Below are 67,366 nucleotides of genomic sequence, written 5' to 3'. Positions count from 1 at the left end.
TTTACCCGAGTAATTTTCCTTTCGAGGAAATTATAAAGTGGAATGTTCTTTTAGGAAATTAATGGCGTTTACAGTATATACTTGCGGGGCTCTAGTCTCCAGAGAGTGTTTTTTTTTAAAAAAAAATCTTTTACCCGAGTAATTTTCCTTTCGAGGAAATTATAAAGTGGAATGTTCTTTTGGGAAATTAATGGCGTTTACAGTATACACTTGCGGGGCTCTGGTCTCCAGAGAGTGTATTTTTTTTAAAAAAAATCTTTTACCCGAGTAATTTTCTTTTCGAGGAAATTATAAAGTGGAATGTTATTTTGGAAAATTAACTTGTAAAACAAGTAGTAGTAGTAGTAAGTTTAACTAGAAACAAAGGCGCGGCATTGCCACGCCCAGCTGAAATTCAGCGAGCTAATTTGTCCAAAGTAACAGTAACTATTACTTCATATTAAGAAGGATCCATCATATGCCCTTCCAAAGATCTCCATGCGGCATATGCACCGTACGTCCTTAGCAACTTGTGATTTTGCTAGGAACCAGCACTACTTTCCTTGTGTAAATTGATTAAGTCCAGGAATAACATATACAAATACTATCACAACCTGACAGACAAGATGAGGTACTAAGACTGCATATTTATCTTTCCTAAACATTATGAATTACTAATATAACAAACTCATTTGCCAATCAATCACCTCTTCTGAATGTATACTCAATTTGTGCCAAACATAGATTTGTTGTAGAATCTTTTCAGTGTATTCAGTACAGGCTGAAATTTTTAGAGAAACCTTCGACACTACAATTCAAAGCCAAATCATACAATATTTTAGGACCTGTAAACTGGGGCCTGCCTACCCAATCAGGGAGCAAAACCGTAGCTCAGCAATCACCATGAAGTAGTTGGCAGCCTCTGATTGGCCTGATCCTTGCTTACCTGTCTCTTGTTTTTTTTTTTTGGGAACAATCACCGGAGGGGAGAGGTTCCCCACCTGTATTCCATTGCAAAAGCACTGAGGTTAAGAGTACAAATTATCTCTTGTTGACCCAGCTTATACTTTTGTGAGAGGGACTAAAGTTTAGTCCCTACTTCCGAAACACCACCTTACTATATGGCTGAAGATAGACCACCACAGGTACCACTTGCTGCTGATGTTGCTGTGCTCTAGAACTCTTTGGCCATGGCAAGTCCTGGAGACCTGGAGTGGTGGCCATTGTTTCCACTTTCCACAGCATGAGCACTTATTGATGATGGAAGATGGAACCAATGACACAACAATAAGCAAAGATAGACTTCTTCTCCGTGTCCCTGTGGCTAGAAAATTAGTCTCCCCATCTCACAAAAAACTCAACCTAGGAGGGTCACATTCCCTTCTAAATTGAGTTTTTTTTTTGACAGAGAGGATGTCACACCCCAGTCTGGCACCGCCGTACAACGGCACATGATAGGAGCGTGTCATAGAAAAAACGGCGCGAACCGCTTCCTACGAAACCGCGATCTCAGTACCAGTCCCAGGACATAGTGCTGGTACCCACGGTGACAAATATGATTCATTGCAAATCCTTAAAATAAATAGATGACTTATTTACCTTAATTTAGGTTGCAGCTTAGAACAGCCTGAGAAATGCAACCGACGACGCAAACGAGGAAACACCAACAACAGCAGCAGCAGCGGAACCAACGGACTAACACCCAACACCACAGGCGACGGCTGGGAACCAGGACGAAACCCTAATCTTCACTTTACTTCATCTTCAACTTCAGGGTGGAGGAACTATATATATTTATATAGAGCAAGGGTGAGTACTTTCGTACTCAGCAAGTCACGGGAATTTAGATGTTTGATGCAAGCTTGGAAGAGAGGCAAGGTTGTTTTGCAAATCTTTTGTTTGAAATCATTTTGAAATCACTAAGTGAATTATTTCTTTTTAGGTTTGGGTCGAAAAGAGACTTGCGTCTCGATTCGGCTTAAGAGATGCTTTTCAACAACTTAATTGGTAATGTACCGACCTCCCGGGTCAGATCATTACTTCTCGGCTCCCAGAGCCATTTCACTTGATTAATCGGCTCCCAGAGCCTTTTTCATTTTCTCGAACTCCCAAAGTCCAGCTGCCCAGCAGCACAACATTCCGCTTCCACTCGGGAAGCCTAGTCTATGATGCCCGTAGACATCCCGAATCACACAGATTCGTTTCTGACCACTCAGGTCATCCATCTGCCACATAGGTTGATTCTGGTTACGATTCCCACACCACAACAACTTTTCACAAAGCACATGCAAATAAATCTACGCAACAGGAAACATCTCACATCCGCCCATGACCGTGGGCACGGTTGTTCGGACAGTTAGTTAACCTCTGCAGAGGGGGTACACTTTACCCACACGACATTACTAACCCGGATGTAGCGCCCGTTCCGTCGTGGCGCCTAGCGGGAAAAACTATCTCTTAAAAACCCTATTTGCGAAATCAGTTTCCTTGCTTGTTGTCTAGTGTCCGTGCCATCTCAGATCTCAAATCCCCGATCTATCGTCAAGTTCAATCCCGAATCCAAGTCCTTCCCAAATCAAATCCCTCCGCAAAAGTCTATTTTGCCTCCCTCGGGTTCGATGGGCCGAATCCCTCTCGGCCCATCTCCCCCTCCCTCTCTCTCTCTCTCTCTCTCTCTCTCCCTCTCTCTCTCTCTCCCTCTCCCTCTCTCTCTCTCCCCGCTCTGCCCGTGAACCGCGTCGAGCTCTCCCTCTCCACTCTCGCGGCTGTTCCCGCCGATGCCACCCAAATCGCCGCGCCGCCCGCGCGTGCGCGCGCGCCGTGGTGGCCGACCGGCCAGTCGCCGCCGCCGTCAGCGCCTGCCGCGCCTGCCCCGCGTCTGCCGCCCGTGTCTCCGCTCCACTCCAAACCGCCCCGCCGTCATCGCCGTCGTCATCGACTCGGCCCCGCCTCTCCCCGCGCGTGCCTCCAAGGGACGGGGGCAGAGCTCCTCCTCCCTCTGCCGCGTCGCCCTCTCTCCCTCCTCCTTTTCCCCAAAGCGGCAAGGAGGCAAGCCCTCTTTCTTTCCCCCTTTTTCCCTTTTCCCTCCCGCCGGCGTCATCCTCCCCCCCTCCTGTCGCCGTTTTGGCCGCGAGCGCCGAGCGCCAGCTCGCTCCCTTGACCGCCCAAGGTCGGTTTCCAAACCGACATCGCCGCCCTATAAACCCAAGCGCCTCCCTCTTTTCCCTCCCAATCTTCCCCGTTTCTCGCCCGCGCCATTGCTGTCTCTCCCGCCAGCCGCCGCCGTCGCGTGTGCCGGAGGAGCCGGTGCGCGTTAGGACGCGGAAGGGGACTCCGGGCGCTCGCCTTCTTCCTCTTCCCCGACCCGACGCCGGAGAGATCACTCCCGTGCCGTCGGCCTCTCGTCACAACGCCCCGCCTCATCTCGGTAGTGCATTTCCCCGTTCTCCCTCCTCGATCCATCTCCTCCCCTTAGTTTTCGGTAGTAGCATGTGTAGCCTTCCCGTAGCTAGCTAGCGCCGCCCCAACCGTTGTCGCCGCTCGCTGTGTGCTCGCCGCCGTCGCCGCCAGTGCTCCGTAGCGCCCGCTCGTCGCCGGCCTTGCTCAGCGTAGCTCCACCCAATCCGACGCTAGCAACGGATTCCCGTAGCCGCGTAGATGCTCTCACCGCCAGGAATCGACCCCTCATGACCTCATCGCCGTTTCCCCCTTCCCTCGCCGCCGGTTGCCGCCGCCGTCGAGCTCCCTCCGGCGAATCCGAGCCGTCGGCTCGTCTCCCCTCATCCTGTGCAACATCCCGGTGTGCTCGCCTTCGCCTGTATCGCCCTGGTTCGCTCCGCCGCTCGCCGCCGTCGTCCGCCATCCGTTCCGACCGGCGTCGTCTTCTACCTCCCGCCGGCCCGCGTGGCAGCCACGTAGGCGCCACCTCGGCGCCACCTCGGCCGCGACCGGATCGGCTGACCTGGCCAGCCGCTCCCTCCGTTTCCCCCCCCCCCCACGTGCGCGTGGTCCACGGTGAGCCGTGAGGCTACGCGTGCGCCCGCCGCACCGCGTCCTCCGCGAACCGCGCGCATGCGCCGCGTCTCCCTCCCCAAACCCTAGCACGCCCCGCGTGCACCTCGCTCACGATGAGCCGAGTCGCCGACAAGCGGGTCCCACCCAGGACCACGCGGGATGGACCCGGCCCACCGGCTCTCTCTCTCCCCTCCTCGCCCGTGCGCGCGCCTTGGGCCGCCTTCTTGGGCCGGCCGGCCCATTAAGCTCGGCCGAGCCGCCCCATTCTCTCGGGCCGCGCCCTAGCCGCCCGAGGGAAGTCTAATTTCCCTCCCTCCTCCTTTTCCTTTCTTTTCTTTTTCAAAAAGGATTTAAATAAATCCTTTTCCTTTAGACCAAAAATCCAATAATCTGAGAAATTCAATATCTTCCCAACCGTAAGTCCGTTTGACTCCGTTCAACTTCCAAAATTCCTCAAATCTCGAGATCTATCTAATGGCACGCTTAGAGGTCATTAATAGGGCTTTATTTTTGCCGTTTGTTGAGTTGTCCCGTTTCGCGTGTAGTTTCGGAGCCCGAAGACCCGTAGTGCGAGGATTTCGAGGATCAAGCTCAAGATCTCGAGCAAGGCAAGCCACCCTTGAACATCTTGAGCCTATATTTGAACTTAATTATGTTGCTTGAAAAATATTATGCATTGATAGGATCGCACTTAATCCGCTTGTCCCGTCTGCAAGGCAGATTGGCGGACCTACCTAATTTGTTGCATTTGACCCTTCCATTGTAATTGTTATACCATGTTCCCTTGTACCCACCTAGTTGCGCCTCGGTAATCGTGCACTCTGCACGGGTATCGACGGTCGCCTTCAAACTTAAAATCTGAGAAACATCTTGGGTAAAACTTGGGTTTTACAAAAGATTTGGAAAACCCGACACCTGGGCCGGTGCTTGCGAACTAAATGAATTTCCAAAACCGCGGACCGGGAAACGTACCGGGTGTACGGTTTCCCGCTCTTGCACTTAAGGACCGTTTCCTTGGAATTTCATCCGAACATAAGACAAGTGCGACCACATGGGTGAAATGGGACACCCCTGACTGAGTAACTAGCTTATCGGGGGAGCCATGATGCTAAGAGACATGTGGATTCGCCGGGGTGGTGTCGGGGAGGACCCCTGGGCTTCCTGGCATAGTATGGTCTGAGACCTAATCTGGTGTTGGTCTGGGACCCCTCTCGTTGGCATATGGTGAACCTGTGTCGGCTTTCGAAATGCCTTGTCATGAAATCCTTAAGGTCTCTAGTCGTGGCCGTTCTGCACGGGCTGGATGATTCGGGTTAGTAATGTCGTGTGGGTAAAGTGTACCCCCTCTGCAGAGGTTATTAAAACTGTTCGAACAGCCGCGCCCACGGTCATGGGCAGATGTGAGGTGATTCCTAGCGTAGTTTTGTTTGACTACTGCTTTGTGAAATTTGCTGAAGTGGTTTGGGATTGATGTTTGGAAAATCTGCGGCTGATGGGATCAGCCAGGCCTGGGTGGCCGTTTGAAAGCTGTTGGCCGGGTGCCAATCTTGATCAATTCAAAAGACTGATACATTGCATATACTCCGACCGGACGAGACGCACTGTCTCATCCGTGTCGTTTGAGAAGCACTCACTTAGTTGTTTCAGAAAAGAGTTCAAATAAAATCAATTGCAAAAACAACAGCCCTTCCTTGAAGCCTGCATTAAACACTTATTTCCCATGGCTTGCTGAGTACTCCCGTACTCACCCTTGCTCTATATAAATAACCCCCCAGTTGCTGAAGAAGATGAAGCGGATCCCGCTGACGAGGAGTTCTTCTAGGAGCAAGCCGGTTACGATGAGTTTTAGGGTTTCGGCCTAGTTCTCAAGTCGCGCCTGAGATGTGTGGTCCAAGTCTTGGCTTCCGCTTCCCTTTTGTAATGCAGTTGTGAGCTCGGGATCTGTCCGCAGCCCAACATGACTGTACTCCTACTCTATAATAAAGAGACCTCTGTTGCTGTGATATTCTGTCTTCCTGTGATACCAGCACTGTTTCCTGGGACTGGTATCGATTAACAGGTTAATTTGAAGCGTCACGGGCTAGTTCCGCTCGGGACTAGTTCGGGGCGTGACACCGGATCACCCAGCTCGTGAGATCAGCCACGTCGGGAGACCTTAAGGCTTTCATGACAAGGCATTTCGAAAGCCAACACAGGATTGCCATATGCCAACGAGAGGGGTCCCAGACCGACAACAGGTTAGGTCCCAGACCATACTGTGCCAGGAAGCCCAAGGGTTCTACCCGACACCACCCTGTTGAATCCACATGTCTCTTGGCATCAAGGCTTCCCTGGTTTGCTATTTACTCAGCCAGGGGCGTCCCATTGCACCCGTGTGGTCGCACTTGTTATATGCTCGGATGAATTTCCCACAGGAATCGGTCCTTATATGCGAATACGGGACAGTGCCACACAGGCACAACCCCCGCATCGCGAGTTTTCACAATTTATTTTATTTTCAAACACGCCGACACCACATGTCGGGTTTTCAAGGCTTCTCAAACCCATTTCCCAAGTTTTCGACAATCAACGGTGTATGTGGGATATTTGGTATACGCACTCAGAGAGCACGAATACCGAGGTACCACAAGAGTGGAGCGACAAGGAATCAGGGTAGTACAGCCTATAGGAATTTGTGCGACTACTAGGTAGGTCCGTCGGTTTAGCACGCAAACCGAGGCCAAGCAAGTTAAGTGTGTGATTCTACTAATGCAAGTTGCAACAAAATAATAATGATTTTCCAATTATAGGAGCAATTGGTCAAAGGGTGACTTGCCTTGCTCAAGGTCTTCACGAAGCTGGACGAGGGATGTATATTAGACTTTTTCGGGCGGCAAGGGCGCGGCCCGAGGGTTGAAGGAGGCTCGGCCGAGCCATTTGGGCCGGCGCGGGCGCGGGGAAGGTGGCCCATTAGGGCGCGCGGAAGAGAGAGGGAGCGGTCCGGTGGACCGAGTGCACCTCGCGGGTTCCAGGTGGGGCCCGCTTGTCGGTGACACGGCCCACGGTGGGATGGGCGCCCGCGAGGGCGGCGCTAGGGTTCGGTGGGGATGGCGCACGGGCGGTGCGCCGGATGGACCGAGACGCGTCGGGCCCACGCGCAGCCTCACGGCTCGCGGTGGACCGCGCGCGCGAGCGGGAGACGGAGGGAGCGGCTGACCGGGGTCAGCTTGACCTGGTCCGGCCGAGCTGGCGCCGACGTGGCGCCTTCGTGGCAGCCACGTGGGCCGGCGGGAGGAGGAAGAAGGGGAGGCCGAGATGGACGGCGGACGGCGGCACGCATCGGCAGAACGGCGGCGAGGCGCGGCGAGAGGAAGGGGGACCACAGGAGCGATGAGCGGAGCGAGGAGGAGCGAGCCAACGGGACAGATTAGAAGAGGAAGGGCCGACGACGACGAATCGTGGCAGAGGTCACCGCTGGTGAGAGGAAGAGGGAAACTCGCCGGGGGGGAGAGGGATCGATTCACGGTGGGGGAAGCACCTCCGGCATTCAAGGAATGTGTTTCCGGCGCCGGATGGGACGGAGGTGCACCGAGGAGGGCCGGCGACGAGCGGCGGCCTCCGGGAGCGGACGACAATGGCGGCGAGGCCATGCCGGGCGGCAGCGGGGCTCGGGGCGGCGTCCACGCGCGTTCGATAGAGCTACGGGTGCTAGCTCAAAAGATAAGGGCACGAGAGAGAGCGGGAGGGAGAACGGAGGAGGCACTACCGAGCCGGGCGCAGTGATGGGCGGCCGACGGCGCGGGGCGAGCTCTCCGGCCTCGGGCCGGGGAAGGGGAAGGAGAAGGGTGGCCGGAGTCCGCGTCAGCTCCTCGTGCGCACGCCGGCTTCACCAGCACGCGCGACGGTGGAGGGAGGCGAGGACGGCGGCAAGATGGCGGGGATGGTGGTTCGGCGGCAATGGCGCTGTGGGAGGAAACGAGTGGGAGGTCGAGACGCTGAGGGGGCTCGGGTTTTTATAGCGGAGGGGGAGAGGTCGGTTTGGAGGAGGGAAACCGACATTGGCGGTCAAGGGATGCAGGGGCGACGAGCTGGCGGTCGTCGACGCGTGCAGCCAAGGCGGCGGCAGGTGATGACGCTGGCGGTGTCGGGCAAAAGTGGAAAAGGAGGGGAAAAAAAGGGGGCTCTGCTCTTTGCCGAGTTGGGGAGGGAGAGGGATGGGAGCGGGAGCTCGGCCTCACGGTTTTGGCAGGACACGCGTGGAGCGGCTCGGGCATGCGCTGCAGAGCTCGCGGCAGGCAGCGGGGCCGAGCGGCAGCGCGGCGCAGGCGCTGACGGTGGCGGCGACCGGGCGGTCGGCCACGACCGGCGCGTGCGCGGGAACCGAAGGCGGTGGCGGGTTCAAATGGCGGCGGCGGGAATCGGTGACGGGGAGAGAGGAACAGAGAGAGCGAGAGAGAGAGAGAACCGAGAGGAAGGAGAGAGCTTTCTCTCCCGAGCGGCTCGCGTGCGGCGCACGTGAGAAGGGGGAAGGCAGCTGAGGGAGGGAGGAGGGCTGAGGGAGAGAAGTGGGCTGATGGGAGGAAATCCGGCCCATCCAAAACAAGAGGAGGCAAAATAGACTTTTGCTGGGAAATCTGATTTGGAGAGAAATTTGATATGGAGTTTGAATTTGAATGCAAAATGGGAATTTGGATATTTTTGGAGTCGTGCGGATATTTGGCAAGGTTTTCAAGAGAGGATTTGAATCTCGAATACTTGAATCGGAATAGGGATTTCGAGGAGAAGGATTTGATGGCGACGAGAGGGATCAAGGACAGATTTGAATTGAGATCCACGGCACAACTTAGACTCGCACACAAGGAACAAAAATTTTCGCAATTAGGATTTTGCCGAATTAGTTTTTAACGTCTCACGAAAAGCGGAGCGTTACAGAGGAGTAGTAAGCTGGTGTGTGCAATGTGTTATAGGCTTATAGCTAGAGGCTTAATAAAGGGGCAGTAAAATGTGGTAGATGCTACTTGGAAAATCATCTAGCACTCCTATCTGAAATAAATGGACATCTTGGCATCACCTCCCTATCGCCACTAATCACCTAGTAACTTGCATGGAATTCGGTATAAGAGATATGGCCTTTTTTTAATTAAAAAATAAACATGTGTTTAGAACCAACAGAATGAGTACAAGTTTGTGTTAACATGAAAATGGGATAGTATACATGAACGTATTAAGGAAATACATCAAGCTGCTAATTAAGGACAAAAAGGAAGAGCACATGATCAAGTGAGTTCAACAGGCAACAGCAAACTTTACTTCCATAGTTTCACTATCATCTTAAACACTGCTATGATATTCTCTGTCCTCAATGCGACTGTACCAGATAACAACACAACTCTTGTTATTATTCGTGGAGACCCCATATTGCAGAATTTCAATCACTTGGTACTACCGGCCACTACTCCCAGCCAAGGCTCCGAGCATCAACTACTCGCCAAGAGCTTCAGTCACCTGCCCAGCACTGCGCAGCCCAGATATCATCATCAAGTAGGTGACCATGTCTGGCTGTCCGGGGCTATACCATTCGCCACCATCCAACACACAACCTCATTGGCAGAGTCAAAACAATCACTGGAGGCGTACAACCCGACGAGCATCGTGCACGCCGAGTCGGGCGAAATGCCATCCGCAGCCGTAGCGTCCAGCACGGCGAGCAGTGCGCCCGGGTGGGAAGCGTAAGAGAGCGCCGCGGTGGCCGTGGTGAAGCAGGCGTGCGGCGCCGGAGGATGCCCATTTCGTCGAGCAGGTGGAAGGCGCGGTCCGCGCTCGCGCCGTTCCCCGACTTGTAGTTGCAGGGGTTCGGCGACCGTAGTGCGGCTGTGTCAGGGTAGGCGACGTAGGCCGGAAGGACAGCTGCTTGGCGAGGTCGACGAATCGGAGGAGGAACCGGTGGTCTCGGAGGAGGAGGCGATGGAAGGGGGAGCGCATGGGTGGTGCGGAAGGAGGATGCGGCGGAGGCGACATCTATCGGAGAGCGGTGGTTGGTTGTAGCCTTGCAGGATGCAGCTCACGGCGGAGCGCGCTACGTTTGGGCGGCGGACAACGGCCGAACGACGGGAGGAGCAGCGCTGGCGGCGAAGCGAGAGGAGTCCGACTGGCGGAGCTGCCGAAGATGGCCGAGTTCAGATTAACGCTTTTGCAAAAAAACCCTCCGCAAACTACGTACTCCTTCCGTCCCATAATACAAGAGATTTTGAGTTTTTATTTGCATTGTTTGACCACTCGTCTTATTCAAAAAATTTATGTAAATATAAAAAATAAAAAGTTGTGCTTAAAGTAATTTGAATAATAAAGTATGTCAAAAAAATGAATAATAATTCCAATTTTTTTTTGAATTAGACGAGTGGTCAAATAGTGAAAAAAAACTCAGAATCACTTATATTATAGGACGGAGGGAGTATATTGCAACGAGGTCCACCGCACGAGATGAGACCCGATGGCTGCGCGCGACTCAATCCGCCTGCGCCACGTGGCGCCGCTAATCGCCCGGTAATTTGCATGGAATTCGGTACTCCTGCCACCCTCAGAAATTTCTAGAACAGCCTACGGCTATAACTACACGCCATGTTCCGTGGCATGCCTGGTGACCTGTAAATTCTCTTTCCTCTCTTGGCTGAGTTTGATGAGAAGGGGATTGATAAGATTGGAAAGATACGCAAAACGAGATGAGTCATTAGTGTATGATTAATTTATTATTAACTATTTTAAATTTTAAAATAAATCAATATGATTTTCTAAAGCAACTTTCCTATAGATTTTTTTTTCAAAAAACACACTATTTAGTAGTTCGGGAAGCGTGCGCGCAGAAAACGAAACAAACAAACTCACAATGTCATTGTGCCGAACACAGCCGGTCGGCTGTTTGCCGACCCGGCGAAATAATTCCCAGAAGGGGAGAGAGACTCCGTAATCTATCATGGTCTTTGGGGTTAATGAAGAGAACGTGACCAATGTAAAATACAAAATTAAACATTGAACTGTACAAAATATACTTAGTAATTTGAGACAGAAATTAAAGCATGAGAGAACAAACACACAAGATAATCATGTTGAAAAAAGAATTACAACTAAGATTCAATTATATGGCAACGGGGGCAAGGTTTCACAACATTTAACTTAACTGTGGAAGGAACTTTTCGTTCAATTTATGTTTCGATAGCCAACATAGCCCTGTTGGCTTTAGGGATCATGGCCTTGTCCATAGGAAAGCATTGGCTGTGTTTACCTGTAGAACAGCTATAAACACCACGAGTAGTATCCAGTGTAAGGTACTCAAGTGACGTTGTACAGTCAAGAATACAACATGTTAGCTCGATCAAGCTCTTCGCGGAGCAGAAACAAGTGATCACCACACTCTGGAGGTTGTCATGACGATATTCTTGCATCTGCCTCATATTTGAGGAATCTCCAAAAATTGAGTCATCCTCCATGCTGTCCTTTGGTATCTGGAGATGAAAAGCCAAATATACTTTAATTGATGGTTACTACCATAGACACTAGATAACTTTGCAGAATGAAAATTATCTTACACCCAGAAGTAAAGTCTCCAAGAAAGGAGAAGCATCAAGAAAAGAAACTAGAGAGAAATAATCATATGCATGGGAAACTTCAGCAAGATCGATAGTCAAACACTTGAGATGGAGGAATTTGCTAGGCAACATTGGTGTGTTAACCATCTGCATAAATATGATGATCATCAGACTGGAGACATTCTTCTAATGTGTAAGTATTGTTATATGAATACCGCAAGTGTATTTTCGAGTTTTTGAGTGTACCTCGTGATACGAGCAAATGGTGAGAGTTTCAAGATTTGGCACATTGGGTATAGACTCTACACGAGCATAATAGACAGCGTTGCAATAGTATTGCAAAGATAGTGTCTTCATCTGCAACGATTCACCAAGCAAGAGTTGTACGTGTTTACCTCCAAAATCAAAACTGCAAATATTTGGAGCCTTATTCTCTATTACTTGCAGCATTCTGCATTCAAACACTTTCAGGTGATTGAGGCGTTGCAACTGACAAGGTACCTTCATGCAAACTATTTCATCACAATGCTCAAGTTCCAACCACTCCAAAGCATAACAACTGAAGAGAAGGCACCCTAACTCATCTCCTGTAATATGGACATTAAACAGATGCAACTTCATCAGGCTTCTCAAGTCAAGGTTGATTGTGGGATGGAAGCTACAACTGCCAAGATAAAGATGTCGCATTGAGCTTGCTCTCCCATCAGACAGAATTGTGCATGGTAAGTTGTACTCCACATTTTATGAATAATGAGATAGCCTAAGGGAGAGTTTTTCGATCCATGGTGTAATAGCAATATGAAGCCAACTATCAAAATGATGGCTGATGCTAGTGCTCCTTCTAGTATTGTAAGAACTATCATATTCAAAGTTTACCGACTTGATGCCAATGCCTGAGTGGTTTTTCACAATGCGATCAAATTTGTTGATGAAATCCGAGCCCAGTATTCCAATACAAAATATAAGATTGGGATGGCATTGCCAGGAACGATGAAAAGCACGAGACACACATGTAGCACGGGCGGCATCTTTGAATGCCATTAGGGAGTGTATATGGCACCAGATTTCCTGCATGCACAAGCAAGGATAAAAGATTAAAAAACAAACTATTGTGAAGGTAAACAACTGGTTCTATTGGAAGAGAAAACAATACTAGTAGCTTATAAGGCATAGGAGCACTAAAGATCCATTCACAAAATTTTATCTAGGTGACATACTGACATAGGACCACCGGTGTGCACAGTTAGAGGCTACTAGCAGTCATAGACTCATAGTGAATCCTCACTTCTAATATCTTAGAGGCTACTTAGAGTCTTCCATTGTCGGCTTTTGGTGACATACCTCTGGAAGGTCTAGCCCTGAATATCTTGTTTTTTTGTTGCCTTCAGAATTTGCAACTTGTTGACAGAGTGATCCCTTTCTTTTAGCCGCTGAATCAATCGAACCGTCTGCAGATACATCAGGCATGGTTATGTACAGACATGAACAGGGAAATAAAATAGTAAGGTGGTGTCCTTAACAGCTGTCCTATACCCAAAACCTCCTTATATGCTTTCAACCAAAGCAGGGTACTAGTAATCTCTTGCTTCAATAGAAAAAAGTAGTGAACTGTGTCAAGTTCTTGCTTATATTGGTCATTGGAAGCAACAAATGCAATATAGTTTTATGGGTGCTTAGCTTCATCGGTTCCCCCATGGAGACATTGCACTCCTTCCTAGTTCCTCCCAACTTAACCCCATATTTACCCCCATACAACCCATACTACAGTAAAACTAGGCACGGAGGCTCCCATGTTATCTTTGGGAGATTTGCTCCGATCCAATAAAAAGTACATCGAGCTACCGGTACCGTGAGACATCAAATCGTTTTTAATCGTTGGAACGGAGCAAATCTCTTGGATCTAACAATGCCAATCCTACCTAACTAGATCTAACGATCAAAAATGATTTGATATCATGAGGTACCGGTAACTCGATATACTTTTTGCTAGACCGGAGCAAATATCTATCTTTTCACACCTAAAGTCGATCTCATATTTTTTTTAGTGCATGGATGATGACAGTCAAAATAAACATTGCTCATCGCACTACTGCACGATTGATTTTACTGGATGCCCCCCTTTTTGTTTCCATGCGGTCCATAAGTGGAACCACACGGAAAAATAGGGAACCGGCGCTAGGGTGTCGCCCGCACGGGAAAATTGATTTTCCGGTGCGGACGTCCTAATCCAACCACACGGGATATTCCTCCCTCCTTTCCCTCACACCCACTTCAAATTTTTCCTATCTCTCTCTTCCTTTTTCCCCTTTATTCCCTCTCAATCACTCCCCTTTCTCTCTACCTTATCTCTTCTTTTATCCCGTCCTCTCTCTCAGCCTCCCTCAACCCTCTCTCTATACCTTATCTCTTCTCCCTCAACCACTCCCTCAACTGGCTGGGGCGAGGTGGCGGCGCTCGGGCGCGGCGGCGGCCTAGGTGAGGCGGGGGCCAGGCCGAGGTGGTGGCCGGGCGAGGCGGCCACCGGGCCGAGGCCGGTGGTTGGGCGTGAGGCGGCGGTCGGGCGTGGTGGCGGCTGGGCGAGGCGGCCGCCGGGCCGAGGCGGCGGCTGGGCGATGCGGCAGTCGGGCACGGCGGCTGCCTGGGCGAGGCGGCAGTCGGGCACGGCGGCTGCCTGGGCGAGGCGGCGGCCGGGCGCGACGGCGAGCAGTGAGGCGGCCGTCAAGACGTCGCCGAGGGCGCTGACCGCATGGCCCTCACCGTCGACGACCACGGGGCTGTCGCCGACGACTTCTGCGGCGCCACCGCCTCACCTTCCACCACCGCCACACCTTCCACCACCTCGTCGAGAACGCCTACCTCCCCCACGTCCTCGCCGAGGGCCGCGCCGTCACCGTCCGCAACCGCCAGCGCCGCCTCTTCACCAACGGGTGGCGGCGGTCGGGCGCGGCAGCGGCGTGGGCGAGGCGGCGGCGAGCAGCGAGGCAAGGCTTCGTCGTCGCTTGTCGTCCTCCTCATGGTCGTCACGTGCATCGTCAAGGCAGCGATGCGGCGGCCGACGGCGATTTTTGCTTTTTTTTTTTTGGTTTTTTTTTTGTTCCGGGTGGAATAACACAACCGAACGGATATATCGGTCGTTCTGCCCGCACACAAAAATGCTGATTTTCACAGACACCCGGCTGCAGACGGGCCGTACAACCGCACGGGGAAATCTTGTCTGTAGTAGTGTCGGTCTAACAAAAAGAAAACTGCGAATATCACACAAACATTGCCGAGTAAATGTTGTTGCGACGGCCGACAGTAATATGAACAGGTTACAGATGGCAAAGACGGTATATATGGAGATTAGATTAGAGAGGCAGGAGGCACGATGGAGGGAAGCTTACCACGGCCTCGGATGTGCCGCCGCTTCCCCATGACGCTGACGCGGCGGAGGGATCCGATATCAAGCAGAGAAATCGACGATTTCGCCGCTCTTCTCCCTCTCTCTCCGCCTATATATTTCGCTTGTTCAAGGGGAGAGGAGGAGGAGGAGATGAGAACTCGCCGGAGGCCGTACGTCGTCGTCGCCCTGATCTGGAGCCTCGCGGAGTTGCGCTGCTAGGTGCGAGAGAAAGGAGATATTTAACTCATCGTAATATGGAACGGAGGGATTTGTAGTACTACGGTCTGATACTCTGATCTATTCAGGTTCATAGTCCTAATACCGAATAAAAACCTTCCATAGATGATACTAGTATCTTTGAATTTTGCCCAGATCATTAATGAACTGATAAAATCTGGACAAATGTCGTTTTAATAAAAAAACAAAAAAAATCAGCTTTTTTTTTTGACTTACGGAGAAACACGTACGGCCGCTGCATCTTATCCAGTCCTGTTAAGTTTCTTCTCATTTTCCTAGCAAAGATGGCGATTCTGACACTTCGTTTGTCGGATGGGAATGTTTGGTCGCACCAGTCATTGCGAGATTAGATCTTACTCTTTACTCTCTCCGTCCCTTAATATAAGAAATTTTGACATTTATTATATTGTTTTACCTTTGTCCTATTCAAAAAACTTTGGAATTATTTTTTTTTGACTTGCTTTATTATCCAAAGTATTTTAAGCATAACTTTTTGTTTTTTATATTTACACAATTTTTTCAAAATAAAACACGTGATCAAACAGTACAAATAAAATATCAAAATTCCTTGTATTAAGGTACAGGGGAGTAGTTTCTTTGGTTTTCCTTCCTTTATCATGTCCCCTTCCCCCCTTTTGTATTATCCCTGTAAATAACTTTTACTTCTCCTTGATACAAAATGTGCTTCTTATGTATTCCAAAAAAAAACATTATTTTCATTTTATTTGAATCTTGGTCGTTCATATTTTCTAATGATAAAACGGAAACTTGCAAATATTCTCCGCGCGTCAGTTTTGGTTACACCTTTTTTTTTGTTAACCTGACACTTTAGAACAAATATTTTCCCTTCTTTCTGTTAATATAAGGGAACTTGCAATACATCTGATGCACCATGGTTAAAATTTCACAAGCAAAAGTTATAGTAATTGTATTATCCTGTTCAAGATTTGATGATAAAAGCAAAACTATATAATTATCTATTGGACAGTTCTAATTAGTAGTTCAAGAGAGAAAGCACCGGACACTTTAAAATCACCGAATTACCAAGAAAATTAAGTTGAAGAAAAATAATAATTACAAATATGATTCAACAGCATGGCAACGGCTGCAAGGCTTCACAACATTTAGCTTGACCGTGGAAGGAACTTTTCGCTCGATGTATGTTTGGATAGCCAGGACTGCCCTTTTGGCTTCCGTTATCATGATTTTGTCCATAGGAAAGCATCTGTCGTGTTCACCTGTAGAACAGCTGAAAAAACCACGAGTTGTATCCAGTGTAAGGTACTTGAGTGCAACTGTATTGTCAAGAATATAACATGTTAGCTCGATCAAGCTCTTTGCAGAGTAGAAACCGGTGATCTCCACACTCCGGAGGTTGTCATGACGGTGTCCTGGCATTTGCCTCATATGTGAGGAATCTCCAATAATCGAGTCATGCTCCATGTGGTTCTGCGATATCTGGACATGAAAACCAATAATAAACTTTTTCATTTGATGGGCTAGTCACTTAATCATAAGTTTGCAGGATTAAAATTGACTTACACCCAAAAGGAAAGTCTCCAAGGAAGGGCAAGCGTCGAGAAAATAAACCAGGTAAAGATAATTATAAGCTGGGGAAGATGAGATAATGGTATGATCAATGGTCAAGCACTTGAGATGGAGGAATTTGCTAGGCAATATTGGTGTATCAACCATCTGCATAAAAAGCATAAAGATCATCAGGCTGAAGGCATGAATATTGTTATATGGACATCACAAGTCTATGATCATTTATGTTTTTTGAGTACCTTGTCAGTCGAGCATCAGAGGGTGAGAGTTTCAAGATTTGGCGCATTGGATGGAAGCTTTGCATGAGCATAATACATAGCATCGGGGTAGTGCAAGGATAGTCTCTTCATTCGCAACGATTCGCCAAGTAAGAGTTGTACCTGCCTACCTCCAAAGTCAAAACTGCAAAGATTTGGAGCCTTATTCTCAACTACTTGAATTCTGCAATCAAACACTTCTAGGTGGCTGAGGCACTGCAACAGGGAAGGTATCTTCAGACAAATTATTCCATTGCAATACATAAGTTCTAACTGCTCCAAACAATGAGAATTTGAGAGAAGGCACCCTAACTCATCTCCTGTAATATGTACATTAATCAGATGCAACCTTGTCAGGTTTCTCAAGTCAAGGTTGATTGTGGGATGGAATCCACAATTGCCAAGATAAAGATGCCGCATTGAGCTTGCTCTCCCATCAGCTAGAAGTGAGCATGGGAAGCTGTACTCCATATTGAATGAAGATAGAGATAGGCTAATGGTGAGTTCTTCGATCCACGGTGTAATAGCAATCTGATGCCAACTATCGAAATGATGGCTGATGCTAGTGCTCCTTCTAGTATTGTAAAAACTATTATATTGAAACTTTACCGACTTGATGCCAATTCCTGAGTGATTTTTCATAATGCGGTCAAATTTGTTGATGAAATCCGAGCCCAGTATTCCAATACAACATATAAGATTGGGATGGCATCGCCAGGAATGACGAAAAGCACGAGACACGCATGCTGCACGAGCAGCATCTTTGAATGACATTAGGGAGTGTATATGGCACCAGATTTCCTACAAGCACTAGCAAGGATAAAAGTTTTTTTAAAAGAATTGTGAAGGTTCAATTGGAAGGGAAAGCAGTACTATTAGTAGCTTATAAGGAATAGCTCTTTGGGATTTGTGGTACGCAAACTGAACGGCACATTTTCATTTTTCTCCTTTTCCCTTTCAAAGTTTTCTTAGTGGCTATCGGGAAAAAGATAAAGCAGATTGTAGCCAGTGACTAATTATGATCACATAGTATGAAACCTATTCTTGCTTGAAGTATGCAGCGGTAGTCAACAATGTTATGTATGAAATGATGCTTTTCTCCCTACAATATCATCCTATAAATTAGTCAAAGGTAATGAAGAAAAAAATAAACATGTATCTTAAGGACAAATCGCACATTGGGGGTTCTGGTAAACATAAACATTGATCATCAGGAAACTGGTCGAGACCAGAGTAATCACATAAAAGAAGTACAGGAACCCGCTGATAAGTGAGGAAGAACCTTTAGAAAGTGAACTGCCTTAACAAGATTATTAAGGTGACGCCATCACAAACAATTTTCTGCTTGAGTGATAAAGGTGCAACAGCTAGAACAGAGAAAAGGTGCCCTCATGCAGAATTGTAGAAGATTGCAGCTATAAATATCTGTTCATAAATCTGGATCAGGCTCCTCTAACTTCAAAGGCACGTGCCTTTGTCACTAACATGTAGGCCCAATGAACCATGGACCCATCTGTCAGTGACAAAGACATGGTACCTTTGAGTTTGAAGGTAGAGGATCTCAATCCTTTTGATCTAGCCACCATATGACCACCAGTGTGTAGTTAGAGACTACTTAGAGCAGTCATAGAATCATAGTGACCCACTTTGCTTCTAATATAAGTATTTCTTATCAGCATTAGGTACCATACCTCTGGAAGGCTAGGCACTGAATATCTTGTTCTTTTGGCGCCTTCAGAATCTGCAACGTGGTGACAGAATGAGCCCTTCCTTTTAGCCAGTGAAGCAATTGAACAAACACATCATTTGCGTGGTTATATGCAGACATCAATCAACAGGGGAAAACATCAGATCAAAGCACATGAATGAACACGAACAATTCAATTTGGTTCAGTTGTCCAGCTTTTTGTGAAAAGAGCGGGTATTCACTCCAATTTGTTTCATTACTTCCTACAAATCAAATTCAACCGAGCATTGCTACCTTTTACCTCCCAAAAGAAAAAAACAATTCTACACTATTTTGTTCCTAAATTCCACAGATCATAATGTCCCATTGCCCCTTCTTGAATTGCTTGCAAGCGAGATGCTCTTTTTTTCCCCAAAAAAGCAATCGTGGCTATCAAACACAATTGCTGAAGAAGAAGAAGGTAGGAGAGGGAGGGCTACTGCGGGGTCGGAGTTGCCGTCGCCGCCGACGGCGATGCCGCTCCTGTCGCGCAGACATGAGACGCTTCGGATCCAGCATCTTCCCCATGGCAACGCGGCGAATACCTCGCCGGAATTCGCGCCGTCGCCGGATTCGCCTCGCTGCCACCGCCGCAGCAGAGGTGGAGTCCGAAGACCTAAGGGCAAAGGGAGTCCGACATGGGCCGGTCCTGTGCTGATATGGGCTTTCTGGGCTGTGATGGGCTCGGACGATAGAGTCCGGCCTTCACAACCAGGCCCATGTCGGTGGCAGCTTGACAAACTGAGTCTATTCTTTTTTGTTAATGAAATTCATTTCTGATCTTCACTTCAAAGAAATCACAACTAATTACTACAAGGTTATACACGGCTATAAAATTAGAAAAAGTGATACTACCTCCATTTCATATTATAAAACATTTTAACTGTTTTAGTCAAACTTATTTAGGTTCGACCAAATTTATAAAAAAAATATTAGCAACATGTACAACAATAAATTAGGTTCATTAGATGCAACATTAAATATATTTTGATAATATGTCTGTTTAGTTTTATAAAATGTTGCTATATTTTTCTTTAAACATGATCAAACTTAAAGAAGTTTGATTAGAAAAAAAAATCGAAACGAGTTATAATATAAAACGGGGGAGTAGGCACATGAATACTAGCCGAGGCGGATCAATGTTACGTTGACAATTCAAGAGATGGTGAATGACCATGCATGAGATTGAATTAGCTGCAAATTAAGCTAAAGGGACACACTTGGTTAAGGGTATGTCTTCACATAACGTGTTGTAGAAGTGATTAGAGCCTTTGATGTTCAGGGACGAATATACTCCCTCCTTCCCTAAATGTTTGTCACCGTTGACTTTTTTAAACATGTTTGACCGTTCGTTTTATTCAAAAACTTTTGTGATATGTGTAAAACTATATGTATACATAAAAGTATATTTAACAATAAATCAAATGATAGAAAATGAATTAACAATTACTTAAATTTTTTGAATAAGACGAACGGTCAAACATTTTTTAAAAAGTCAACGGCGTCAAATATTTTAGGATGGAGGTAGTATATAGCTAGTCTGTTGCAAGTCAATACCCTCGGAGAAACTGCCTTGGATGAAATTCCTTCCTTCCCTATAAATTATTACACCAAACTATACAGATAACATAGGCAGTGACACGAATCATGGCATATCCGAAGCATAACTCGCAATTAGTCCGCGACACCGACCAATACGCAAATAATCTAAATTCTTACGAGTACGTGACATGGGATCAGCGGATATATCATATATGAACCGGCTAATTAATCTAAAACTCTAAACTTCATAACTCTCTTTTCTTTCCCCAAGACTAACGCAAAATCATATACACACGCAAAATTTAGGAGGAAATTGAACCTATCGATTTATTTTGGCCGTCGAATGCATGCTGAGATTATGGATACGCGCTGAAAGCCTGTTTGGCACAGCTCCAACTTCAGTTCCACCTCTCCTCAAGCTGGAGCTCAGCCAAACAGTTTCAGCTCCATCTAAAATTAGTGTGGAGCTGGGTGGAGCTCTCTCACAAAATGAACGAGAGGTGGATTTAGGTTTAAATAGCTTCACAACTCCACTCCAGACTTAACTCTTGCAGCTAAATTTAAGAGTTGGAGCTTTACCAAACAGACCCTATGATTCGTGTAAGTTGTAAGGGAGAAAAATCGCGTGCGGGGGATGACTATAAAATGCCCTTGCTCCAGAGCGAGCAAATTAAGCAAAAGAACTTGGTGGGCACCTAGCACTAGCAGCGACTGTGGTATATATGGGAGGAGGAGGCGGCGGCGGCGGCGCAGCCTGGCTGGCGTGGCTGCTCGTCGTCGTCGCGGCCATCGCCGCCGTGGGGCACGGCGGCGGCGTGCAGCCGCTGTCGCGGGTGGCCATCCACCGCGCGCGCGTCGCGCTCGACGCGTCCGCCGCCGTGCGGGCGTCGCCGTCGCTCCTCGGCGCGCAGGTACGTACGTGAGCGTGCGCGTCCTTTAATCCAGCTTTTGCTGTGCGCCCTCCGTTCCTGCCGCTCTCTGCGTTCTCTGCAACGCACGGCAAAGCTACTACCTCCGTCTCAAAATAAGTGATGTCATAAGTATCCGTCTCAAAATAAGTGATGTCGTAAGTATCTGTGTTCAACGTTTAACCGTTTATTTTATTTAAAAAAATTAAAAAAAATAGTCACACATAAAATACTATTTATGTTTTACCATCTAATAATAAAAAAATAATCATAAAATTTTTTTAAATAAAATGAACGGTCAAACGTTTGTTTTGAAACGAGTGAAGTACTCGACCACACTACGCAGTAGCAACATTGCGCGTACCTAATTAGGTATACTCGCTCCATTACATCTTACAAGTAGCTTTAACCTTTTCTACTCAAACTTTTTTTGAGTTTGATAGTATCACTAGAAACATTTAGCTACATTTATAACATCAAATTTAAATTAGTTTTATTAAATTTAACATTTAATATATTGTGATAATATTTTTGTCTTTGTTGCTATAACTTTGTATAAATTTGATCAAACTTTAAAAAAATTGATTAGAAAAAGTTAAAATAACTTATAATGTTAAATGGAGAGAGTTTGCATTAGCTTCTCAGTTGGCTACTACCCCGTATTTCGTAAGTGCATTATCCAAACCATTAAGTTATATTTTTTTAAAAAAAACTTTTGTACGTAATTTTTTATTAAATTATGTTTAATTTATAATAATTAATATTCAATTAATCGTTGGGTAATAACTGTTCGTACGTACCAAGGAAAAGCCATCCATTCCGTTGTATCAAACCGAGCCTAGCAGTGTTTGAGGAAAAAGAAATGAGAAGATATTCAAAACGAGATAAACAATTAGCACATGATATTTTAAACTTGAAAAATAATTACTATGAACTATTTAAACAAGTTTCCTATATTTTTTTAAATTTAAAAGACATATTCCTCCATCTCAAAATAAGTGCAGCCGTATGATTCAAATTTGAACTACAGCGTTACACTTATTTTCGAACGAAAGGTGTATCGTTTAACAGTTTTAAAAACATGCACTACTGTAACCACTCATCTGAAACGCAGCCTTAGCGACACCACACAAGCCAAGCCTGGTTTAGTTCCCAACGTTTTCTTTTCAAACTTCTAACTTTTCCATCACATCAAAAATTTTATACACACATAAACTTTCAACTTTTCCGTCACATCATTCTAATTTCAATTAAACTTCAAATTTTGGCGTGAACTAAACACACCCGAGCGATTTACTTCAAATTTTAGAGGATCAGATCCGACGAAATTCAAACTAATCAAATGAAAGTGTAAAAATCCTTCATCACAAGTAATGCGAATAAAAATAGTGACCGGTCAAACAATACCGCGCGTCGAGTCAACTCCCGGCCCCAAAACTTATCAATCTGTCCCCGCGCATGTGAACTCAAACCCATCCGATCGGTTGACTCGCAACTGATCATGCGTAGTACCCCCCGAATATTCGGACGAGATGATCACATCATCACGCGTCCCCTAGAAAAACCCACTCCGCCGCCGCCGTCGTCGCGTCGCACGCGGCGCCCTAAAACAGCAGCCGCCGCGCCGGCCGCTCGCCACATTCACACGAGCGGGGCCGGCCTCTCTCACGAGAGCAAACCAACAAACTAGTTCGGCGAGCGAGCTCGGTCAATCGGGATACCGCCAAAGAGTGCGTGCGAGTGGCAATGGCGATGCCGCTGGGTGGGATTCTCCTCCTCTTCCTCGTGCTCCTCGCCGCCGCCGCGGCGGGCGGCGGCGGCGGCGTGTGGGCGTTCTCCTCGTCGTCGTCGTCGTCGTCGTATTCCAGGATCGGCGAGCAGCCGCTGTCGCTGATCGGCATCCACCGCGCGACGGTCGGCATCGACGCCGCGGCTTCCGTGCAAGCGTCGCCTCGGCTTCTCGGTGTCAAGGTAGGTACACACTCGTCTCTTCGCCCTGCTCGCCGGAATCCCGAGCTCCGGCGGTGGTTCGCCGGCCGGTTTCGTCTTAGCTCAGCTCGCCGTTGTGTTTGGCGCGGCGAGGAGAGACGACGACGTGTTTGCGCGATGAACCGTACAAAATTTGGATAGATAAGCCAATCGCCGTCGCCGTTGCAGTTCGGAACGAAATCAAATTTCTCAATATCTCAAACATCTCCTAATGATATCAATCGTTCTTCCTCTCGCCAGATTGGATTTTCTTTTTTTTTTAAAAAAAATGGAGAAGATGATTACATCACTAGCCTCTGCATGAGTCATGAACAAAAGCTGGGGATCGGGGCCCTGTTTAGATTCCAACATTTTTCTTCAAACTTCTAACTTTTCTATTACATCGAACTTTCCTACACACATAAATTTTCAACTTTCCGTCACATCGTCCAATTTCTTCAAAATTCCAATTTTAGTAGTGATGCCATGTTTTTAGTGGCGAAATGTACCATGGATATTCTTCGAAATTGATTGATTGATTGATTGGTGGATGGGTTTGAGTGTATTGCCCATGCTTGTGCTAGATTGCTAGTGTGGTCACAGGCCACATGGAATTGCTTCCCACGCCTGATAGGGTCAAATGGTATTTGCTTCGACTTTCCATTTGTCAGTGTACGGTTTTGATGCACTACGATCTGCATGATTGATCCCATTTCGTTTTTATCTTAAATTATTGTTGCTCCTATTGGTATTCGATGTGATCGAATCAAGATTTGTCTCCTCGTAAAAAGAAAATCAGGATTTCTTTGACCCATTTCCATTGTTTATCTGACACTGTTGTGGATACAGGGGGAAGATACTGCCTGGGTAACTGTTGATTTCGCAGCTCCGCATGCGAGTGACGGCGATTGGATCGGAGTATTCTCTCCTTCAAATTTCAAGTATGAAACAAGTATATTTGCCATGGATTTCAAAATTTGAATAGTGAGACCATGTGATGTGAGTTTGTAGATTACAATCACAATGACCATGATCTGATGAACTCTTGCACTTTCCTGCAGCGCGTCCACATGCCCCGGTCCTTCTGGATCAGACTCAGGACCTGTTATATGCTCTGCACCAATAAAGGTTTGTAGGAATAATAGCATCATGTTTGTAAAAGTTCTGCAAATGAACTCCTAAACTGATTTTTTTTGTATGTCTGGTTTCAGTATCAGCTTGCAAATTATTCTTCAGATTATGGCAAGACAGGAAAAGGCACTCTCAAGTTTCAGTTGATCAATCAGAGGCAGGACTTCTCCTTTGCACTGTTCACTGGTGGTCTCTCAAATGTGAGTTCAAAACATCACATTGTAATTTTTTTTTAGATAATTCACATTGTAATTTTATCCAGTCCTTATTACTAAAGAAATGGCAACTGACTTAATGTATTTCATTTCCAGCCAAAGCTTATCGCAGTATCAAATAAGATCGCCTTCGCAAACCCGAAAGCTCCGGTTTACCCTCGTCTAGCTCAAGGCAAATCCTGGAATGAGGTGAATTATCTTCTTCTCTCTGACTCACATTTGCAAATCATCCTCTTCTCTCTGACTCACATTTGCAAATCTAGATATACAGATCTAATATGAGATGCATCCTAGCTTAAAACGTCAAATCTCTGAAGAATTTGTTGCTTTGTCTTGCTAGATGACTGTCACATGGACTAGTGGTTATGACATCAAAGAGGCATATCCCTTTGTTGAATGGGGCATGAAATGGAGCCCTCCTACGCGCACAGCAGCTGGCACCGTCACTTTTGATCGCGAAAGCTTATGCGGTATGGACCGTATAAAAGATCCCTTTTATGCATTATCTTCTGTATATGCATATAATAGCATGAAATTTGTGAGGAGCTTGCAAAAATGTCAAAATTACACAATCCTAGATGTCCAATCTTGATGCCCTGATGTGGTTTAAATTGTCTGAAGTTAGTACATTGTGTTCCTCACAGTAGTTTTTGCTTGTGCAGGAGAACCTGCCCGTACTGTTGGTTGGAGAGATCCAGGTTTCATACACACAGCATTCCTGACTGATTTATGGCCAAATAAAGAGTAAATTACTTCCTATGGCTCTATCAACATTTTTTTTCAATTGTGAATACTGGTCTTCTGACTATGCCATTTTTCCTGCTAGATACTATTACAAGATTGGACATATGCTACCTGATGGAAAAATTGTATGGGGCAAATTTTACTCCTTCAAAGCACCTCCTTTTCCTGGGCAAAAGTCACTGCAGAGGGTTGTCATTTTTGGTGATATGGGAAAGGTAAAATATACACCAGCGCAAAATGTATCGATAGTTTTAGTACTCTCTCCTTCAAAAATAATTACTCCCTCTGGTCAAAAATATTTATCGTTTGGGACAAGATTTAGTTAAACTTTTAAGTTCACTGCTTAGCTCAGTCCTGAAGCAAAACTACCTCATGTTTCTTCTGAATTCACATGGTTTTATCACTTGCAGGCCGAGAGGGATGGAAGCAACGAGTACAGCAACTACCAGCCTGGATCACTGAACACAACTGACACACTGATCAAGGACCTTGACAACATCGACATTGTATTTCACATCGGTGACATTACCTATGCCAACGGGTACATTTCCCAGTGGGATCAGTTCACTCAGCAAGTCGAGCCGATCACTGCTCGAGTCCCCTACATGATTGCAAGGTCTTTCTTGATGAACATCTTTGGTTTATTAAATCTCCAAGCCGGTTAACTAATTCTATGATAATTACTAACATGTTTGATACGATTGGTTTGATTCAGTGGAAACCATGAACGGGATTGGCCAAACAGTGGATCTTTCTTCAATGGGACAGATTCTGGAGGGGAGTGTGGGGTGCTTGCTGAGACCATGTACTACACACCCACAGAGAACAGGGCAAACTACTGGTAAGTCTCAGACTCTCTCTGTATATATAATCAACTCAAATTTCAATTTCCATTTTTTTAAAAAAAAATTGAATACGTTTGTACTGAATTTTGAATATTTTTTTCTAAATTTTAGTTGGAGGCACATTCTTAGTTTATAAAACCAACAGAAAAGGCATTTTTGTTTTTGAAAACCGGATGTTTCGAGTAAGGTCGAGATCACAAACTGGCTCGGTGATGCTCAAAAAGTTCAAACTAAATCTGAATTTTGTTGGCAAAATTTGGTCAAATTTCATCGGTAGTCAACGGATTTCATGAAAAAAAAATAGGGGAAACCGTTTCAGAAAGCAGTTCAGTTTTGCGGACTCTGCACGTCCTACTGGGATCCACCGACCTGAAATTTTCATTCCGAAATTGTGAACCCTGCTGTCAACTGGTTGCCATTGTAGACCGGAATGCCTGAATTTTGAACAAACAATCTTTTATTTTTTTTGCTAAAATTTAAAATATTCGAAATTTGTTCTGAACTTTGTTGGGCAGGTACAAGACGGACTACGGGATGTTCAGATTCTGCGTGGCGGACAGCGAGCACGACTGGCGGGAAGGCACGGAGCAGTACGCGTTCATCGAGAGCTGCCTCGCCACGGTGGACCGGAAGAAGCAGCCATGGCTGGTGTTCATCGCGCACCGCGTCCTCGGCTACTCCTCGGGCTTCTTCTACGGCGCCGGCGGCGCCTTCGCGGAGCCGACGGCAAGGCAGAGCCTCCAGAGGCTATGGCAGCGGCACCGCGTCGACCTCGCCTTCTACGGCCACGTCCACAACTACGAGCGGACGTGCCCGGTCTACGACGGGCGGTGCGCGTCGCCGGAGAGGTCGCGCTACTCCGGCGCGGTGGGCGGCACCATCCACGCGGTGGTCGGCGGCGGCGGCAGCCACCTGAGCAACTTCACCGCCGAGGCGCCGCCGTGGAGCGTGTACAGGGAGATGGACTACGGCTTCGTCAAGCTCACGGCGTTCAACTACACGTCGCTGCTCTACGAGTACAGGCGGTCCAGCGACGGCGAGGTGCACGACAGCTTCACCGTCCACCGGGAGTACCGCGACGTGCTCGCCTGCGTCGCCGACAGCTGCCCGCCGACCATCCCGCCGGCGACGTGATCCAGCTCCGGTGATTCCGCCGGCGAGTCTGCCGGCGACGTGTGCACTATTGCTGCTTGGTGGTGCTTGCGGGCCTCGTCTGTAATCTTGACTTGTCAATCGTGTGTAAATTGAATTGCGAAATATTTCGAAATTAAGTCAAATAAAGAAATGTTACAAAATTATGTGTTTTAAATCCTTAATTACTCCTCGTCTGAAAATTAAACAAGTTATTTTCAAATTTGAATGCAAACGAAGCAGATCCCCACCTCTCCGGGCTTGATCCGCACCGCACAATGTGGATCGGACGGTTCATGGCCCTCAAGGGGGTTCGGCGAATAAATCTCCGAACCCCTCCTCGCCTCGACTCGTACTGGTTTTGGTTGGATCGGGGCAAGAGGAATTCACAACCCAGTGAACTATAATTAAAATATTTAGAAATATATATATATATATATATATATATATATATATATATATATATATATATATATATATATATATATATATATATATATATATATATATATATATATATATATATATATATATATATATATATATATATATATATATATATATATAATCAAACAATTAAATCCTTAATTACCTCGTAGAATTCACAACTCAGTCAGCTAATTCATTATAATATGAACAGTTTTCCTACTGATCTACTCCATGTTCATGTGAAATTCAAATTTTTAATTTGAATTTGGTGAGGCGACGATTAGTTAGTTGGCCAAGGTGTGGGGGTCGCAGGCGTCGACGGCGCAGGCGAGCACGTCCTTGTAGCCCCTGGTGATGGAGAACGCGTCGAGCACCTCGCCGTCGTCGCTGCGGATGAACTCGAGCTCCAGCCGCGAGTGGTCGCGCGCCGTGAGCTTCACGTACCCGTAGCTCTCGCTCCTCGCCGCGCTCCACTGCGGCCACTCGCCGCCGGCGTACCCCCTCAGCCTGGCGCCGCCCGTGCCGGCCACGACGTGGATCGTGCCGCCCAGCGCGCCGGTGTACGCCGCCGCCGGCGAGCTCCCGTTCCCGCCGCCCCCCGCCGCCGCCGGCGCCGCCGTGCAGGTGTTCTCGTAGACCGGGCACGTCCGCTCGTAGTTGTGGACGTGGCCGTAGACGGCGAGGTCGACGCGGTGCTTCTGCCACAGCGGCTGCAGCGTCCGCCCCATGGGCTCCGAGAAGGAGCCCTCCCTGGCGTAGTACTCGTTCGACGAGTAGCCGAGCGGGCGGTGCGCGGCGAACACCAGCCACGGCTGGTGCTTACGGTCCGCCGCCGCGAAGCAACCGTCCAGGAACGCGTGCTGCGCCGTGCCGGGGCGCCAGTCGTGCTCCGTGTCGCCGACGCAGAAGCGGAACATGCCGTGGTCGGCGGCGTACCAGGGCTTGCCGCGGTTCGCCGCCGCCGGCGCGCGGAAGTAGGTCTCCGCGGGGACGCCGCACTCGCCGTGCGAGTCGTCGCCGCCGTAGAAGCCGCCGGTGTCCCGGGACGTGCGCTCGTGGTTGCCGCTCGCCACCATGTAGGGCACCCGGGAGGCGACCGGCGAGATCTGCGCCGTGAACTGGTCCCACTGCGCCAGGAAGCCATTGGCGTAGGAGAGGTCGCCGATGTGGAAGACGGCGTCGTAGTTGGGCAGGTCCTTGATCAGCCGCTCCGTCGTCACCTGCGCCCCCGGCTGAAATCCGGCGAGCTCATTGCTCCCATCACTTTGCCCCTGTCCCAACAAAAAAAAAAAAACTCAGCCAATACACTCCAAATTCAAATTTACACAAAAAAAAACATGTATAGACAGTATATTTTAAATTTAAACAGAAACTCTTAGCCACTACGTATTAAATTTAAATTTAAATTTAAACAGAAACTCTTAGCTTCTACACTTCAAATTTAAATTTAAAAAGGAACTCTTAGATACTACACTTTAGGTTTAAATTTAAAGTTAGACACCAAGGAATGACTTAGTGTCAATGGTTTTAATGGTTTCAAGGAGAAGCAAATATTCCTAGTGAGCGTGCTCAACAAGAATCGAATCAATGGTTTTTCTTCCTTGTTTTTTTTATCTTTATTTTCTTCCTTCCTTGGCATAGGCCGGTCTGGCTGAGTGCGTCATGTAACAAAAACTATATTCTTCTAATATATTGACGTGCAATCCTTTTGCGCGTTCGCAAAAAAAAAAGGTGCATGCCGGCAACTCCTGCCACAACGCTATGAGCGCATCTCAGAATTAAATTTAAACAGAAACTCTTAGCTGCTACACTTTAAATTTAAAATTTAAAGCATATTACAAGTCTACAACATATGGAAACAGATCAGCACGCATTTTCAAATAAAATGTGAACATTGTCATCAGAATGTGCACAAGTTTGATGAAATTCTTACGAGTCCCATGTCTCCGAAAATGACAATTCGCTGGAGTGAAGCTTGTCCAGGGGAAGGTGATGCACGGAAGGTGGACGACTTGCCCCATACTATAGTTCCGTCTAGTAGCTCGTGCCCAATCTGATAAGAATACCTAAAACAAAAGCATGAAAATTACATGAATATTGTAAATTAAAATTGTTGCTGAGAAGCTCAATGCATGTTCTCTCAGTGTTCTTACTCCCTGTTTGGCCACAAGTTCTTCAGGAAAGCTGTGTGGATGAAGCCTGGGTCTCTGTAACCTTCTGCATTAGCTGGTTTACCTGAAAATTTTTCCAGCAAAACAGAGTCAACTTACCTGTAATTCTGAATTGAGCTTTTGTACTATATGTAAAAGTTTTTTTTAACATGATTTGGATGTTTTTTCAGTAAGTTGCTCTGAACTTTACCACACAAATGGTTTCTTGTGAAGGTGAGGGTGTCGGCCGGCGACCGTCTAGCTCTAGCATTCTCCTTCTCGTTCATTGTCCACTCCACAAAGGGGTAAGCTTCATCAACGTTGTAACCACTTGTCCATGTCACAGCCATCTGTTATGAACACCAATTACATCAAGAAACCAACTAAAAATTTATGCAAATTATGCAAACTCACCTCATTCCATCCTTTTCCTTGTGAGAGACGAGGGAAGACTGGAGCTTTCGGGTTGGCGAAAGAGATCTTGTTTGAAACTGCAACGAGTTTAGGCTGCAAAAGAATCATACAATTAGCTACATTATCCTAGCTCCTAGCTGCTGTTTTTCAGCAAAGAAGATCAAATCCTAATCATAGTTCCAATGTTCTAAAGTCATGCAGTGTAAATCTGAACTCACATTGTCCTTGCCACCGGAGAACAGCCCGAAAGCATAATCGTAGCGCTGGTTGATCAGAAGAAAGCTGGTGTCGCCGCTGCCGGAGCTCATGAAACTCGGCGAGATGTTAGCAAACTTGTACTGATGAAACAGACAACAAAAACAATCAAAACAATCAATGTCATCCAGCCATTGAGATGTACACACAATCTGTATCAGAATATACATCTTGTTTTTCTTCCCCCCTACTACTCCCTCCGGGTTGATAATATTTATCGTTTTGGACAAGAGCACGGTCTTCGAAAAATAACTTTGACCATTATTTTTAATTATAATATGTATAAAAGTGTTAACAAATATATGATTTTATTACAGTATTTTTAGGACTAATCTATATATGTAGTCACCATATTTAAAAGACAAATATATTAAAAATGATTCATAATAAAAAATTATAAAGTTTGACCTCACCTTTAAATATATTAAAAATGATTCATAATTAAAGATTCTAAAGTTTGATCTCGCCCATGTCTAAAAGGGCCAGTATTATCATGCCGGAGCAAGTAATCACCAACCTTGATGGGAGCGATGGGTAATCCAGCAGGTGCTTCATCTTCACCTGCTGCATTGATTCTGCTACTGCTCTGCTTCCCTCCCATGATCAAACTGCAGCATCACACACAGAGTGGAGGGGTCGTCAGATTGGATTAGGAAATTTGAAGCTAACAATGTTCAGTTGATCGATCTTGATCTTGAGATGGATAACGAGTTTACTCGAAATCGGCAGGGGAGAAGAGCGCGATCCAGTGGCCGTCGGTGGGCGCCGGCGTCGTGAAGTTGACGGTGACCCAGGCCGAATCCTCGCCCTGCCGGCCGCCGGCGAGAAGAAAAACAGGTGAGATTCAGAGATCTCATAAGCTTGCATTGCGCGAGGCTGTGTGATACTCACGTTGGTGCCGAGGAGCTCCGGCGAGGCGCGGATGGCGGAGCCGGCGTCCATGGCGACGCGCGCGGCGGCCATGTTGAGCGTCGAGAGCGGCTGGATGTTGTCCAGCGTCGCCGACGTCGAGTTCACCGCCGCCGCCGCCGCGGGGCTCACCAGCAAGAAGGCAGCGGCGGCGGCGGCGAGGAGAAGCGCCGCCTGGAGCACGCCGCGCGCGGCGCCCATCGTCCTCTCTGCTCGCCGGCGAACACACGGCGAGGCTTGAAGAAGAAAACTATGGCGGGGAGGAGGAGGAGGTTGGAGGCTTTGCAGGTCACGAATTTATAGGGATTTTGCTAAAAGTTTGGATGAAATTCGTGTCGTTAGTCGTTAGGCATCTGGTTATTCTGGTTAGTTTCGTTTGAAATTTTATCCCGAACTAACGACGCAGATAATCTACGTGATTTTCTCAAGGCTTTGCTATAAAATCTGAAACGTCTCTCCTACCTCGATCTTGACCGCACGATTTAGATCGGACGGTAATGTAGGCCCAGTTCTGGGTTACCTATCCTCCGAGGGGCAAATGGTAATATTCAACAATTCTAGGGTCCTATATGCAAATGTCGCGACGCCCTTTCTCCCGCGCCGATCTGCACCGTGCAAGATGGATCTGACGGCTGTAAGCCTATGTTAGGGGTACGGAGAATAAATCTCCGAACTCCTCCTTATCCTACTCCCTCCGACAAAAAAAAGATAAACCTGGGTTTCCGTGTCCAACATTTGACTATCCCGTAATTAGTATTTTCATTATTGTTAGATGATAAAACATGATTAATATTTTATGCGTGACTTATCTTTTTATTTTTTTTCATAATTTTTTTAAATAAGACGGACGGTAAAATGTTGGACATGGAAACCAAGATTTGTCTTTTTTTTGACGGAGGGAGTACGGCGCAAAAGCTCGCGACGCAACCTCTACCGCTTCGATCTGTGCCGCACAATGTGGATCGTACGGTTGATGGCCCTCACAGGGGTTCGGGGCATAAATCTCCGAAGTCCGAACCCCTCCTCGCCTTGATTCGTACAGACTCTGGTTGGATTGGGACGGATTTGCAGCGCAAGTGCAGCTATATTGTATGGGCTGGAACGGGCAGCCCACACTATTTAGGGCATAACGTGATTGCAGTTGTGTATCTGGCCGAAATTATTTGGGCTTTTGGGTCTATTTGGTTCTCTACCCTACCAATTAATTGGTAGTGCCACTACCAATTTTTTTTTGATAGGGCAAAGTTAGCTAGTCTATATAGGCCCCGTTCGTTAGTCCTGAAAAGTGTGGATTAAATTTTAGATTAAAGTTGCACGCTTTTCAAACTAATAAACGGTACGTTTTGTGCGGAAACTTTCTATATGAAAGTTGTTCTAAAATACCAGATTAATCCATTTTTCAAGTTTATAATAATTAAAACTCAATTAATCATACGTTATTACAATTAATCCATTTTTCAAGTTTATAATAATTAAAACTCAATTAATCATACATTATTACAATCTCGTTTTACGTGAAACACTTCATCTTCAGGAGATTCAAACACCACCTATGTTTGGTTTAATACCAATAAAAAGCCAAAATTTAATATGGGTGAAGAAAATTCTAGAGTATAGCCAAATTAAGCATGGGCACTACTAATTGTTTAGCGTCAATCCAAACTAGCATGTTTACTATTAAAGTTACTAAAATTTTAGTACGATCATATTTTGGTTTCAATCCAAAACGCCCTTTGACGGATTACGGTCCACGTGCGGCCTATATTCCATACGCGGCAAAATACTCGCCTGAACCCGTTAACGACTCGTTTGTGAAGCTTTAACGTCAAAGCTGCAGCCAAATGTACACCTCTCCAAGTCTCAAACGAATTGACTCTTGAGAAGCGTTTTTTCTCAAACGGCTGAACAGTACACTTTTTAAAAAGGAATAAGTTCCTGAAGAAAAAATACTTTTAAAAAAAATTAACTAATATTTAATTTATCATGTTAGTTGTTCTGTTACATTCGAACAGTCTTATTAGAATGCGCTTGCAGGCAGATCTCATTTCTTGCATTCCCAGCAAGGAATGCAGACATGCAGTACACATCTGAACGAAAAAAAAGGGCTCAAAACAAACAATCACGATTAGCACACAATTTGCATTGCCCTCCGTTAACGCCATGGTTCTGGTTTTTGGAGGCTAAACAACAGCTACAGATGTACACCATACTTTTCTTTCGGCCGCCCGGGTTCATACCAATTTCTCTGACATGTTACCTCGCATACCAATTTGACAAACGATGTAGTACTGCACTGCAGCCAAATACAACAGCTAAGACTCATCCACATAGTTTCATCATGGTATGAAATGTTGCTTCCGATGCATGATCCTTCTCCAGGGAGCAACACCTCCAGCGATTGCTATGGAAGCATCAATTATCTGTGCCGAAGTAGCGGTCACCGTACTCTCCCAACCCTGGGATTACCCTGTATTCCTCGCTCAACCCGGTGTCGATCTCGGAGGTTACAATCTTCAGCCTCGGAAATCGCTTGCAGACGCACTGAATTCCCTCAGGAGCCTGTTTACAAATAAAGGTAGACAGATCCAGTTAAAACTAAAATAGGGCGGAGAGCAACAGAACAGTTAGTTTAGTATGTTAATGGATTTACCGAGATAAGATTGAGAAATATGATTCGCTCCTCTGGAACACCTTTTCTTATCAGAAGCTCAATAGCTTGATTTGCTGAGTTACCTACGGAGTACAAAACAACGATGAAGGACACTCAGTTATAAAGTAGTGTCAGATACTGGCGCTATGAATAAAATTGCAGATGGCCTAAAGCTGGTGGAGCATCTAGCCAAACATTGCAGCAGCAGCAGTCTTTGATTGTTCATTCATTCAGAACATAATCATGGACTAATGATTCATACTTGCCTTATACTTTTTTAAAAAAAATCAAGGTGTTCCCAACAGGGAAACCAATAGGCAATAATATCTTCCAATGTCCAGAAAAGCTTCTGGATAAATGCAAGATATATAAGTGCAGGCATGCATAGCAAAGGCAATGTCGTCCATGATCAGTGGTTCACAAGTCAGTTAGCTTAAGTTCCAACAAATGAATGAAAATACATATAGAGAGACCATGCAAAACTGACCTGTACCAAGCACTGGATCCAAAAGAAGAACATGCCGTTCAGCAATATCCATGGGCAGTTTATGGTATATAAGCTGCAATGGCAAAGTGAATAATAACTATTCAAACTATATGAACTAAGTCATTCTGAGGATCCTTTTTCAATAATCATTAATCATAAAATCTATGTACTTACTTGCTGTCCATTGTCTCCAACACGATGTATTAGAATCTTGCCAATTTTTATTCCTTTACAACAAGCACGCAATGCATTCTCCATACTTTCACCACTGCAATACAATGATACATGTTAATGAAAAGATGTTGAAATATCTTCTGTAATACTAATATTTCACGACATTACGGAAGAATGACAGGAAAAAAGTAATTTGGAGTTAAAAATTGGGACATGATGCATGGTACCATGAAGATCGATAAATGCACTAGTCTGACCTAGAAAAAAATGTTACAGAACACATAACATACATAAAGGAAGAGGTTCCAAAATCCAATACAAAACAAAGTATAATGTAAAATTCTACTAATAACAAATAATCTTGAGTTCTAAGGTAGCATCTCAACACAAGGATCCAGAAAATTGCTGTTGGACAGAGTCAATTCAGTATGCAGCCATCCTTCAAAATGCACCTGCCAATGTTGTCTGCTTGAATTTTTAGTTTGCTAATTACTTCATCATTTCATAACGTACCTTCGGACAATAGACACTCCACAGAGCTTCTTGCAAAATTCAACTCCCATATAAATGGACCCTAGACCCAGAAGAAACAAATTATACATGCATGAGTTGATGTTCTGAAAAAGGAAAGCATTGTAGAGCTAGCTAATTTCAAATACTAAATGCATAGAGGTACGGCATGCAGAGTATCATGTAGCAAACTTGTTGGGAAGTTCTAGGTATGCTGTTTTTCTATTTGCACTAAATCAGACCCCTAAAAACCTGTTTGCAGCCAACCATAAATTGCTACTCCTACGTCGAAGGGAAAATTTCAGAAGCATATGAAAGTAGCTAATTCCAAAGGTCTGCAGCAGCAGAATTAATTAAGTAATGGTTCTCCATAACAACGAGTCCCAGCTGCAGGCCACATCTGCAGCATCAATCCTAAATTTTTTTCTCAACAAATTTTTGGGTGATTTTAGAGAATTGTTATGTAGCACACTAGTCAAATTTGAATCAGTTGTCTTACAACTATGAACAATTAAAAAAACTCCTTTTCGTAGGTGGATTCACACCAGTTCAGAACTTATGATATAAAACAATATTAGCATTAGCAACCAGAATGAAACCGTGCACCCCCTGCATCACAGTGGGATGGAGCCGTTTTGATGGCAGGATGGGTTATGTGCGCTCTCTTTTCAGTCTTTTGTAGGAATAATTTGTAACACTGTTAAACAACTGAAAAAGAATGAAACCAAAAATATGTGGTACCATTTGAAAATACCTGTTGGAGTAATAATCTGCTTTTCTGTAAATGGCAAATGCCCCAGTCCGTGCTCAACTACCTGACATGGCATTTCCATACCAATAGCAAATGAGTTGAATCAATTCAAAATCTGGATCTTTTAAAAAAAAATTATGAAGTTAAAGAGAAGTTATAAAAGCTATATATACAAAAGTAGTACCAAACGGATCAACCGATCTGAATAAAAGACAAAGTCAGGTGTAGTGATGTCCCTGTCACGAATCAGAGTATGCATTCCTCGGATCTGTTGAATTCACCATGAAAAGTAGAAGAATATTATGAAATTTAGCAAAGAAAAGCATAAAGTTTAAAGATAAGTGCAAATAATCTAACCTGGAATGTTGTTTGAACCACATAAACATGTGGATAGATTTTGCACAAGTCATGCTGACCAAGCTTAGTACGAATATGTTGAACAATCAGGTCAATTGCCACATGATTATCACCTCCTCGTGGTATGATCACGTCGGCATATTTTTTCGAAGGGAGAACAAAATCATCAAATGCTGGCTTCACAAACCTGCCATACTACAGATGCCAACAGAATTTCAAATTATATATGTAGAAAAATTGAAATCAGAAAGGTAAAAAGACAAAAATCTGTTTACAAAGCACAAGAACAATATTAATATAAAAACGCAAAATAAAACAAGTTGAAGTACCTGCTCAAGCACCGAGCTAACATCTCTACCTCTTTCAACTGTATCACGCCTTATTCGTCGAGCTAGCCTAATATCAGCATCTGATTGGATGCATCATGGGCACCCAAAAAAGAAGTGAACAAATATTCCAGCTAATAACAGGAAGCAGTTCAAGGCAAACCCAACATAATAATGAAAATGAGAAACCTGTGTCCACAAAAATTTTCATGTCCATCAGATTGCGAACTCTTTGATCATGGAAGACTAAAATGCCCTCTAATATAATGACATCTGATGCATTGACCTAGCAAAACAAAATTTTATCAGTCATTTAATAAGCAACATTGCAGTTTATTCGCTTAACTGTTAATAAGGAATCATGAAAATACATCAAGAAAAATTAACAAATGTGCACAGTAACATTCGAAACAAAATGCAATGTTGTCAATTTTCTTTTTTTTCATGTACAAAGGGCATATATCAGCTATAAATGGTCATATCATTGCAGAGAGATTAGGGGGGAAAGCAACAACTATTCAATGTTATTCAAAAGGCCAATGACTTGAAACCTAGATTAAAAGCTCACAGAACTACCTTTCTAAAGCTTTCAGAGGACCGTCGGTGATTCTTAAAATCATATATAGGAACATTTACAGGCTGTGCCCGTTTTAGCTGCCCCATGCATTCCAGAAGCTGCTCTGTGTCAAATGCATCTGCAAGCAAAGATATTTTTGTTCACATTAGAAACAAAAGAATGCCAACTCAGGCTCTGATCACTAAAACAGGGAGTGTAATTCCATCCAAACGACAAGTCAAGTACCAGGGTGATCAAAGTTGTAATCTTGGGCATGTGCAGATTCTTCAGCAGTTAACCCACGGTAGAAGGAATCCTGCAAGTTAAAACCCAAATGAAATTTACTGGCTCTTCAAAGCATTTCTGGTGGAGCGAGACGACACTAAGACTTGTCAGGAAAAAAACTGAAGTAACTAATGACGCATCATTTACAGGTGGACTATTGGTTGAAAGATCAACTAACCAATGTGGCATATGGGTTGTCACACAGACACCAAGAAGATAATTTCCCAAATAAATTGGACTAACGGTTTCTGGATTTATAAACATGAGAAGAACATCAAAGGGGGTGGAGCCAGGACGGAGCTGTGGACAATACACATTTAGCTGTGTTTTGCTATTCCATGGAAAACATGGTTGTGCCACATTTCTGCTAACTATAAATATTTTGAGTTGCATTTATCACAAACTGATATTCCCATCCTCTAGATCATGTGGTGCCTGAATGGATGCCCCCAAACATCCAGTTACCGTAAGTGACCTAAATGCATTCATGCTAGAGGTAGCACAACTTGAGGTAACATTCAGGCATATCCCAGAAAAACTGATCAGACATCAAGTTACCCGTGTCCATTCATGCCATGTTTTCCATTCATATAAAATATAAGGTTGTGAACAGTTTCATTGCTTAGTTTCACAGCTGTAATATGAGCATTAGGTGCAATGAATTGCAAGAAAGATGAATGCATAGAGACACTCATCTAGCAGAATAGATCTAAACAGATTACTTTTCCAAAAAGTAGTAGGGAAATGGCAGAAGCACGTTAGTAAGCTGGTTAAAGGACACATCAAACCTACTCGAAAATTTCCTAATCCTGATCACTATCAGTCCATGATTTAGCACATATGCCGCATTATGCAACCCCAGAGTTCAGCTAAGCTAGTAACACAGATCAATGTGAAACTATAGAAGAAAATGATGGCACACACACCTGGTTGACGAGCACGACACGGTGGTCGTGCAGCTGCTGGATGATCATGTCGCACACCGTCGTCTTCCCCGACGCCGTCCCACCCGAAACCCCTTGAAAAATCCAAGAGAAATCCTCGCAAACAGAGGCTAAACCAAGCAAAAAACAATGCCGACGAGGAAGGGCTCGAATTAGTTACTACCGATGACGAAGGGCTGCCTGAGCGCGGATGGCGACACAAGCTCCGCGGCGTCGGCGGCGACGCCGTTGGCGTAGACGGCGCCGTTGGAGTGGGCGGCCGCCGCCGCGGCCGCCTTGGCGGAGGAAGGGGAGGACGGGGCGGAGGGGGAGGAGAGGCGGAGCGCCTCGAGGCGGAGTCCGCTGAAGTGCGCCCCCACCGCCGAGTCCATGACGTCGTCCACCGCCTTCTCCGGCATGATCTCCCCGCCGCCGCCGCCGCCGATCGATCTCGCTGCCTTCGCGGGTTTTGGTCGGGATCTTCTCGCTCGCCTCTCACTCTCTCTCGATCGGTTTTTAAAACGAAAATAAAAAAAAAAAGAAATGTAGTTTGGGAATTTCGGATAAGTAGTAATTTGATGGGGAAAATGGGCCGGGTTTTGTGGTGGGGCCGATGGTTGCATGGACCTGGTGTTTGTACACCGGGTGTATGACAGGTGGGGCCGGATGTGAAGGTGTATGAAAGCTGGGTCTAGGGTGGTTGGGATGGGGAAGCGTACGGTTCAGTGGACAGGGGACATGAGGCACAGATGCTTCCTAGCCTGGAGCTCCACTATTTGGACCACCTGGCTGTCATTGATCTGTCTCACTCGAGGGAGTTACTGCCTCCGTCCCACAGTAAATAAAGTTTTATTTTTTTTCTTGCAACGTTAATACAAATATAAAAAAAAAGTTATACTTAAAATACTTTTATGATAAATCAAGTCACAAATAAAATAAATAATAATTTTATATTTTTTAAATAAGACGAATGAACAAACATTAAAAAAAACTCAAAACGACAAGTATTATGGGATGGAGGTAGTAAAAAAAAACATGAATACTAGGGAAGCATCTGATATTGAATAAGTGGAAGGGGAGAGATTTTGAACCCAAGCCAACTAAATCATCATCTTGTGGAGTTAGCTAGAGGATCCCTGGGCGTTTCTCTCATTCGAGTGAGTCAATGGCACAGTGCCACAGTGTTTGCATATCTTCGTTCTAAGATATAAGGATTTTTAATTTTACACACAATTACTAAGACAGTGGGTAGAATTAAAAGGAGAAAATTATGATGGGTTGAAAAACAAAGGTAAGTGGGAATTAAACGGTGGAAGGTTGTAATTGAATGAAAAGTGATTGTTAATAAAGAAGTTATATTTTGAGATAAATTTTGAATGCTAGAAGTAGTTATAATTTTGAGACGAAAGGATTCGATTTCTGCAAAACTCATTTGAATTTGGTGGTTTTTTTTTCATATAAATTTGTCAAAAGTTTAAAGGGTAAACATGGAACGATGAATTCGTACAAGTCTGATGTCACATATTTATGCAGATGCTCCAGCCTTGGAGATAGATAGATCGATAGATAAACCATGGGATTCACAATGTCTTATTCCCTCTGAACAGTATGGGATGGGATTCATGTAAACCTCGTGTTAGGAATCGGATCCAAACCGAAACACCCAGCGACCACATATGAAGACAAAGACTGACAAATTCAGGGCAGGATGCAAATCATGCAAAGTATCATTAAGCTTTACTTGTGACTTGTCCATCAAAAACGGACCCAAGAGTTTTAACATTTAGTAACACTGGAATCAGTGCCAACTGCCAAGGGCACATTTTATTATCTCTCAACAGCTCACGTAGTGCAATCTGGGGATCTCTGTAAAGAAGACGTGCAGAGTGGCCCTAGTTTACAATAGAAACCGAGTACAAAACCACAGATCAGCTTTTGTTCTGAGATCCTTCAACGCTCTTCCTTAGTGCCGATATGACCTCTCCTGGTTCAGCTGCTCCAAATATTGAGCTTCCAGCGACAATGCAGTTAGCCCCAGCAGATGCAGCCACATCAATGGTGGAAGGACCCAGACCACCATCAACCTAAAACAAAAAACAAAAACGAATATGTTTTGATAAAATGGAACTAAATAGCCCCCGAGCGTCTGTACGATTAAATCAGTGTGCTTTAGACAAGAATCATAAATAACATTGCACCACACTACACTGTGAAGAACATATTGTACCTCGATGTCAAGGGATGGGTACTTCTTTCTCAGGGCACGCACCTAACGCACCATGTTTCAAAATGATCAGAATAGTTGTAAAACATAGATACACAAAAATACAGTATAAACTATAAACAATCAGGAATACTAAATGGCACTTGATGCAGTAATAATACCTTTTCCATCATTTCTGGCATAAACTTCTGACCACCAAAGCCAGGTTCAACTGTCATAACAAGAACCAATTCAACAGGATTTTCTGCCTCCACCTGAAGAATTTGTTATCAATAGAACAATTGATGATGCGTGAAACTCACAGAGCAAGATATGCCCACAGCCTTAACTAGCATTGTCAGAAATCAGTTTCAGATAAGTGAGAGTGAAGTTGCTAGCCAACAATATGATTATAATGAATTCAATAGGAAAAAAAGGTTAGGCAGTAAATTGCTAGCTCCTTATCACAAGTATCTTGAGACCTGATCATTATTTTGTTAAACAAATGTCTCTTGATCTTCGATGCAGGTCATGCTGCAGAAAACAGACATGTAATGCTGGATATAGTGAACGGGAAGTTAGCTATGCCTGAACATGGGAAGAACAGGATTTGCTTATTTACCAATCAAAGAAATAACATGCAAAATATATTGCCACTAGAGTGGTACAGAATATACAGCAACCAGGACTGGTACATGATCACCGTTCAAGAGTTAAGATTCAGAACTACAGAGGGAATATGCCTGGATACTGAGAACAGGATAACTATAAATGAAACAAATTGCGCAGCTCGAGTGTAAATGAACATAAGCTTACTCCCAGTTTGAGCACTTATTGGATATGTTAAGAAAGGCATTTATGTCATAATTATGAACTGCGTGTGGAAATAGAGCATGGGATCTAGAGAAGTTATATTGAGCAATTACCAGGGGAAAAACTTCCTCCACAGGAGTGCCTGGCCTCAATGATACACCCGGTCGCATACCCTTTGCTTTGATACTTTGGATGAGTTCTTGCCAATTGTCTGCACCAGGTTTTTCGTAAGACAAGGAAAACCATTAACTGCTTCTCAACAATTATATATTTACCTCTGGATACTTCTATATGGAATGTGAAACCTGAGGCACCAGCTTTTGCTAATGGTTCTACATAATCCGAAGGATTGGTCACCATAAGATGGCAGTCCAAATATGCCCTAGAAAATTTCAGAATGGTGAGCATTATAGGTACATATAGGAACAAGAGTTAACAAGGTGAGTAAAAGAGCACCACCATACTTGGTGTGCTTCCTCAAGCTCTGAATCACTGGAGCTCCAATAGTAAGATTAGGAACAAAGTGCCTGCATATGTGAATTAGTTCTTTAGCACTACAACACCACCACTTCAATCGCCATTGATCTATCATATTCTGGTGTTTGCAATACATAAACTCACCCGTCCTGCAAGAGCATATGGAGAAAGAAACCATAGGTCAGCAAAAGCCAAGCTTCGCATTTTCGATTCATAATCAATAACACACAATCCTCTTGAAAAGGAAAAAAAGAAGTGAAACGTGATCACCAGAGAAATCAGGATTAACTGAAATTGTCACCATGAAAACCAGGCTGTTAGAATGAAGAGACAGAAACTAACGCACACATAACATTCTCTCATAGTCTTTGCTCTGAACATCTATGAGCTATGCTACACTAACTTTCCAGTAAGACATGAAACAGGATATGTCGAACAAAAGGTCATTTTGAACAAATATTATCAGATTCCTGCGATTTAGCACATATATAAGTGCATGGTAACTCCAAGCTAAAGCTCAATCCTAACCCTGACCAAATCATCCTACAAACCAAAGGGCACGCACGGTCAAAAGATTTGGGGGGGAAACCGGATACTACTAGAGCCACTGCTTTCGCGCGGATCAGAAGGTGGGGGGCGAGGCGAGAGGGGGATCGCACACGTTACCATGATGTCCATGTGGAGCCAGTCGGCGCCGAGGCGGACCATGCGGTCGGCCTCCGCGGCGAGGTTGGCGAAGTCCGACGAGAGCATCGACGGCGCTATCTTCGCCGCCGCCGCCGCCGCCATGCCTCCTGCTTGACCTGCTCCCGAACCAATTCCGATAGTGTTGGGTGGTGGTGTGTTTGGGGGGCGGCGCGAGTAGAAGTGCGGTAGGTGACGTTCTTCGGGTAATCGGCGGCCGCTGGGAATGGGAAACGAAGAGGTTCGGTCGTGTGTATGGCCCACTTGTCAGTGGCAGGGATTGTTTTCACGAATTATTATCTATTTTAATAATAAATTTAATAGTTTAAATAAAGAACTTTAAAGAAAAGCTTATAACAGTGAGAAAGTTTGAGTTTAGACTTTAGAGACGTGTACCAGATAATTCATCACAATAAGTCAATAACAATACGATGAATTAACCCAGAAGAACATGATTAGGCTGAATTAAAACAAAGTACTCAAAGCAGGCACGGCTGGTCGCTACTCGCTAGTTGCCAGCGTAAAAGTAGATCAGCAAGTAGAGCGGCGATTTATTTTTGTCCGTCCTGAAACACATGCCTTCCCAATCCGTCCAAAAATAAACGAACCACCATTCTAAAATAAATAAACAAACCTAGTCAATAAACATATCGAATATCGAGCAAACACAAGCACAGTTCAACATATCGACCATTGTGATATTTCTGACAATAAATATGTTCGGTCTCATTTGCATCAAGGCAGCGATTAGTTCAACAAAGCAGGTTGGGAGAATCCTGGTACAGAATAGAAGCAAGAAAGCACAGGCGTTTCTATCAAGTTCAGGGCATGATTCCCTGGCGTATCAGGGAGAATGTTCGAAGCAAATTTGTTGATGCAAATTTGCGGTAACTGAAGAACATAATCGTCGATCTAGTCCTTCCTCAGGTCGATGTACTCTCGCTTCGTCCCAGCTTTGTTGATGACAACTATCTCCAGCTTATCACCCTGCAATATTTGCATGCTTCGAGCGTCAGTAAAGTGGCAAATACGACGGTGTGAAACACATTACTGATGGGATTGCAGTACTGAGATGGTGAAACATACAGTGTAGATGTCCCTCTCAGTTGCCGATGCAAACACATCCTTCACTAAATCGACCGCCTCTGTCTCCGACAAAGGTGTGACGGCATCCTGCATGCATCAGAAATATTCTTAGGACTAGTGGAGCTATTCAAATCAGCAGTTGAGCACTTATTTCTGGGTGGCACATAAACTTGCATGTCAAATCAACCAGATGATCACATGACATGATCAATCATAATGCACATGCCAGGTAACAAACTAGTAAAACTTCAGTGCCTTACTCTTGCAGGGAGTAATAGTGGACTAGGTGATTTTAGTTGGTTGTCCAGCACTGGCATGATCAAAGCAGATCCTGTTCCCTGTGCACTGTAGCCAGTCCTCTCATAGGACCCAACTGCATCATAGGTGAAAACACATCCTTTCCCTGTGAAAATAAGATATGTGTTTATTAGCTATTAGAGAAATATATATGCTTCAACAAACACATAAAACATAAATTGGAAAAGGAGAAAAAACATAAATAAAAATCTGCACCTTACCTTCACTATCAAGCCCACCAAGTACATTGAAAGCATAATATGGGAAGAATCGCTTGTAGTACAGAGTGTTGGAGAGCAGTTGTGCCATGGCAGGGCAGCTCATCCTTTTATTGTGCTGGTGCTGGTACAGCTACAAAAACAAATGGGCAGCAATAATTTAGATAGCAATACTGGGAGCATCCTGAACATTCAGAAGTGCATATTTGCATTAGCTTGAACACTTCCAAGTGTATAAAACTATAAACTTCTTTACTAACAAATAATGCCAATAAATTGCAGCCTAGCCAGCTTAACAGAGTTCCTGACGAAAGGGAAGTTTGATTTGTGAAACTAACAGCTGACCAGCTAGGAGGCTGCGTAGAGAAGCAAACAGAAGGAACAAAAGAAAAAATATATATTTCTGACGCAAGATGCAAGTCAATCAGTTCATCTGCCTTTAGTATCAAAAATTATACTAGCAGCATTAAGTGCACAATAAACAACTATCATTTCTTGTATTGATATAACAACAAAAGGTCTAAACGAAAGTACAACCCTGTTACAGTGGAGAAGTTATGGCTCGGGAACTTACCAATTCTCTGGCAGCCAAGTTCTTGTGCAGAGCTTTGATATCACCTTGGAAGCCGGAAGATGCTAGTGCGCATTTGTCCGCTCTAAACACGAAAAAAAGAAAAAATGTCTTAATTTTGTATTATTGATAACGAGCATATTGGAATGTCATAGCAATAAAGAACAAGACTTCCTCCGTTTTTTCCCCGCAAAAAAAAATACTTCCTCCGTTTCACAATGTAAGACTTTCTAGCATTGCCCACATTCATTTAGATGTTAATGAATCTAGACATATGTATGTGTTTAGATTCATTAACATCTATATGTATATGGGCAATGCTAGAAAGTCTTACATTGTGAAACGGAGGGAGTAACACGCAGTGGCATGATTAAAGGTGCTCAGTAACTTCCATGCAAGCAGATAATAAATTTAGAAGAAAGTAACCTATAGCACCTCAAAAATATATCGGTGTAATCACAAACTAACCATGCCAAATAAAAGAAGTGCAGCGTATTATCACCAGTAGACTTAATAAACTAATTGGGTATTAGAGAAGTGCAGCGTATTATCACCAGTAGACTTAATAAACTAATTGTGTATTATCACGTAGTTAACAGTAGGGAACAATAAAAGCTTTTCTGAACATGTTTCTATAACAAGTTTGAAACTACAGAAGAAACTCAAGTAGTTCCAGGAGAAAGTAATATCACATGGTATGGTTCTATTGGACCAGATTCAGACTAGAATTGAGAACATGGAAAAGGCTCAACTAAATGAAGTCATCAATGTTAAGTTATACTTGTATGTAGTTATGTAGTGTACAGTAAGTGCTATCTACCCTTTTCACAAAACCATGCTTATGGAGACTACATTAGGTAAAATCGCCACTCACTCTTGGCAAGATTATGTGCTAAAAACAGAGGTACCACCCAAAAGAAAATCGATTTTCAAAATCACTGAACAAAGGTAAGCCGAGGTCACCAAGCATGGTAAAACAATCCCAAAAGACAAACAACATCAGCAATTTAAAACGACAAGCTTTCATTTCCTCAGCCTATGTTCATATCCCAGTGAATCATTCGAACAAACCATTCCTATAGATGAATGAAATAGTGTACATAAATGTTCTAACACTGCCTATCGAACACCCTAAGACAAGGGCAACACTAAACTCAAACAAAATATGAGCATACACTAGGAGTTAAACCCACGAGCACGACTACCCAACAATGTCTCTGTTCTATGGATCAAGAAAATTTACTGATTACATATCGTACCTTAATTGCAATACTGTAAAACCATGTTGTGTACAGACTGCACGAGTTAAAAAATAGTTGCCCTAAAATTACTACAATCAAGACCTTACGACAAGTAAACCCTACTTTATCTCCCCAAACCACCCCCCAAGAATCCAGCCACCAAACCCTAGCTAAATCAACCAAAGCCATCACCAAATCATCCCCCATCCCACCAACCAATTCGACTCCCAAGCGCATCACAAACCCACACAGCCCTCCCAATCAACAAACCCTAAGCCCAAAGCGGGCAGATCGGGGGCCGCGATTCGGCCGGGACTTACAGCTCGCAGATCTTGGAGTGGTCGCGCGTGAGGATGTTGTATCCGACGGAAAGGCGGGTATCGGCGGCCACCACGCAGTAGTCCGCGCCGGCGATGGCCACGCACGTCCTGCAGGCACACACACACCAACAACAACCCGCGGCCGTCGTCAGCGAGAGCCGGAGGAAACCACGGCGGCGGGCGGGGATCGAGTATGGGGGCTTACCCGCCGTTGTTCTCGTAGACCCAGTCGCCGCGCCTCGACATGGCCGCGATCGGGGAGCTAGGTCGTCGGCGGCGGCGGCTTGCTTGCTCGGGATGCGGCGGAGGAGTCGCCGGAGTGGAGGAGGAGGAGGAGAGAGAGTATTGGAAAGGACACGCCTCGCTGCGTTGCGCTTTTCTCCACCCTTGATCCGACTCCCACGAGGCCATGGGCCTTGGCCCAACTTCGTATTGGGTCTGGATATGGATCGGGCATGGGCCGGCCCGTGGTTTTTAATGGGCTTTTTAGCGAGCCCGCTTTCCATGGTGACGGTTGCGATTGCATTTATATCGTCTTGGGTTGAAATGCGAGCCCCCCCCCCCCCCCACCCCACCCCGCGTTTGAAACGAGGAAATTCAGTTTGGGATTCGATACAAAGGCCGGCGGTTTGGGAGAGCACCGAAATTTGGTCGATGAAATTCGAGTGAAATTTAACCCTGATGCATGGTACATGTATGGCCCTGTTTAGTTCCACACCAAACTTTCTCCAAACTTCCAAATTTCCATCACATTACATCACATCCAAAATTTTCCTACTCACATAAACTCTAACTTTTTTTCCAAACTACTTTCTCCGTTTCACAATGTAAGTCATTCTAGCATTTCTCATATTTATATTGATGTTATCTACTTAGATTCATTAACATCAATATAAATATGAGAAATGCTAGAATGACTTACATTGTGAAATGGGGGAATATCAACTTTCCTCAAACTTTTTCTCAATTTTAGGAACTAAATACAGCCTATGCCATTGAGTTTGGCTCTACTCTTTCGAGGGCTGCTATACGTACGATATGTTTTGTACAATAGTTGTACGATGAAACACTTCTCCAGTGTTTAACTGCTGTATATTTAGTCCCACATGGATAGATTTACCTTGTGTCGCTCCGCCCACATGCATACTAAAATAAATTGCAAAGCGAAGTAGTTTATGATGACATGTTTTGCAAAGCAAAGTTTATATTAAAATACTAATATAAAAAAATACAAGAGCTAAATACATGGTCTTACTCTTAGACATTGCACGGAAAAAAAAAAGCGACTAGCGTAACAAAGAATATGTTTGTGATGCCCAAATAAGATGGATTAAGATGGACATACCTCTTTGCATGCAGTCTAGATTAGTATCGTTGTAGATTAGATCAGACTGTCAGTTTAGATATTAACTTAGGTTTATACAGCATAAATAAGAAAACAGGTAAAAGAGGGCAAAGAGTTTGTAAACTTTGTATATGGGCTTCTGGGCCATGAAGGACTTGTATTCTCATCATGTATCCATGTTTCCGTGCCGTCTGTTTGGTTGCCGTATGTTCGGGCATAGTCAGCGCCGTTTTTTTGACAAATTGACCCTTTTGGAAAACTTATTTCGAAACTAACCCCTGCCAAAAACTTCAACCAAAAATAGGCCGTCGCCTCAGCGCCAAACACATTGGCGCTGACGTTGGCCGTGTCAACGCCAACGGGACTGGCGCTGACATTGTGCCACCGTGGCGGCCGGGCCGATCCCCAGCTGACGTGGCAGCTACCTCAGCGCCAACCGGACTGGCGCTGAGGTGGGACTTGGCCGCAACCCCCAAGGCCCAGACCAGCAAGCCTTCTGGATGGCTTGCGGGCTAGGACCTCAGCGCCAGCCATAATGGCGCTGACCATGGGACACTCAGTGCCAGCCCACCTGGCGCTGAGGTGGGACTTGGCCGCAACCCCCAAGGCCCAGACCAGCAAGCCTGCTGGATGGCTTGCGGGCTGGGACCTCAGCGCCAGCCATAATGGCGCTGATAGTGGGACACTCAGCGCCAGCCCACCTGGCGCTGAGGTGGGACTTGGCCGCAACCCCCAAGGCCTAGACCAGCAAGCCTGCTGGATGGCTTGCGGGCTGGGACCTCAGCGCCAGTCATAATGGCGCTGACTGTTGGAAACTCAGCGCCAGCCCACCTGGCGCTGAGGTGGGACTTGGCCGTTTCGGCCGTGGCCCAGCCCAGCAAGCCTTCTGGATGGCTGGGCTGGGACCTCAGCGCCAGGTGCACTGGCGCTGAGTTTGGACATGTCAGCGCCATTTAGCATGGCGCTGACGTCCCAGCCCTGCTAAACTTTAGCAAAACTTTGCACACAACAGAGGCAAACATCAAATCACAGAAATTTACAGGCAGTAATATATCCAGAGAACCATACAAAACATACATCCATCCATCAATCCCAACATCATTCCATACATCCATAGAATCCATCAATACATCCATATATGAAGTCCATATATATAAGAAATAAAAACATCCCATCGATCCTCGTCTATACATCCAGTCGAGTCCATACATCCAGTCCATACATCCATCGAACCATGCATCAAGTCCATCCATCTATCCATCCATCCATTGAACCATGCACTCACCTCTTCCTACCTCTAGTGCGAGGACGAGGCACGTCGGGGGTGTACCTCCAGTCCTGCGAAGGAGCCCGCCGGCGTCATGGTCGAGACGGGCCGGGCTGCGAGATATCCGGCTGTGACGACTCTGGTGCGTCCTCTAGCTGCGAGGGACCGAGCTCATCCGCCTCCTCTTCTCTGTCCTCATCCCCTTCTTCCTCCTCATCTCCTTCCTCCGCCTCTTTGTCTTGCTCGCCCTCCTCGTCACCCACCTCCCCTTCTTCATCCCCCTCTTGGTGGGCATGAGCATGTTCGACCACATCAGTCGACCTGCAGCCGAGCCTTGCTGCCAACTTCCGACATTGCTGCCGTAGTCTCTGCATAAAAAATAATCCATGTTAAGTTATCGCTTTTGGAAGAAAACACCGTAGTTTCATCTCTTTCCAACGATTACCTGTAGGGCGTTGCGGAGGGTGCCGCCCTCTCCTTCGGAGCCAGGAGCCGTGCCTAGCGCCACTCCCGCGTCGTTGACGGTCCGCAAGAGCTCTCGAGCCTGTAGGATTGAAATGAAGTAAGTCACAACATATATGGCATTGAAATGAAATAATATACAACATTAATGCTAGAAACTAACCACTCTGTCGCGAACAGGTCCCGTCTCGACCGTGGTACCTAGACGGGTACGAGTATCGTACTCGTTCTGCTCCTCAACATCCTCGGGGTCATCCGCTATGTCGGCTAGTGTCCAAGCCGGACGTAGGACAAGACGGTAGGTCCTGTGGAGCCACGCCAAGTACAAGTCGAACTCCGTCCCGTTGTGCTGACCCTGGTCTGGTACTCCATTCTCCTCGAACTTCTCCCATTGCGTGATATGATCCTGATGGTAGTAAGCCCAATCAGTCACCTTCTTGTTCTTCCGACGGTCCACCCTGCACGTATGCAAAATGTCCAACTCAAATATGTAGTAAATGTTGAAGTGACTGATTGGGCAAGCAAAATAAATTGTTAAGTGAAATTACTAACTTGTGTAGGTCGATACTCGTGGAGAAACGGTGCGGGATTGTTTGAAGCCTCCCGAATTGCCGCATCACGCGGTGGCACATCTGGAACTCCACTGCATAGAAGCAGATCAGTGGGCACCGTAGGGTCTTCAACGCATCCTCTATATGGCACATGGGATTTAGTTCTAGCTCGAGCACTTCCTGTGCCTGATATGGCATCCACACCACCTGCAGCAACAAAAATAAAACACATTGAAGCACATTTAGTACTATATAGTAAGAAACCATCTTCATGTGTGATAGAACCCCGAATAGCTTACATGTTCTGGCTGTAGGTAGTCCATCTCGTTTGTGTAGTGGTAGTACGCCAAATTCCTGCGGCCTACTACTGGAGATGGGACCGATTCCCACAGGTGAGCTACAGTGGGACGTCGGTCTGCATCCTGGTGCGGCCAAGCCTGATGGGTCCTCCACATGGGCCGACCAACTGGAAGCCTCATCCACATCCAAACCTGCGTCACATACGTTAGCTTCCAACATGTTAGCAAGAAATTGAAATGTTATGAAACATAACATGCGTGAACTTACCTGTAGCAACCAAACACAGCCTGCTAGGTTCGCGTCCCCGCCTTGCCTTCGGCAAGCATCACAGAGTTGCCGATACAACCAGGCTAGGGCAGCCGACCCCCAGCTGAAGGTACCCGCCTCATCCCAGTCCGCGAGCAACGGCAGCCACATCCAAGAAGCCATGTCTCCACCAGAGTCAGGGAACAGAATACTGCCGAAGATGTACAGCACGTACGCCCTGCAGTATCGCTGTACTGTAGCCTCGTCTGCCTCAGCGGGACACTGACCGAAGTTGGCTCGCAACCAACTCAAAGGAACCCCTGATGTCTTCGTCTGCCTCTGACCATCAGGTGCCACTGGAGGCTCCAGACCAAGGTACTCCTCGACCCTCTCCCTCCAGTTCCCCGACGCTGTGTCACCTGTAACCGGAAATTAAATGGAATCATTAGTAATTGCAAAAAAATTAACAAATGAATACGAAGACTCGTTAGTAATTCCCTGACGCTGTGTCACCTGTGACCGCCTGACCCCGGATAGGAAGACCCAGGATCATGGTGACGTCCTCCAGAGTGACCGTCAGCTCCCCGCACGGTAGGTGGAAGGTGTGTGTCTCTGGACGCCACCGGTCCACTAGGGCCGTCAGAGCAGCGGCGTTGTACAGAGGCACCGGTCGCTGCGCCATGGTCACGAACGCCAAGAGCTTCGCCCGCCGTAGGTACGGGACGTACCAGTCGTCGAACAGTATGTGCGCCGTGTGACCTCTGACTCGAAGGGTCTTCAAGCGCTGCATCAATAGACAAACATAATAACATAAAGTTAGCGACAATATATCATATACAAGGGTTGTGGAAAATACATCATGCAACTAGGAACTTTAATTTTGGGATTGAGCAAGAAAACTGAAAAGAAGATCTGTGTGTTTACATGCTCTGCTTTGAGGCTCCTGAACTTTGATTTGAGATATCTCTATGATGGATGATCTATCTGTACAAACTAAAATCAAAGAAGAAAAAATAAATTCGATCATAAAAAAAATGGAATATTGTTGATGCTAACCTCTCCGCTGGCAATCTGTGGGGCCCGGTGCTTCTCCTCGTAGAAATCCTCCAACCCCGGAAAGTGCTCCATCCTGCAAATGAAAATGGAATCATTAGTAATTGAAAAAATGCCAGGGTGTCTATCAGAAATTATACACACTTCTCTATTAGGACCGATCAACTTGTTTCTCAACATGTTGATGAACCACTCCCAGTTGGATGTATTCTCCTTCTCTACCAGAGCAAACGCTAAGGGAACAAGATGTAACCCGGCGTCGACCCCTATTGCCGTGAGCAATGTACCTTGGTATTTACCGGTTAAGAAAGTGCCATCAATTGCTAGCACCGGCCTCAAGTGCTTGAATGCTTCTATGGACTGGCCAAATATCCAATATGCACGTCCAAATACTCGCCTCTGTACTCCATCCACCATCCTGGACTTCTCGGGATGAGCCTCAACACGGAAATGCATGGTAGGGTTCTTTGCTTTGATGGCACGCATCAGTGTAGGCAAGCGAACATACGCCTCGTCCCAATCTCCCCAAATGACCTTCATAGCAACTTGCTTAGCACGCCATGCTTTGCCATACGTAGGCCGATAGTGCCATATTTGCTCAACTGCCTCGACAATCGCTGCTGGAGATAAAGTTGGTTCAGCTCGCACAAATGCCTGTAACCTGTTTCCAATAAACCTTGAAGTAAGTTGCAAATGCTTGCCGGTTACTTCCGCACTACAGCATGTGTGGTCTTCGCCCACCCTAGTCACCCGCCACCTATCTCCTCCACTCTTCCTTGCATTAATCTGCCATTTGCAATGGCGATCGAGACAAGCCACAGTATACTTTACTGACGCATTAGATTCCTTCACATGGTACGGCCGGTGGACACGGATAGAATAACTCTGTAGCCATATTTTCAGATCATCCATCGATCGAAACTCCAACCCCTTCCTTGGTTCATCACACATTGGTTCGAAGGCACCGTCATATTGTGGATCCCCATCAGCAATTGCTAGCCCAGATCTGGTAAGATCCTCGAATTGTGTTATTTCCGGGTTTCTACCCACCAGTTTCGCAAACACAGTCCTTTCATGCTCTGACATCTTACGCACTGGACGATCATCATCGGAGTCGGAAGCGGACTCATCCAATTCATCCTCTGTATCATACTCCAACCAGCCTGGGTTCAATCCACTGCGTATCATAGCCTCCTCACACTCCTCTCGGGTATAGAATTTCAGCCTAGCCAACTCCCTTAGGCCCATACTTACATTCTTACCATTCGCTTCTTCCTCAGGCAACTCCACATCATCTCCTACCTCCCGACCATCCTCAACATCTCCTTCCTCTCTTACCGGCACATTCTCCTCCACATTAACTTCCTCCCTTAACGGCACATTGTCCTCTGCATGTACTTCTTCCCTTAACGGCACATTCTCCTCTGCATGTACTTCCTCCCTTACCGGGTCATTCTCTTCCCTGACCTCCACATCCGCCATATCATTTACTCCCTCGCCCCCCTCCACGTCTTCCTCAATCAATTCTTCCTTCCTACTACACCTCTCCGACAGTTCGTGACAGCTAATGGGTGATTCTATAAGTTCTTTCTTCCCTATCCTACCATCTTTCTTCCATGCAAACACCTCAAGAGATTTGAAATGTGACCCCAATACTATATCTATATATGTTTGCCATTCGATCTCTCCATTCAAGTCTAACATAAATTTATGTGACATGACACCGCCGCCCACATCGTATCTCCCTTGCATACCAACCGACTCATCATTCCAATCCAATTCATGCTTGATGCGAGACATTAACTCCTCAAAGGTAGGCTTCGCAAAAAACACTAATTGTCTAACTGTCATTCCCTCAAATTGGCTTCCATGTGTACTTTCATCTACCACACAACCACCATAATGAAGCCGGACCAATCTATCCATCTACAATTTTAAACCCATGCATAAACATTAATTACTTGAAAATAATATGTAATTACCATTGCAATACCAATACTTCAAAAGCTAACAACATGTCTAATTTTTCCAATAAATAAGTACATTACTCAAATACTACACATTATTTATAAAAAAAAAACTCTACTCCTACAAATTACCTACCCTTCACCACACATCAACCCCTTTCAAACCCTCTCAATCACCACAAATCCATCCCACATCCTAGGCCATCACCACACATCCATCTCCCATCAAACCCTAGTGCATCACCAAACATCCATTCCAAATATATTTTGTCAAATGTATCAATAACAACCAAATAGATAAAGATATGCCACTTCCACACTTCATCCCCACCCATATTATCCATCTAATAATCCATCCTTAGCCAACTATTATCAAACCACGTCTACAACCAAAACAATGCAAAATATCCAATAAAACTTTGGGGAACTTAGGGTTTATAGAGGGGTTTACCTTCTCTTCCGATCCCAAACTCAATGTCGCACAAATCACCTTCGATTAGAGAGGTTTTTGGGGGAGATTGGGCGAGGAGAACACGGTGGCGACCGAACCCTAGGCGGGCGGCTGGGGAAAAAACGGAGGAAGAACTGGCTGGGGCGGCCTCGGCCGGGCTCTAAGTAGCCAAGGTCAGCGCCAACTTACTTGGCGCTGAGGTTGGGCACCTCAGCGCCGAAGCGGTTGGCGCTGAGGTAGCTGCCACGTCAGCTAGGGGATCGGCCCGGCCGCCACGGTGGCACAATGTCAGCGCCAGTCCCGTTGGCGCTGACACGGCCAACCTCAGCGCCAATGCGCTTGGCGCTGAGCCGACGGCCTAGTTTTGGTTGAAGTTTTCGGCAGGGGTTAGTTTCGAATTAAGTTTTTGAAAAGGGTCAATTTGTCAAAAAAACGGTAGTCAGCGCTCGTTTTTGGTATAAATTGTTATACTAATCTATTAGCATATTAGATAATAATAGTTTAGAATAATGATGGTAGTAGATAAGGTTTTATTTTTTCTGTGAGATTTTTTTAACTAACAAATTAAAAAGAAATATACATATGAAGTCATAGTTTCAAAATTTTAAATCCAGATTTGAAAACTTTCAACTCGAAATTTATTTTTTTTAAGTAAAATTTGAAAAACTTTCAACTCAACTTTAAAAACTTTCAACCCAGATTTGAAAACTTTCAACTCAAGATTTGAAAACTTTCAACTCGGATTTAAAAACTTTCAACTCGGGATTAAAAACTTTCAACTCGGATTTAAAAACTTTCAACTCAAAATTTGAAAACTTTCAACTCGAGATTTGAAAATTTTTAAATTAAGATTTTAAAAATTTTCAAGTCAAGATTTTAAAACTTTCAACAAAAAAAATTGAAAACACTTACTGCTGGAAGATTAAAATGTAATCATAAAAAAACGCAAAAAAAAAGAAACAGAAAAAAAATCACGGAAAAAAAGAAAGTGAAAAAAAAAAGAAAACGGTGGTAGGTTAGAGAAGAAAAAATCACGCGCGTGCGCCGCGTGGGCCATATGAGTCGGGAGTGCGTGCTGCCGGTGTCCGTGTGCGAATTAGGATTCTCGCGTCCGTTCGTACTAATTTCATAAGTGAGAATCGTACGTGAAGCCTACTATTTCCCCCGGCCAAAAAGGTGACATTGCAAGTATTGATAAAAATAACATGCACCCCAAATTATCTACGTGCACTTAAAAACTTGGGTAGTCATCTGTGGTCTAGTTGGTATAGTGTTGTGGAACGAGATCCTCTGACTTTGTGAAGTCAGAGAAGCACAGTACCTTGGCTTTGATCCATTCTCACCCGTAGCGAGATTAATCGATACAGTACTGCTGTTTTTCGCGTCAACAAGTACGCTACAGTATCAGTGAATAGTGAATTAGCACAATGGTTTTTACTGTTTTGTATTGTTGCTACAGCCAAAACTTCAAAACACTGTTATGTACCATAGCACCAGGCTTATTTTACTGTGTTTATCTGCCGTTCGCTTGCAAAGTCAAAGAGCCGGATCCGTAGGTGTTGTACATCCACGATTTCACGTCATGAACCAACTAAACTCTGCTTTTGATACAATTGATCGGTATATATACTACACGCCAAAAATCTCCCTGCAGTTTTTAGTAAGCGATGCCATTAACTTTTAAACATATATTTAATCGTGTAAATAAGTCATACTTGAAATATATATCTTCCATGATAAACCAAGTTAAAAAAAACTGATAACTACATAACTTTTTTAAAAAAAAAAGAATAATCTACATATTAAAAATCATCTATTAAAAACCTAAGGAACTTGGTCAAAACTCCGGTTTTCGAAAGCTGCTAATTTAATTCAAGCATTGGGAACAGTGGAACACACTGCCTATGAATCGTACTGTACATTGATTTGCTTGTACCTTGTATTGATTTCTGCATGATTCCTTGGTTTCTTTTTTTACACATTTACTTTTCCTTCACCAGATGGAATAATACACAGGAATACTAGCCTAAGGGCCTATTTAAATAGCAGGAATGAAAAAAAAAATTGAAGGAATAGAAAAATCACATAACTCTAACAAGAATGGAAGTGATTGAAGTGTAAAATAGATAATTGTAAAACACAGAACCGTTTGATTGAATCGTGGAAAAAAAACATAAGAATCGGATGAGAAAAATATACTTAAAGGGAAGTTTCATCCAAAATCTCTATAGAATTGTCCATTTCATATGAATTTTTTTTACGGAAGTTCCATATGAATTTTAAAGGATTGGATCATTTAATTCGAAGGCATTTATAGGAATTTTTTCAATAAAATTAAAATCCTTCAAAATTTCTATTTTTTTTCTCCGAATTAAAGGAGCCTAACTTTTTTTTTCTCCATGCATGATGCATCCACCACCTTCCTGACCTCTCCCTCTATATACACAGGCGCCACCAACAAAAGGCACACCAAAAAAAAATCTCACTACTGATCATCACATTCATCAGTGGAGTGCAGCTAGCTAGCTAGAGCTAAGCCAATCGAGATGATCGGGTGGGGCGACGTGTACAAGGTAGTGGCGGCCATGGCGCCGCTCTACTTCGCGCTGGGCCTCGGCTACGGCTCCGTGCGGTGGTGGCGCCTCTTCACCGCCGACCAGTGCGACGCCGTGAACCGCCTCGTCGCCTGCTTCGCCGTCCCCTTCTTCGCCTTCGACTTCGCCGCCCGCATCGACCCCTTCGCCCTCAGCTACCGCGTCCTCGCCGCCGACGCGCTCTCCAAGCTCGCCGTCGCGCTCGCCCTCGCCGCCTGCGCCGCCGCCGCCTCCACCCGCTGCTGCGGCTCCGGCGGAGGCAAGCGCGGCGGCGGCGGCGGGTTCTCGTGGTGCATCACTGGGTTCTCGCTGGCGACGCTGAACAACACGCTCGTCGTCGGCGTGCCGCTGCTGGACGCCATGTACGGGAAGTGGGCGCGCGACCTCATCGTGCAGATCTCCGTGGTGCAGACCATCGTCTACTTCCCGCTGCTGCTGCTCGCGTTCGAGGTGAGGCGCGCCACCACGGCGGCGGCGGCGCCGCCGCCGCCGCCGACGGGGACCGACGACGACGACGTGGAGGACGGCGCCGCCGCGGCGGCGACGGCGGCGGCGGCGAGGCGGTCGCTGTGGCCGCTGGTGAGAGCGGTGTGGCTCAAGGTGGCGCGCAACCCGAACGTCTACGCGGGCGTTCTTGGCGTCGCGTGGGCGTGCGTCACAAACAGGTGTGCCTACGTAAGCGACTGCATGCATGCAGAAATTCTCGTTTTGTCCGAGTCTCTCATTTTACTAGGTGATTCCCGCGCTTTGCTGCGGAAGTTCCGAAGTAACTTTTAATATGTTTTTAACAGGGATGGATCCAGCGTAGGTGCTGTGGGACTCGAGTCCCCCTACCCCGCTTAATCGCATTAGTAATTTTATGAATTTGTAGTAGTAATAAACCAACATCATTATCAAAACAAAATCAGTTTGCTGGAAATGTAAGATTCTCTAGTCAAAATGTTAGTAAAAAAACACATTAAACAGGCCATAGGAAAATGTTTATATATAGCCTACTAACTGAGCTTTCTTTATTAATTAGTACTCTATAAAAGGGACAATCAAAGTGGATCGGAACAAATACAACCATTGTTAGTGGAACGGCTGACATGAACTTGTAAACCATATTTTTGTTAATTAAAGTAACTTGATTTGACTACAAGCATCTCTCATGTTTGCCCCATATTAATCAAGAATTGAATACAAGTAAAGCAACACACTACTTGAATATGTATTGGACGACAGTCCAATCAGGCACATATATATGGAGAACAACTTTGGCAATTTGCCATAAAGTTGTCTGATTCAAATCAGGAGAGAATGTTTGCTGCAAATGATCAGATATGTACCTTTAATCAACCCCCCCCCCCCCTGAAAAACTTGCATATTACGCTTGTTTAGGCTATGGCAGATTATTCCAAGATCCTGTTCCCAAATCAAACGATGAATTCTCGAGAGATTTGCAGGGAATTATCTTTATTTGTGGCTTGATTTATTGTGACTGTCGTTCTTGCTTTGCAGGTGGCATGTCGAAACGCCAAGCATCATAGAGGGGTCAGTGCTGATCATGTCCAAGACCGGGGTTGGACTCTCCATGTTTAGCATGGGTACGTAATTAACCAATTAATAATCAGCTATCACACGACTTGATCATTCCTAACTTCTTTTATAATAAATATGCAGATTAAATTTTTTACGTAAAATGATGTGGTATTAACGTATGATTGATTGAGTTTTAATTATTACAAACTAAAAAAATAAATTAATATAATATTTTAGAGCAACTTTCATATATAAAGTTTTCGCACGAAACACACCGTTTAGCGGTTTGAAAAGCGTGTCACGAAAATTTTTATCTTCATCCAACTCTTGTTGGAGAAATGAACGGGACCTAAGGACTAATGAACAAGAAAACGCTGTACTCTCCTAACTGAAATCTGCATTTGATTTGTTTGTGTTTGTACTCTCCTGTACTGTGCAGGTTTGTTCATGGCGTTGCAGGACAAGATCATCGTCTGCGGCGCCGGCCTGACCGTGCTGGGCATGGCGCTGCGGTTTGTCGCCGGCCCGGCCGCCACCGCCGTCGGCGCCTTCGCCCTCGGCCTCCGCGGCGACCTCCTGCGTCTTGCCATCATACAGGCATACACACATTTACACGAAATTCATTCGCCAAGTTCTTTTTTTCTTCTTTCACCTGAAATTTGTCTGAATTCAAACGGATGCATGCATGACACAAGTCCTCACGATGAAACTGCTCGTGATGAACAGGCTGCGCTTCCTCAATCCATCACGACGTTCGTGTTCGCAAAGGAGTACGGCCTGCACGCCGAAATACTCAGCACAGCGTAAGTAGACAATCTTATATACGGTTTAACTGGATTTCACTGAACTTCTTTAGTTTGATCTGCTTCAGTACCTTCTGTCAAATTTATCTTCCAGGGTTATATTCGGGACACTGGCGTCATTACCGGTGTTGATCGTGTACTACATTGTTCTAGGCTTCATACGATGATCGGATTAAGTTTTTTTTTTTGTTTTTGTTTTTTGGCACGTCAGAATCAGAGTGCAATGCAAAGTAGCATGGCATGCCATCAAGCTTTGTATCACTATTGATCGAGCTATGTACTTACAGAATCTGTACTTCTGATCTTAGGTAAATAATATTAAGCACTATTTACTCGATGAATGATGCAAAAAAAAAATCTGATGCAGCAACTGCAAATCAAAGTACAATAGTACCCAAATCAATAGCTAGATACAGTATATGTGCTCTACAGTGGAAGAAGAGTTCAGAACTTCAGAGTTCAGATACGAACGCCATCTCTTCAACCTCTGACATACTCCTAATGGACATGGTAGGTAGCATCTGATAATTAATGCCAATTAAGCAGCACCAAAAATTGTTCGGATTCCATATATTGATCATCTGATACTGCAAAATTTTGTGCGAGTGGTTTAACGAGCATTGAGTAAGCTTGCACTCATGCATGTTTCTTCAGATTCGTGTTCCATTTTGTGAAGTGCCTCTGAATTTTTGTGGCATTAATTATTCTGGTTGTCCCAGAGCATCGATCAAGCTAGCTACTTCTGCCATTGTTGGCCATCATCGATTCTCTTCTCGACCAAGAATAATACTTATCACTTTCCACAAATTTGCTTTCGCTTGGCCTTAGGACAAATGCGTTTTTTTTTTGTCTGTCAGGACGTCATGAATTGACATGATGCCATTTGATTTGAATGTTGAAATGCTACAAGAATGACCTGTTTGGAGGAGCTTTAAATTCTGAAAAGCAGCTGTTTGGTAACCAACTTCTGAGAATTTGGAAAAGCTCTGAAACCCAGATTCTCAGAAGCTGTAGACTGTTTGGGGCAGATTCTAGCAGAAGAGCTTTTTGGAAAAAGCTGCAGCTAGGACAAGCTCTCCCAAACAGGGCCAATTGGCTTCTACTCCATCACTAAGCCTCAAATTGATTTGAATGTTGAAATGCCTCAAATTCATTGTTGACGAATCCTTGTTTGTTTGGGGTCAGACGAGGCCCCGACAAAATTCCAAAATCATCTGGTAAAACATTGGTACAATTCAAGGTTCACGGTGCCATGTAATGGATCTGACTCCAATAATATCCTTCGCTGCTAGCTTCATCCCTGATATATGATAAATGAATAAATTACATATTGGATCACTTTTTATAATAGTTTTAATTTGAACTATCTTGAACTAAGTTTTCACTTTTTTTAGAACAAAGTTTTTACTTTGGACCGGATAATATTTTCTTCTTTGTTACGCCTATTTCCCTTTGGACCGGATAATATTTCCTTTCCGTTACACCCTGGGCCACCCACATAGTTCTCCTTTCACCTCCCCTCGCGTGCCTCTATCATTGTTGCTTAACCAGTGGAACTGCATCTTAGTGGGGATAATTAAGGGCTGCTATGTTCCATTTATTGTATATCCCGAGTGATTTCTCCACTAAGATGGAAAATGGAAATGGATTGTTAACCCGACAAAAAAAGATATGAACTACTTTAGGAAAGCAAAAGGAGTGGTGATTATGCAAAACTTGGTGTAATTTCACATCAACGTAGAAACTGCATTGACGAAGCCACCTAATTTAGTTATTATATATATAGTGCGACATTGGGTGGCTTTATCCATTCTAGGCAGCAACTTCCAATTAGGAGTGTTATTGCTAATTAATTTGCTATAGGCACAAGTGGGTGTGGGCTTTTTGTTTATGCTGTAGACCAGGCCCAGAATAGCCCAGAGTAATTAAGCCCATGGTGGCTAAAACCCGGCTCCAAGAGCCCAAGACAGGTTGCCCGCAAGAGAGATATGAATCTAAATATTTTTTTATATTGAAATTTAAATCTTGAGTTATTATTTTCAATAGTTTGTCGGCTATGGGAAATCCTGATGCCAATATTTTCAATAGTACATGTCAATATTTAAAATTTAGGGAAGGATCGATAATATAGCGGTAAGGTTATGGATGCATGATTATACCCGTCAAGATTTAAATCATAGCGCTCATGAATATTACGAACACATTGGTACATTTTTAATAAGATTTAATATTAATCTTGTATTTTCCATGTGTGTTAAGGGTATTCACAAATGTGAGTGTGGTGTGCATACGCAGTGTGCACCAGTGTATGCGCACTATTTATAATCAAGAAAAACTAGAATTGATTGTTTTTTTTGTTATATATAGTCATATTACTTGTTTTTTACATGTATTCGTATGCTTCAAATTAATTACCGTTACAGATTTATTGTAAGTCAAACATTTCAGCCTCTTATCATTATTTTATACAAATTTAACATTATAAGATTTTTATTTTTACATTCGTTATCAGAAAAACTTTCATGATGTATAATTCACTTGTTGTCAAACTGTATGGATTATTAAAATTAATGATAACGAATTAGAGATAGACATGATTGATATAGTACGCACAATAACAATAAAAAGTTTGAAACGAATGGAATATTTAACTTCTCTAGACTCCCTTGTTTTCTCAGACGAGATGACAAAAAACTGTCCGGAAAATATCCTGCAGGGGCGTAATATTCGGCCATTTACTACAGTGGTTAATAATACACCAACAAGTCAACAACAAAATGCAGTTAGCAGACAGCTGCGCAATTACGTTGCGTGTTTGCATACAAACCGATAATTGATTAACAAAGTTAATGATGCAAGCACAGGCGTTAGCTGCAACCGTAAGTTGACTTAAATGAGAAAGAATTTGAGATCGAATCGTTTAGTCGCTGTCAGCATGTGTACCACACCTCTCCCGTACTGCCGGCGTGCTCAGCTAATGCTCGAAGCCTCGAAATCAGCAAAAAGGATTAATAAAATACCATTTACTAAATAAACTACACCATGTAAGCAAATAACTAGTAATAAAATGCCGTCTGAATTGGTTTGATTGGTGGGGAAAAATATTAAAATTATGTAAGATTTGGATCATATTAGAAAATTTCTCCTATTTGGTGCTTTAAAATAAAGCTCCAAGAATCCTATGAAATGCTCAAGAAAAAAAAAAGATAATTCGAAGGAAAGTTAGCATGACGTTGAACTGTATGAAAACCTTTTCTTTTTGAGTCTTTTTATTCATTCTTTAAGAGTGTTCATAATTATATTATTCCTCTTATATTTTCTCTCTACAACTTATATGAAACTAAAAATTCTTTTAGTTTTCATATACTCATTTTTTTTGCGGGAAAGTTTTTTTTTAATATACTCTCTTCCTACAAATCGAATGATACTTATATAAATTAATTATTAAAAATCCAAATCCTTTTTTTTAAAACGGAATAAACCCTTACCGTATCATACGGTTAAAAGGACCCTCAAACATTTAGGATATTTAACTATTTATTACCACTCTTATATATGATAATTAACCATTTATCACTTAGATCCACATGTTACTTATGCATAAGGCCCCACATATCATTGACACATGGTTGCCAAATGGTTAAACGCCAAATCTAAGAGTTAAAATAAAAAGTTAAATGCCCCCCAATTTTAGAGCGGAAATGCTACTAGGAGAGCCCTCGCCCGCCCAGAGCGATCAGATTTCCCACCCCCTCCCTTCACCTGGTTTTCTTTTTTAGCATCGTATTACTTTTCTATTTTAGTAAATTTATGTACCTAAAGTTTATATACCTCAAGTTTACACATCTAAAGTTTAGAGACCAAAAGTTTATAAATCAAAAGTTTATATATCCGATTCAAATTTGAATTTGAATTCAAATATTTTTTATATATAGTATTTCTATACATCTAAAGTTTATACACCTAAAGTTTATATAACTAAAGTTTATATATCCGATTCAAATTTGAATTTGAATTCAAATATTTTTCACATATAGTATTTCTATACATCTAAAGTTTATACACCTAAAGTTTATAGACCTAAAGTTTATATACCCGGTTCAAATTTGAATTTAAATTATATCCGATTCAAATTTAAATTTGAATTCAAATATTTTCTATATATAGTATTTCTATACATATAAAGTTTATACACCTAAAGTTTATAGATCCAAAGTTTATAAGTCAAAAGTTTACATACCCGATTCAAATTTAAATTTGAATTTAAATTTTTTATACATAAATTTTTCTAACTTTTTATTTTTTAAAAACTTTTTTATGGTGTACTGTAGTAGGAAGAGAAGAAAGGGGGAGGAAGGGGAGAAGTGGGAGGAGTGCCTACAGCGGAGTGGGGGGATCCAATCGCCTGGCGATCGATCGCGCGTTAGGCCCCCCATTTTAGAGGCGTTTTCTAGTCAGTTTGATGAAATTTGAGCAAAAAAACGCCGTAGCCTGACAGCCTCCCCTCCCCTTCGCCTCGTTCCTATCGCCTCTAGTGCCCACCACCACCCCCCAACGCCCCCGCCGCTCTCCTGATATCCACTAGTGGCCACGCCGCGCCACCCCCTACCCCTCGCCACGCCGCGCCACGCCACGCCTCGCCCATCTCCTCCCTATAAACCCCCCCGCGCCCCCAGCTGCTCGGGCGGCGGCGGCGGCGGCGCGAACTCGAATCTCTTCTGTCCCCTTCCACCACCGTCCCCCCACAGGAGATGCTGCGCTGCCACACGCCGCCGCAATGCCGCCTCGGCGCGGGCGGCGCGGGCGCGGGGGTGCTGCTGAGGCAGCGGAGCGAGGTGGCGGTGCGGTGCCGCGCGCAGCAGGTGTCCGGGGTCGAGGCGGCGGCGGGGACACCGGCGGCGCGGGCGGCGGTGGAGGGTGGGGAGAGGACGAGCCTGGCGGAGCGGCTGCGGCTGGGGAGCCTGCTGGAGGACGGGCTGTCGTACAAGGAGAGCTTCATCGTGCGGTGCTACGAGGTGGGCATCAACAAGACGGCCACCGTCGAGACCATCGCCAACCTCCTCCAGGTGCGCCCCCCACCACCCATGCCGGGATTCCTCCCCGTCTCCCAAAGCTACTCTTCGCTGGTCAGATTCGTGCTCTCCGTGGCTCGATTTGGGGTGGAGTCCTCTCGGATTGCGAAATGTGCTGCGGCCACGGTTTGTGTTGGGGGGGAGTGGAAGCATCGTCTTCGTTCTTGTTCTTGATAGATTCGGTGGTTTGGATCTGAATTTAGACAGCTCCAATTTCTCCGTACAATTATAATCCGACCTCATTTGCTGTGATGTGACAAGATTTAGTAATACTAACTTTCCTCAAATCCGTGGGCTATCATTTGCGTAGATTGAGCTAGAGCTTTGATAAAGTCAGGTTGTTCTAGTCTTATTCTAGTCGATGTCTTTTTTGCTTTTATTTATATTTTCTGGCAATTAACAAATCCTGAGCCGGCGAAATCGCCCATCGAAATTTCATGGGCATATGCTTGCATTCCTAGGTGGTATCACACTCCTTTCTAATGCTGATTTTCTTGTCCATGTGTAAATATAATAAAGCTATAATTCCTGAATTATTATGCTTAAATACCTGATAAGTACTTCCAATAGGGGTTGTGTATCATGTCAGTTTAGGTAGTTCTGTTCTGTGTGTCTGGATGAATGTGCGTGGCTGTTAAAAAAATATTGAAATTCTGATTTTTGAGTTCTACTTTGGCATCAAATCATGCAAACAAGTCAAAATATGACTGGGCGTATATCGAGCTAGTTCTGGTGGAATATAGTGGATTGAATATAATCTTGATTTAAAAACTAAGGCAGTATCAAATGGAATGCTTTTTTTTCCTGAAAACTTCTGATCATTGAATTTGAAAAATTGATAACCAGTGGTAACAATACGTGTTTCCGCGTTCCAGAAAAACAATAAGTGTTTCTGCTTCTATTAGCATTTTTCTTAGCTATCAGTGTTGGCTTTATTTATATGAAGAACACTGTTGAGAAGCATCTCATTATTTTGTTTGTACTATGAGCTTTTAATGGTAAGATTTCTTGTAAATGCAGGAGGTAGGGTGTAACCATGCACAAAGTGTTGGGTTCTCCACTGATGGTTTTGCCACAACTACCACAATGAGAAAACTTGGTCTAATTTGGGTGACCAACCGAATGCACATTGAGATCTACAAGTACCCAGCATGGTAAGTTTTCAGGATTGCATCGAACATTGCTCCCACCCTTGTTTTTTTAGCAAGATCTAGTTCTGACTGGTGGTTCTGCTCTGGTCAGGGGTGATGTTGTGGAGATTGAAACTTGGTGCCAAGAAGATGGAAAGATCGGTACTCGTCGTGATTGGATCCTTAAGGATCTGGCTAATGGTGAAGTTATCGGCAGAGCTACCAGGTACTTATTGCTCAAGTATAAGAGTATTCATAATTACATTATTTTGAAAGTGGTTGCCTGATGTGCATTCACTCAACCATGTTGTGCATGCTGGGATTCTGAATAGGTATTGAGGGGGTCCACTGGTGATGTCTTACATGTTTTAACTTAATATTTCTCACCTCTTTACTTTTCTCCCCACCTTATTTCCACTTATTACACCTACACTTCTCCAAATGAATTCAACCAAGGTAAGCCTGTAAAATAGGAAAACTCAGGTACTAGATTTTAGCAATCTCAAAAGAGAGCGTGAATCGAAACACTGGAATTTTTTTTAATGCCCAATGATCTTGGTGCTTGTCTTATGCTTGAATGTTCTTACACTTGCTGGCTGGCAATTGTAGCAGCCTTAATTATTCGTTCTTAATGAGTGAGACCTGCTAATGATTAATTGGAACTTAGTAGTTTGTACTGAACGAACCGTTCTCTTTTGGTGGAAAACAACAAACATTTTCATTATTTAGTGTTTACAGTGTAACACAGCCATATCTTCTTGTTTGTCCAGCAAGTGGGTCATGATGAACCAAAATACACGCAGACTTCAAAGAGTGAGTGATGACGTGAGGGATGAGGTTTTTGTACACTGTCCAAAGACTCCAAGGTAAACCTCCTCTTGTACTCATTTAGCCACAGTTTTCTTGCACATGCACATTTTTGTTGCTTTGATGCATCTCTGTTTTTACTCTTCAATTGAGCCACAGATTCCCTTTCTTTAACTTGGCTCTGTTAAACACACTTGGATACATATTCAGTGGTTTTGAATTACTCGAGAATCAGAAGAATATGTTTTCTTTGTATTCGTAGTTGCAAATAATTCATTGGTAGCTTGACTGAAGATTGTACATGTATTTTCTCAAATGACTGTTATGGTATAATAATTATTGTAACAAGCTACCATTGTGCAGATTAGCATTCCCCGAGGAAAATAATGGCAGTTTGAAAAAGATTCCAGTTCTTACTGATCCTGCACAGCACTCAAGACTAGGCCTAGTGGTTAGTTCTCGTCTCAGAATGCGGTTCTTTTGCTCTGTCCCTAAACAATTCTGTGCTGACATATATTAATTTCTGTATTGCAGCCAAGAAGAGCTGATCTGGACATGAACCAACATGTCAATAATGTCACTTACATTGGTTGGGTACTTGAAGTAAGTTTTCCATTATCTCAGTTTTGCTACCAGTTAACTGTTCTTGCTTCATGTGACAGGCTGACAGCCCTCTCCTGGCTGTAATCTTACTTTGAGCAGTTATCATCCTTGTTGATTTGTGATGATTTCTGATCTCTTTCTTTTTCCTTCTAAATGGCAGAGTATACCTCAAGATATTATTGATACACATGAGTTACAAACAATCACTCTTGACTACAGAAGAGAGTGCCAACATGATGACATAGTAGATTCACTTACTTATATCGAGGAAGGAGAGGAGAAGAGTTCCAATGGATCCGCATTTGCTGCACCGCACCCAGAAGAGCAGCGACAGTTCTTGCACTGCTTAAGATTTGCTGGGAACGGGAACGAGATCAACCGTGGGCGCACCGTGTGGAGGAAGCTAGCTAGATGAATTCCCTAGTTTTGATCATACAGTCATATGTATTCTGATCCTTCCATTTGTTCCATCATTTTGCTCTTGGTGTCTGGCATAGCCCTTTCAGAGAATCGGTTGTACCCCAAATTTTGTGTTAATTTGTTACCTTTGTAATGTACCGTGGTAACAATTACAGTTTGTGACATTCGTCTTACCTGAAGTTGTGCGTTGCTGTATACTTTGTACTAGTAGAATCAGTGTTTATGAATCTTCAAATAATTCTATCGGCAACAGATAGCAATGGCATGCCAAGTTTGGTTCTTCCTGTATAGAATACCCAGCTGCTTTCACTATTACTATGATATCTCAGTGATAAAAATGTCTGTTTTATATAATATTATAATAATAAAACGTGTGCATGATATGTTGGATTTAGAAATGTTATGCAGCTTTTATTGTTTATCATGTCATAAGTTTTGCCATTTAATTTTTGCAAGTCTCTATGAACAATTATTCAAATAATAGATTTATAAATTACTC

General features: G+C 44.5%; 9 protein-coding genes and 1 pseudogene across 11 annotated transcripts; 3 read left to right on the top strand and 7 right to left on the bottom strand.

Moving 5' to 3' along the window:
- Positions 1–11,075: 11,075 nt before the first annotated feature.
- Positions 11,076–15,112, bottom strand: LOC4347512 (uncharacterized). The gene is made up of 7 exons (XM_066304171.1): positions 14,939–15,112; positions 12,897–13,003; positions 12,432–12,623; positions 12,057–12,142; positions 11,802–11,964; positions 11,556–11,702; positions 11,076–11,471 (listed from the first exon to the last, which is right to left on the bottom strand). Exons 1-4 carry the CDS (start codon positions 14,967–14,969, stop codon positions 12,131–12,133), a joined length of 342 nt encoding a protein of 113 aa, XP_066160268.1. The 5' UTR covers positions 14,970–15,112; the 3' UTR covers positions 11,076–11,471; positions 11,556–11,702; positions 11,802–11,964; positions 12,057–12,130.
- Positions 15,113–16,076: 964 nt separating this feature from the next.
- LOC9268996 (uncharacterized) lies at positions 16,077–17,109 on the bottom strand. The gene is made up of 3 exons (XM_066303904.1): positions 16,962–17,109; positions 16,717–16,869; positions 16,077–16,632 (listed from the first exon to the last, which is right to left on the bottom strand). The coding sequence occupies exons 2-3, from the start codon at positions 16,867–16,869 to the stop codon at positions 16,249–16,251; spliced, it is 537 nt and encodes a 178-aa protein (XP_066160001.1). The 5' UTR covers positions 16,962–17,109; the 3' UTR covers positions 16,077–16,248.
- A 5,760-nt stretch (positions 17,110–22,869) lies between these two features.
- LOC4347510 (nucleotide pyrophosphatase/phosphodiesterase) lies at positions 22,870–27,353 on the top strand. The gene is made up of 11 exons (XM_015795754.3): positions 22,870–23,126; positions 23,973–24,064; positions 24,185–24,251; positions 24,335–24,454; positions 24,566–24,658; positions 24,810–24,939; positions 25,132–25,213; positions 25,296–25,428; positions 25,624–25,829; positions 25,929–26,054; positions 26,574–27,353. The coding sequence occupies exons 1-11, from the start codon at positions 22,902–22,904 to the stop codon at positions 27,190–27,192; spliced, it is 1,893 nt and encodes a 630-aa protein (XP_015651240.1). The 5' UTR covers positions 22,870–22,901; the 3' UTR covers positions 27,193–27,353.
- A 442-nt stretch (positions 27,354–27,795) lies between these two features.
- LOC107275714 (probable inactive purple acid phosphatase 27) lies at positions 27,796–31,609 on the bottom strand. The gene is made up of 9 exons (XM_066304323.1): positions 31,329–31,609; positions 31,154–31,245; positions 30,955–31,018; positions 30,401–30,520; positions 30,183–30,275; positions 29,980–30,118; positions 29,772–29,853; positions 29,552–29,684; positions 27,796–28,889 (listed from the first exon to the last, which is right to left on the bottom strand). The coding sequence occupies exons 1-9, from the start codon at positions 31,545–31,547 to the stop codon at positions 27,903–27,905; spliced, it is 1,929 nt and encodes a 642-aa protein (XP_066160420.1). The 5' UTR covers positions 31,548–31,609; the 3' UTR covers positions 27,796–27,902.
- A 1,862-nt stretch (positions 31,610–33,471) lies between these two features.
- Positions 33,472–38,855, bottom strand: LOC4347509 (uridine/cytidine kinase UKL1, chloroplastic). 2 transcript variants are annotated; one of them, XM_015756176.3, is made up of 14 exons: positions 38,550–38,855; positions 38,369–38,460; positions 37,404–37,473; positions 37,178–37,296; positions 36,791–36,887; positions 36,605–36,684; positions 36,276–36,470; positions 36,103–36,186; positions 35,922–35,982; positions 35,171–35,231; positions 34,658–34,751; positions 34,484–34,580; positions 33,997–34,079; positions 33,472–33,905 (listed from the first exon to the last, which is right to left on the bottom strand). In XM_015756176.3, exons 1-14 carry the CDS (start codon positions 38,782–38,784, stop codon positions 33,759–33,761), a joined length of 1,515 nt encoding a protein of 504 aa, XP_015611662.1. In that variant the 5' UTR covers positions 38,785–38,855; the 3' UTR covers positions 33,472–33,758. The 2 variants fall into 2 exon arrangements, with proteins under 2 accessions (XP_015611662.1, XP_015611663.1); XM_015756177.3 differs by having other exon boundaries at positions 34,484–34,556.
- Positions 38,856–40,055: 1,200 nt separating this feature from the next.
- On the bottom strand, positions 40,056–42,764 carry LOC4347508 (ribulose-phosphate 3-epimerase, cytoplasmic isoform-like). Of its 2 annotated transcripts, NM_001403868.1 has the most exons (8): positions 42,525–42,764; positions 42,003–42,007; positions 41,846–41,908; positions 41,657–41,763; positions 41,495–41,592; positions 40,751–40,843; positions 40,593–40,634; positions 40,056–40,449 (listed from the first exon to the last, which is right to left on the bottom strand). In NM_001403868.1, the coding sequence occupies exons 1-8, from the start codon at positions 42,645–42,647 to the stop codon at positions 40,294–40,296; spliced, it is 687 nt and encodes a 228-aa protein (NP_001390797.1). In that variant the 5' UTR covers positions 42,648–42,764; the 3' UTR covers positions 40,056–40,293. The 2 variants fall into 2 exon arrangements, with proteins under 2 accessions (NP_001390797.1, XP_066159977.1); XM_066303880.1 differs by lacking the exon at positions 42,003–42,007 and having other exon boundaries at positions 40,072–40,449; positions 42,520–42,715.
- A 305-nt stretch (positions 42,765–43,069) lies between these two features.
- Positions 43,070–46,633, bottom strand: LOC4347507 (proteasome subunit beta type-1-like). Its single transcript, NM_001403866.1, has 7 exons — positions 46,481–46,633; positions 46,276–46,383; positions 44,718–44,799; positions 44,147–44,276; positions 43,889–44,031; positions 43,629–43,715; positions 43,070–43,529 (listed from the first exon to the last, which is right to left on the bottom strand). The coding sequence occupies exons 1-7, from the start codon at positions 46,519–46,521 to the stop codon at positions 43,455–43,457; spliced, it is 666 nt and encodes a 221-aa protein (NP_001390795.1). The 5' UTR covers positions 46,522–46,633; the 3' UTR covers positions 43,070–43,454.
- A 1,434-nt stretch (positions 46,634–48,067) lies between these two features.
- Positions 48,068–53,425, bottom strand: LOC107278870 (uncharacterized; annotated as a pseudogene).
- A 2,947-nt stretch (positions 53,426–56,372) lies between these two features.
- LOC4347506 (probable auxin efflux carrier component 5b) lies at positions 56,373–59,176 on the top strand. The gene is made up of 5 exons (NM_001422803.1): positions 56,373–57,176; positions 58,012–58,097; positions 58,472–58,629; positions 58,759–58,835; positions 58,930–59,176. Exons 1-5 carry the CDS (start codon positions 56,464–56,466, stop codon positions 59,000–59,002), a joined length of 1,107 nt encoding a protein of 368 aa, NP_001409732.1. The 5' UTR covers positions 56,373–56,463; the 3' UTR covers positions 59,003–59,176.
- A 4,221-nt stretch (positions 59,177–63,397) lies between these two features.
- Positions 63,398–67,147, top strand: LOC4347505 (oleoyl-acyl carrier protein thioesterase 1, chloroplastic). Its single transcript, XM_015756174.3, has 7 exons — positions 63,398–63,901; positions 64,928–65,061; positions 65,150–65,263; positions 65,808–65,903; positions 66,208–66,295; positions 66,379–66,447; positions 66,608–67,147. Exons 1-7 carry the CDS (start codon positions 63,587–63,589, stop codon positions 66,860–66,862), a joined length of 1,071 nt encoding a protein of 356 aa, XP_015611660.1. The 5' UTR covers positions 63,398–63,586; the 3' UTR covers positions 66,863–67,147.
- Positions 67,148–67,366: the final 219 nt, after the last annotated feature.

Source organism: Oryza sativa, chromosome 9, assembly GCF_034140825.1.
Source record: "Oryza sativa Japonica Group chromosome 9, ASM3414082v1".
NCBI classification, from domain to species: Eukaryota; Viridiplantae; Streptophyta; class Magnoliopsida; order Poales; family Poaceae; genus Oryza; species Oryza sativa.
The sequence above is the reverse complement of the archived record's forward strand: the minus strand, read 5'-3'. Positions and strand labels throughout refer to the sequence as shown.

What these genes read in the sequence shown, in the direction of transcription:
- LOC4347512 (XM_066304171.1), bottom strand. Translation starts at nt 14,969, where the DNA reads ATGGGGAAGCGGCGGCACATCCGAGGCCGTG. An exon ending in GCGGCACATCCGAGGCCGTG is followed by an intron (nt 13,004 to 14,938) that starts GTAAGCTTCCCT and finishes ATGTATCTGCAG; the next exon opens with ACGGTTCGATTGATTCAGCG. An exon ending in CAGGGCTAGACCTTCCAGAG is followed by an intron (nt 12,624 to 12,896) that starts GTATGTCACCAA and finishes TTGTGCATGCAG; the next exon opens with GAAATCTGGTGCCATATACA.
- LOC9268996 (XM_066303904.1), bottom strand. Translation starts at nt 16,869, where the DNA reads ATGGTTGATACACCAATATTGCCTAGCAAATTCCTCCATCTCAAGTGC. An exon ending in TGGAGACTTTCCTTTTGGGT is followed by an intron (nt 16,633 to 16,716) that starts GTAAGTCAATTT and finishes TTTCATGTCCAG; the next exon opens with ATATCGCAGAACCACATGGA.
- LOC4347510 (XM_015795754.3), top strand. Translation starts at nt 22,902, where the DNA reads ATGGCGATGCCGCTGGGTGGGATTCTCCTCCTCTTCCTCGTGCTCCTC. An exon ending in CTCGGCTTCTCGGTGTCAAG is followed by an intron (nt 23,127 to 23,972) that starts GTAGGTACACAC and finishes TTGTGGATACAG; the next exon opens with GGGGAAGATACTGCCTGGGT. An exon ending in GATTTATGGCCAAATAAAGA is followed by an intron (nt 25,214 to 25,295) that starts GTAAATTACTTC and finishes TTTTCCTGCTAG; the next exon opens with ATACTATTACAAGATTGGAC.
- LOC107275714 (XM_066304323.1), bottom strand. Translation starts at nt 31,547, where the DNA reads ATGGGCGCCGCGCGCGGCGTGCTCCAGGCGGCGCTTCTCCTCGCCGCC. An exon ending in TACCCATCGCTCCCATCAAG is followed by an intron (nt 30,521 to 30,954) that starts GTTGGTGATTAC and finishes CTGTTTCATCAG; the next exon opens with TACAAGTTTGCTAACATCTC. An exon ending in CACAAGAAACCATTTGTGTG is followed by an intron (nt 29,854 to 29,979) that starts GTAAAGTTCAGA and finishes AAAAATTTTCAG; the next exon opens with GTAAACCAGCTAATGCAGAA.
- LOC4347509 (XM_015756176.3), bottom strand. Translation starts at nt 38,784, where the DNA reads ATGCCGGAGAAGGCGGTGGACGACGTCATGGACTCGGCGGTGGGGGCG. An exon ending in TTGGAGACAATGGACAGCAA is followed by an intron (nt 34,581 to 34,657) that starts GTAAGTACATAG and finishes TAGTTTGAATAG; the next exon opens with TTATTATTCACTTTGCCATT. An exon ending in GGATCCAGTGCTTGGTACAG is followed by an intron (nt 34,080 to 34,483) that starts GTCAGTTTTGCA and finishes TGTACTCCGTAG; the next exon opens with GTAACTCAGCAAATCAAGCT.
- LOC4347508 (NM_001403868.1), bottom strand. Translation starts at nt 42,647, where the DNA reads ATGGCGGCGGCGGCGGCGGCGAAGATAGCGCCGTCGATGCTCTCGTCG. An exon ending in AGCTTGAGGAAGCACACCAA is followed by an intron (nt 41,764 to 41,845) that starts GTATGGTGGTGC and finishes GAAATTTTCTAG; the next exon opens with GGCATATTTGGACTGCCATC. An exon ending in TGGAGGAAGTTTTTCCCCTG is followed by an intron (nt 40,844 to 41,494) that starts GTAATTGCTCAA and finishes CAAATTCTTCAG; the next exon opens with GTGGAGGCAGAAAATCCTGT.
- LOC4347507 (NM_001403866.1), bottom strand. Translation starts at nt 46,521, where the DNA reads ATGTCGAGGCGCGGCGACTGGGTCTACGAGAACAACGGCGG. An exon ending in ACTTGGCTGCCAGAGAATTG is followed by an intron (nt 44,277 to 44,717) that starts GTAAGTTCCCGA and finishes TTGTTTTTGTAG; the next exon opens with CTGTACCAGCACCAGCACAA. An exon ending in TGGTGGGCTTGATAGTGAAG is followed by an intron (nt 44,032 to 44,146) that starts GTAAGGTGCAGA and finishes TTATTTTCACAG; the next exon opens with GGAAAGGATGTGTTTTCACC.
- LOC4347506 (NM_001422803.1), top strand. Translation starts at nt 56,464, where the DNA reads ATGATCGGGTGGGGCGACGTGTACAAGGTAGTGGCGGCCATGGCGCCG. An exon ending in TGCGTCTTGCCATCATACAG is followed by an intron (nt 58,630 to 58,758) that starts GCATACACACAT and finishes CGTGATGAACAG; the next exon opens with GCTGCGCTTCCTCAATCCAT. An exon ending in GCCGAAATACTCAGCACAGC is followed by an intron (nt 58,836 to 58,929) that starts GTAAGTAGACAA and finishes TTTATCTTCCAG; the next exon opens with GGTTATATTCGGGACACTGG.
- LOC4347505 (XM_015756174.3), top strand. Translation starts at nt 63,587, where the DNA reads ATGCTGCGCTGCCACACGCCGCCGCAATGCCGCCTCGGCGCGGGCGGC. An exon ending in GTTATCGGCAGAGCTACCAG is followed by an intron (nt 65,264 to 65,807) that starts GTACTTATTGCT and finishes TTGTTTGTCCAG; the next exon opens with CAAGTGGGTCATGATGAACC. An exon ending in ACTCAAGACTAGGCCTAGTG is followed by an intron (nt 66,296 to 66,378) that starts GTTAGTTCTCGT and finishes TCTGTATTGCAG; the next exon opens with CCAAGAAGAGCTGATCTGGA.